The sequence below is a fragment of the Sarcophilus harrisii genome, chromosome 5 (genome assembly GCF_902635505.1).
Source record: "Sarcophilus harrisii chromosome 5, mSarHar1.11, whole genome shotgun sequence".
In the NCBI taxonomy this organism is placed as follows: domain Eukaryota; kingdom Metazoa; phylum Chordata; class Mammalia; order Dasyuromorphia; family Dasyuridae; genus Sarcophilus; species Sarcophilus harrisii.
Window position 1 is genome coordinate 118,947,661 of NC_045430.1, and position 70,929 is coordinate 119,018,589.

Sequence of the window (70,929 nt, forward strand, 5' to 3'; positions counted from 1 at the left end):
TTCCTTTTCTTTTGGTATTTTCTGGGTTTTTTTTTTTTTTTCTTTTCTTTTCTTTTCATTTTTATGGTTGAGCTCTGCTCTTGGTGTAAAGGAGCCACTGTCCCAAGCTTCCTGTTCAGCTCTGATCCTTGGTTTTGAGCACAGGGCTCCTTTGTGTTTGGAGAGGGTAATTTTGCCTACTATTTTCAGGAACACCTTGGTTTCCCAGAATTTGTCTTCTGAGCTGGGACTGGAACCAGCCCCACTGATTTGCTCCTCTACTGAGCCAAGATTGAGGGTTTTAGTTTCTGATTTGCTGTGATTAAGAACTTTCATGGGCTTTCAGAATCTATCTGAATTGGGCTGAACAATCTTTTTACTCTAGTGAGATTTACCTTTCTTAAAGTTTTTTTCAGTCTACCTTGAGCTGGAGAGTGGTTTCATTCCATCAAACTCTGTTTAGCAACTTGGTTTCATGAAAATTTTAAGGGAAATTTGAGATTCTGATTCTTAGCTTATCTATGTAAACTATCTTCTGGATCATTGCATTTTCCTTGCTATATAAAGATCACATTTTTGTAAATGTTATTGCTTCTTATGTCTCTTCTTTCAGACTGTCCAAGGTATTTGTTTTGTCTTGTAATATTGATTCAGAGATATTTGGATTCATTTAAATATCATTGAGGACATCTTATTTATATTTATATCTCCTTGTTGCTTTATCTATTTGTGTATAATGAATTCAACTAAGCTTTATTTTCCCTAGATCTTTGGTAATTTTAGTCTCCCTCACCCCTTATGTTCCCTTATTGTTTATTTTGTGACTCCTTCCCCTTTGATAGTGGATTTCCAGAGGTTTGAACCTGAAAGTCATTTTAATCTTCTGCCCAGTTGAGGAAATAAGCTTCCACCAGATTCTCTCTCTACTTTAAATGACTTCTGGGATGACAGAACAGTGCTCAACTATATATCATTTCCTTTTTTTCAGTGATTTTAGAGAAAACACACACACACACACACACACACACACACACACACACACACACACACATACTAAAGCTCTGCCCTAGTTTCCTCTATTTTTAGAACTGTGGCTGAAAATTGATAGAGATCAAGAGCAAAACATCAGTACATAAACTGCTGCCTCAGAAATGGCATTCATAGAAATGTTAGTTTTACTAATAAGACAAGAAAAATAAATTGATAATGTAAGTATAGGCAAAGAGGAAACCCAGAGGTGTCTCTAGTTCTGGATAGTCAGTCAACAAAAATTTATTTAGCACTTGCCTTCTATCAGGTCTTGCTCTAAGCACTGGGGATACAAAGTGAAGAAAAAACATGGCCTTTTTCTTCAAATAACAGTCTACTAGTAGAAGTAATATGCATATAACTATGTATCAAAAATATAGGCATAATTTAAATGTAGGATAGATTAGTAAGAAAGGCATTATTAGTAGGGGTAGAAGGATAGATTTGGAAAAGTCTCTTGTAGATGGTGAGATTTGAGAAGGAATCAGACAATAAAAAGATGAAATAAATTCACTGAATATAAAATGTAAGGACCAATAATAAAACAGTTTCTGTATCATAAATTTTGAGAAGGGGAATAAATTAAAGAAGATTGGAAAGGCAGGATGCAACAAAGTTCTGAAGGGCTTTCAAATCCAAAGAGAAAATTTTATATTTGTTTCTAGCAGTAATAAGAATCCATTAGAATTTATATTTGTTTTGGTGTTAATAAGAAACTCACTGAAGTTTGTTGAGTGTGTGATATATGTTCAAGCTTTTAGAAGAACAATTTGACAGCTAAGGGGAAGATAGATTAGAGAATAACTTAAAAAGACATCAAGAAAGGTCAGTCTCAATGGGGTGAAACACATGCGAAGCTCAGCTTAGACAGGTTTCAGTAAATCCAGTGAGAGAGTCTTAATCACAGTAGATCAACATCTGATATCCATGGTCCTAGCTCAGGAGCACAGCAGATTAGTGGGGAAGCCTTCAGTCCTAGCACATAAGGCAAATTGCTAGCTTGGGAAACCAGGCCATTGCCTGGAGAAAGTAGGTAGGGCTATTCCCTGTTGTAAGGAAGACATCAAACACCAAGGGGCCCTGTGCTCAAAACCAAGGCTCAGAACAACACAGGAAGCTTGGGTCAGCACCCCTGTATCCAGGAGCAGAGCTCAACCTTAAAAGTAACAAAATAGATAAAAAAGAAAGAAAATGAGCAAGAAACAGAAAAGAAATTTAACTATAGAAAGCTACTAGGGTGACCAGGGAAGAACAAAATTCCAATTCAGAAAAGGACAAAATGTCTACATGGGGAATCTCAAAGGATGATGTGAATTGGTTTCAAGCCCAAAGAGACATCTTGAAAGTGTTTATAAAAAGATTTTAAAGGGGAAATAAAAGAGGTAGAAGAAAAATTGGGAAAAGAAATGAGAGCTATGCAAGAAAGAGTCAACAGTTTGGGGGGAAAAAAAAACAATTCCTTAAAAAAAAACAGTTGGTCAAATGCAAAAAAAAAATCCATTGAAGAAACATTTTTTAAAAAACATAACTAGCCAAATGCAAAATAAAAAATTCACTAAAGAAAACAACCAAACAATAAAGAAAAAAGAAGAAAAAAAAATACCTTAGATAGTAGAATTAATCAAATGGAAAAAACAATTAAAAACTAACTGAAGAAAAACATACAGTAAAACTGGAACCAAGCAAATGGAAGTCAATGGCTTTATAAGACATCACAAATCAGTCCAAAAAATCTAAAAAGAATGAAAAAATGGAATAAAATGTAAAATACCTCATTGGAAAAATAGCCAACCTAAGAAAATAGCTCTAAAAGACATAATTTGAAAATAATTGGTCTACCTGAAGTTCATAACCAAAAATGGAGTTTAGACAGCATTCTTCAAAAGATGATCAAGGAAAACTGCCCTGTATACTGGAATCCAAAGGCAAAATAGTTACTGAAAGAATCCAGATATCACTTCCAGAAAATATCCCATAGGGAAAAATTATTGCAAAACTCCAGAGCTATAATTTCAAACAAAAAATATTACAAGCTGCCAAATAAACTCTATCAAAACAGTTCAAGTATCAAGGAGCAATAGTCAGGATTTGGTAGCTTCTACCATGATATATCAGAGGACCTGGAATACCATATTCCAGAAGGCAAAAATCCTGGGACTACAACAAAGAATCAATGACCTAACAAGACTGAGCATCATCTTTCAGGGAATGAGATGGATCTTCAATGAAGTAAAAGACTTTCAATCATTTCTATTGAAAAAAAAACAGAACTAAGCAGAAAATTTGATTTTCAAATACAGAACCCAATAGAAACATAGAAATGTAAATAGGAAAAACATTATTTAAAGGCTAAACTGTTTACCTCCCTATATGGGAAAATGATATCTGTAACTCTTGAGAACTGTGTCTTTTATTGGAAAAATTAGAAAGGACATATGTGTATAGAAGAAATAGCTATGAATTGATTCTGATATGATGAAGTCAAAACAAAAGACTTTAAGGGATGGAAAAATGAATTGCACTGGGAGAAGGGGAAAAGGATGTAAAAGAGAATCAATGAGATCACAGAAAGAGACACAAAAACTTATTACAATAGAGGGAAAGAAAGGAAGGGGAATGAGTACTGTCTGAAGCTTACTCTCATCAGTTTTGGCTCAAAGAAAGAATAACATATTCACTCAGTTGGATATAATTTTTTTTTACTCTATAAGAAAGCAGGAGGAGAAAGGGGGAGAAAAGGAAGGGACTAGATAGAAGGGATGGCATAAAAACTAGAAGAAAGGGGTAAGAGAAAAAAGGAGGGATGATAAAAGGGAGGGTTTGTTAAGAGCATGAATTGTATTAGAAGTGAAACACTACTAAGGAAGGACAGCATGGAAAAAAGAGAACAAAAACAAATATAAGGGAGAAAATAGGATGGTGGGAAATATGCAGGTGGTAACCATGACTGTGAATTTGAATGTGATGAACTCTCCCATAAAACAGAAGTGAAGAGTAGAGTAGATTAAAAACAAGAATCCTACAATATATTGTTTACATTTGAAACGGAAAGATACATACTGAGAAATGATAAAGACTGGAGAAGAATCTATTATGCTTCAGATAAAATAAAATAAAAAAGCAGGGATAACAATTCTGATTTCAGATAAATCAAAAATAAAAATAGACCTAATTAAAAGAAATAATAAAGAAAAAAATCATCTTGTTAAAGGGTATCATAGACAATGAAGCTGTATTAATACTAAATGTATGTGCATTAAGTGGTAGAGCATTCAAATTCTTAGAGAAGTTAAGCCAATTACAGGAAGGAATACAAAGTAAAATCATACTAATGGGGGACCTCAACCTCCCTCTCTCAGAATTAGACAAATCTAATCACAAAAAATAAGAAAGAAACTTGGGAAAGTTTGATATGATAGACTTCTGGAGAAAAGTGAATAGGGATAGAAAGGAATATATCTTTTTCTCAGCACTGCCAGGCACCAGTACAAAACACCAAATGTGTATTAGGGTATAAAAACCTCACAATCAAATGCAGTAAAAGCAGAAATATTAAATGTTTCCTTTTCAGATCACAATGCAATAAAAAATTACATTCACTGGGTCAAGGAAAGATAGCCTAAAATCAATAGGAAATTAAAAAAATATCTAATTCTAAAGAATGAGTGGGTTAATCAGCAATTCATAGAAACAATGAATAACTTCATCTAAGAGAATGGCGATAATCTTCTTAGATAAAATTTTATATCTCTAAATTGTTACATGAATAAAATGGAGAAAGAGAATATTAAAAAAAATGGGCAAGCCCCTAAAGCTAGGAAAAGAACAAATTAAAACCCCCCAATTAAATATCATGTTAGAAATTCTGAAAATCAAAGGAGAAATTAATAAAGTTGAAACTAAGAAAACTATTGAACTACTTTAAAAAGCTAAGAACTGTTTTTTATGAAAAAAAAAAAAACAAAATAGATATACCTTTTATAAATCTGATTAGAAAAAGGAAAGAAAAAAAACAAATTATCAGCATCAAAAATGGAGTAAATTTGCCACCAAATAAAGATAAATTAAAGCAATAATTGGGAGTTATTTTTCTACCTGAAGGTCATGACCATAAAAGGAGCATTGATAGCATTCTTCAAAAGATAATAAAGGAAAACTGCTCTGATATGCCAACACATCTGATAATCTAATTGAAATGGATGAATATTTTTAAAAATACAAAAATATAAAAAAGGATAACAAAATATAAATTATTTAGTCTCATTTTAGGAAAAGAAATTGAACTCAGTTGAAATCAATGAACAACGGTAAGAAATGACCAACAGGATGATTTCAGAAAGGCCTGGAGAGACTTGCATGAACTGATGCTGAGTGAAAGATCATTATATACTTCAACAACAATATTATATGATGATCAATTCTGATGGACCTGGTCATCTTCAACAATGAGATGAATTAAATCAGTTCCAATGGAGCAGGAATGAATTGAACCATCTACACCCAGTGGAAGAAGTCTGGTAGATGACTAAGAATCATTACATAGAATTCCCAATCCCTCTATTTTTGTCCACCTGCATTTTTGATTTCCTTCATAGGCTAATTGTACCTGTTTCAGTGTCTGATTCTTTTTTTACAGCAAAATAACTGTTTGGACATGTATACTTATTTTGTATTTAATTTATACTTTAACATATTTAACACGTATTGATCAACATGCCATCTGGGGGATGGGGTGGGGGGAAGGAGGGGAAAAATTGGAACAAAAGGTTTGGCAATTGTCAATGCTGTGAAATTACCCATGCATATAACTTCTAAATAAAAAGCTATTTAAAAAAAAAAAAAGAATGCATTGACCCTAAATTTCTTGGGAAATAAAGTAAAGTCAGATCTAAACAATTGGGAAAGGATCAGTTGGTCATAGGTGGGTTGAAATAACAGAATAAAAATGACAATTCTACCTAAATTGATTTACTTGTTCAGTGCCACACCAATAAAACTGCCAAAAATTTATTTTATAAAGCTAGAAAAAATAACAGAATTCATCTTTAGGAATAAATGGTCAAGAATTTCAAGGGAATTAATGGGGGAAAAAAGGATGTTGGTCTAGCAGTAGCAGACTTGAAACTCTATTATAAAGGAGCAGTCATCAAAAACATATGGTAGTAGCAAAGAAATAAGGTGGTGGATCAGTGAAATAAGTTAGATACACATAATACAGTAATCAAAGACTGTAGTAATCTAATATTTAATAAATTCCAAACTCTAACTTCTGAAGGAATTATTTCACAAAAAATTGCTGAGAAAACTGGAAAATAATATGTCAGGAACTCAATATAGACTTACACTTTACAGGCCATCCCCCAAAAAGGTTAAAATGGGTACACAAGTAGGTAAAAAGGGTGATACTATAAGCAAATTAGGAGAGCAAGTGATGTTTACCTATCAGATCTTTGGAGAAAGGAGGAGTTTATGACCAAAGAAGAACTAATGAACATTATGAAATGCAAAGTAAACAACTTGGATTACATTAAATTAAAAAAGTTTTGCACAAACAAAACCAACACAGGCATGAATAGAAGAAAAACAGAAAGCTGGAAAAAAAAATTGGAGCTAATGTTTCTGATAAAAGCCTCATTTCTAACATACATAAAGTAATGTGTCAAATTTATAAGAATACAAATTACTCCCCAACTGATAAATGTTGTAAGGATATGAACAGACAATTTTCAGATGACAAAATTGAAACCATCTATAATGATGTGAAAAAATGCTCCCAATCACTTTTGATTAGAGAAATGCAAATTAAGACAACTCTGAGGTACTGCTATGTACCTCTCAGATTGGCTAAGATGACAGGAAACGATAATGAAGAACGTTGGAGAGGATGTGGGAAAACTTGGATACTAATATATGGAATTGTGAAATGATCCAATCATTCTGGAGAACAATTGGAAAGGAACTATGCCCAAAGGGCTATAAAACTGTGCATACCCTTTGACCCCGGAGTACCATAAACTGGGTTAATATCCCAAAGAGATCATAAAAAAGTGAAAAGGACCCATATGTGTAAAAATGTTTGCAGCTGCTCTTTTTGTGCTGGCAAAGAATTGGAAAATTAGTAGATGTCCATCAATTGGGGAACGGCTAATAAGTATGGTACTCAAGTAGTAGGAGATTGTTGTACCTAGCTTTCAGCTCATCATTGCCAGTAGTTACCTTAGCAGGGCCAGTCTAAATGATTTCACAGGTTTTATAAGACCTATGAGTTCCATGTTCCCTACCCCTGTTTTAGAGTTTTACATAGCTCAGATTAAATTCTATCACTTCAGCTAACATTATTTTTAGCAATGCCTCTTAAGGCTCATATGAAGGAATTCTGCAGAATATCTATGTCTAGATCATTAAGCATACAATTATGGTTATTGGTGATGCTAAGATCTTTTTGTATATTTTTTTTCTTTATTCTCAGCATTTCTTATTCTCTTCTGCTTTTGCTAATTCCTTATCAGTTTTATTTTATCATGTTCATTTTTCCATGAAACATTCCCTTGATTATAGCCTTAGGGGAAAAAAAAAGTAATACAATATCTTGAAGAAAAAAAAAAGAATATCAAGTAAATTAATAAAACAAAACAAAACAAAAAACAAAAACAAACAAAAAAAAAAAAACAAAGGATGGTGACCTAGCAGTATCAGACCTAAAACTCTATTATAAAACATCAGTCATCAAAAGCATATGGTATTGGCTAGATATGTATGACACAATAATCAATGACTACAATAATCTAGTATTAGACAAACCCTAAAACTCTAGTTTCTGGAATAAGAACTCAATATTTCAAAAAAAAAATCTAGGAAAATTGGAATATATGTCAAAAACTATATCTCACAACACATACAAAAATAAGGTCAAAATTGGCATAGGATTTTGGTATAAAGGGTGATGCCATAAGCAAATTAGAGGAGCAAGGGATAATTTATCTATCAGAACTTTAGAAAAGGGAATAATTTATGGCCAAAGAAGAACTATAGAACATTGTGAAATGCAAAATAGATAACTTTGCTTGTCTTGAATTAAAAAGGTTTTTCACAAACAAAAGCAATACAGCCATGATTAGAAAGGAATCACAAAGCTGGATTTTTTTTTTATAGCCAGTGTTTCTGATAAAGGCCTCATTTCTAAGATATATATATATATATATATATATATATATATATATATATACATTAGTATATGTATGTGTATGTATATAAATGTGTCAAATTTATAAGAATACAAATCATTTCCCAATTGATAAATGGTCAAAGGATATGAACAGACAATTTTCAGATGAAGAAATTAAAGTCATCTATATTCATATAAAAATGCTTGAAACCACTACTGATTAGAGAACTGCAAATTAAAACTCTAAGGTACTACCTCACACCTCTCAGATAGGTTAAGATGACAGGAAAATATAATGATAAATGTTGGAGGGGATGTGGGAAAACTGGGACACTAATCCATTGTTGGTGAAATTGTGAAATGATCCAACCATTCTGGAGAACAATTTGGAACTATGACCAAAGGACTATAAAACTGTGCATAAACTTTTATGTAGCAGTGCCACTACTGGGTCTATATCCCAAAGAAATCATAAAAGAGGGAAAAGACTCACATGAGTAAAAATGTTTGCAGCAGCTCTTTTTGTGGTGGCAAAGAATTAGAAAATGAGTAGAAGCTTATCAATTAGGAAACAGCTGAATAAGTTATCATATATGAAAGTAAGGGAATATTATTGTTCTATAAAAAGTGATGAATAGGCTGATTTTTTTTGAAAGGCCTGGAAAGATTCACATGAACTGATGCTGAGTGAAACAAGCAGAACCAGAAATTCATGTATACAATAACAGCAAGATTGTGTGATGATCTATATCATCTTTGGTACTTCTCAGAGATTCAGTGATCCAGGACAATCACAATAAACTTTGGATGGAAAAAGCCATCCACATCCAGAGACAGAAATATGGAGACTGAATGTAAATCAACGCACACTATGTTCACTTCTTTTCTTTTTTTCAGTTTTTATTTTCTCTCAGGGTTTTTCCCTTTTGTTCTGATTTTTCTCTCCCAACATGATTTATAAGGAAAAATGTAAAAATGTGTATTTATAATAAAATTTTTTTTTTAAAGTTTTGTTTTGTTTTTACATGCAACTTGGTAAACTAAAAATAAAATTGAAACTTTTCCTTGATATCTCTAATTTTCTTTAAGAGATCTCATCTTTTTCATTCTATTGTTTTCTTTGCATTGATCATTTAAGAAAAACATCTTATTTCTCCTAACCATTCTCTATGATTTTGCATGCTCCAGGACATACATAGCTTTCCTTTACTCTTTTTTCTTTTTCACTTCCCTTCTTTCCTCAGCTATTTGAAAACTCTTATCAGGCAGCAATTTCTCTTCCTTGCTCTTCTTTTTCTCTGTAATTTTTGTTGTTACTGCTGCCATCTCCTGTATTATATTGTAACCCTCTGTCCATATTTTTTTTTTTTGAGGCACCTTATCTAACAGATCTGATACCTTAAATCTATGACCACCTCCACTTCATATTCTTAAGTGATGCTGTTAAGGTCATACCTATTTGGTGAGTTGATTTTTTCTACTTTCTTCAATTTAAGGCTGAGTTTTGTGTTAAGAAGTTCATGATATGATCCACAATCAGCCCCAGTTGACTATATAGAACTTCTCTATCTTTGATGTAAAGTATAAAATCAATATGATTTCAATTTAGAGTGCTTAAAACAGTGCTTTAAAAATAATAGATATTTTAAAGTCATGTGTTAATCTGCCTTCTTCTTATCTTTAATTCTGTTTTCTCTCCTCCCTACTTTTATTTCTTTTTTTTTTTTTTTCTGTCAGTTTTCTTCTCTACTCTCAGATTCTTTTATACTTTGGTAACTACACATCTTTTGTCTACCCAACTTCTACCCTTTAAAGACATAATGCATGCAAGAGTCTCTGGATGTGTCACAAATTTCACTTTTGAAAGGGTTAGGAGGAAACAGCAAGGTGAAATTCTATAAACATGTTTGTGGAACAAAGAGAAAGAACTTAATTCTCTCTCTTTCTCTTACTACTTTCATTTCTCTCTTACACTATTAGGGAAGATGAGAAGATATTACAAGATTGATGTCTGTCTGTCAGTTTGGAAAACACTGCCAAATTCAATTTAACTTTCTGCTGCTAAGAATAAATGCAGATTTAAATTATATAGGTACTAATTCAATGGATATTCAATATCATCTCTGTTCATTCACCTTTTTTATTTAAGCTAACAGGCAACTTGTTAAATTAGGATTAAATAAAGACTAATGTATGCAGATAGAAATTTCAACTGGTACCTACATATAGAAACTTCAAGTAGAAGGAATAGAGTAGTTTTGAAAAGTGCAATAGATGCTACAAAACAACTTAAAGTTGAGTTTAAAAAAAACACCAAAACCCAACACTGTTTCCAATTACAGCAACAGAGGAATTAGGTAGGCAGAATGTAATTATCTGTAATTGGAGTTTGGCCAGACATCGAGCAGATTCCTGTTCTTTTCTGAAAAGTGTTATGTGCTTTTGAATGAACAGAAGATGAGCAGGTCCTCTAACCTTTCACCCTAAAGACTGCAAGCTTTTAAAGTTTTTTTTTTTAAACTTTGCACATAAGTGACAGCATTCCATAAGGACTTAAAACTTCACCCCCCCATAAGTATCATAGTTTGAATAAAAATAATTTTTCCTGAAGCTTTGACCTTGAACATTGGCATATTAGGAGAAGAGATGGTAATTTATACTTCTTAATTAAAGAAAAAGAACAATCCATATTTAATTTTAAAAAGAAGACTTAATCCTGGTATATGTTCAAATGTCAAGAAATTTTGGTAAACACTAACAAGATATGATCAAAATATCTAAAGAATTCCCCCAAACAAACAAACAAAAAAGTCCATTTTTGCCTACATAGCTACCTGTGGAAATAATTCTTTAAATAGATTCAGTTTTGCTTAGAAATATATCATTCCTTCCCAAAAGGCAACAACACAACAGAAACAAATGAAAACTGATATCTTTATAACCTCAGGAAGTCTGAGATGTGTGTCCAATAAATGTAAGCAGACATTATATCTTTTATAATCAGAGCAAGATAAAGATGTGAACTGAATAAATGCTTTACAAACATCATAGATCCTATTAGATGCAAAGATTGAAGTGTTAGGTACCTTTTAGCTCAACTTTCATTTAATTTACTGCTTTCCATTCTGTAGTCTGAAGGGAGTGAAAAAATCCTCTCTAATTTTTTTCTTTTTTCATGAGCTGACCAAGGAGATGAAATCTGGGTACTTTAATTACCATTCAGAGCCAAAGGCTTGGCCTTTGATATGGAAATCCCACTTCAGCTACTGCCTTTTCCTGTCCCCTTCTCCTTCCAATCTCACAACATGAATTTTAAGTAGCTTTGTCGACACCTGGCAGTGAAAACTAACTGCAGCTTGTTCAAGTTAAGTTTCGCTGTTTGTTACATTTGTTTTCTTTCAACAAGTTGGAAAAACTGAAAACAGTGTAAAAACTAAAATGAAGAAAGAAGAAAAAATAAGTAAGAAAAAAAGTGGAAGGATTGAAAAGAAGGAAATGCAAGAATGATTCTCCTGGAATGACACAATTCTTGAATTACTTTTTTTTTGTTGTTGTTCCAGCCAGGAAGAAATGTAGCCCATAGTTTATCTGACCACTCATTTCACACACACACACAAACACACACTCGCACACACACACACACACCACCACCACCACCATCACCACCACCACCACCACCACCACCACCACCACTGATGGATGTAAGTTGTCATTTACAGTTACCCTGTTATTGTCATTTGCCTCCTGCATAACTCCCAGCTTGCTATAATTATTAATTACACTTGTCAACTGTCATTAATTCTTCTTTAACATAGAAAGAATAGTCTCACTGCATTCATTGTTTAGTGAGTCTCTACCAAGAACCTATTGTAGAGATAGTCATCAGAAATACAATGAATAGCTCACATCTTGGTTAACCCTTTGGAAGTTTGAGCAAAAAAAAAAAAAAAAAATATATATATATATATATATATATATATATATAATTTAGCTAGTCAAATTTGACTAATACCTAAATATACATTTACATAAATGGAATTGTTCCTTAAATGTTTCCAGAAGAAAGGAACAATACATACAAAGGGGATAGATATATGTTGGCAATATTGGGCACCATTCAGAAAACACAAAAAGGAAAACAATAGCAAAATGAATTTCATTTCATTTTATTTTATTTTACAATTTTATTTAAAAATAATTTTCTATTTTTTGAAAGAAAATATAAAAAAAGAATAAAAGAAATAGCTCTTTATATTCTTAAATAGCAAATATAGTATTCTTTTATACAAACTTTTTCAAGTAATTTTTGAACCCTTAAAATAGTACTTAGTTAACTAGTACTCCATTTAAGTGGTAGTAATCACCCAAGGTCTTTCTGAGTCTCACTTGGTAGTCAGTTTCCCATGCCTATTACTTAGCCTCTCACTCTCAAGGGGCATTTTACAATGTTTTTAGTTAGGCAGTTTCTGGCTTAGAGTAAATCCTCATCTCAGAATGAACCTCTTAATTAATTTTAAACAACCTAGACCAAAAACTTGTTCATTGCTTTTAACCTATGGCCTTGAGCACTTTTTTGAGCTTAGAAAATCCTAACTGACATAAGAAAACAAGAGATAAAGATATAATCATTTAAGAGTTTAAATTACTGAGAATCACTATTGGTAATTTTTCATCACTACTAGTACAACTTAGCTACTTTGTTGATTTAAAGTTAACTAAATTTGATTCAAGTTCAAAATACCCATCAAAGCAGGTAAGTTGTACCAATAGTTTGAAAAATTATCAAATATCAATTTCAATTATGTGAACTCAAAAAATTTACTTTTATCACTTTTTCTCTTCTTTTGTCATCTTCTTCAGCTATTTCTCAATAGTTAGAAGTCAGAAGTTGAGAAGAGCACTGTTTACTTTTTGATCACAAAGAAAATTATAGGATTTAAGCAAGAAGAAACTATGAAGCTGCTTTAATTAATTTTCTCATTTTATATGACAAGATGAATACTGATATTACTAACAAGCCAATTAGTACTTCAAGGTAATAAAACATTTTTACATTCCACTTACTAAAATAATGTGGATATTATTATATATAGTTAAATGAAATATGTATGTAACATAATTATGTAATAATATTATGAAAGAAACTGACACACATTCAAATTCCAATAAAAAAAAGCATGTGTCTCTGACAAAGAAATTAGAATACATTTGGGGAAAAATGGAATGTAAAACTTATGTTTTATATTAATATGGTAACAAAGATAGTTTAAATATCTCATGGATTTTAGGGAACTTTCATATTTTATATTCAGTACATTTCTAGGATATCTGATCCTATATTAAGAAGATTATAACAATTTAAATCAATGTATCTAGCAAAAGATTTTTTTCTTAAGACAGATTCATCTGAGTTAGGAAAAATAAGTAGTAAAACAAATTCCTAAATATCTAAAAATGACCAAATATAAGGTGATTTATTACCTGTTGGAACCAAAGATCTATGTTCATAAGTATAATTTTTGGGCTAATTACCTTGCTTTGTGAAGTATTATCCAGAAAGGAGAATAGTCACCCTTATGTTAGAGATCTATTAATTTGTATTAAAAATTTACAATAAAAAAAAATTGTTCCTGGGGATCTGGTCTTTACAATTTTGATGCTGGTTATATTTTTATAATTTATACATTACTTATGATAATATAAAATTAATCTGGGTAATAAAATTGATCAGATGAGTTAATATTTTTCAAAAACTAATAATTTCATTCTTTTGGAAACTACTTCAATTAGTGTTACACAAAACCATTTCTTATTCTTTGGCCAAACTAAGGTTGAGTGTCTCCAAACTTTAAGAGAAGGTCTTCACTTACAGATTTACAATATACTGCTTGGACTGAATTCCAAGCTTTTCCAGCTATGGTCCTCCAACATAACCTTCAAAAGCCCAGTGTCAGCTTCATTATATGCTAAGGTACAATGAATTCCCACTTAGAGGGCATATTGGCAAAAAAGGTATTCACAGTTTCCTCCTGTCTAAAAATCTAACACCACCAAACAATTAACGTGACAATCACATCATTATAGATGGTCAAAAATATGAAAAATCAGTTCCCAAAATAAAATTTGTAAAGTATAAATAATGATATGAAAGATTCTTCCAAATGACTTATAAGAGAAATGTGAATATAAAAAGACCTTGGCATTTCACGTCCACCTCAACAAATTGGGAAAGATCACATGGGATGAAAATATTCAGTGTTAGATGGTTTCTGGAATAATATACAATTTACTTGTTGTCCTTCATGCTTGAGGGTGAATAAAATGATATCATTATATCATGGATGGTTACAGGGTAGCTTATCTGAACAATATGAGCCTGGAAGGCTTTATGTGAAAAACTATTGCCATGGTCTATATGAATATTTGGAGTATAATTGGCTCTAAACTTGTATATCTCACATTTATTTTGAGTTTTCTTTGGCAGTGGACACACCATTCTGGTTGGTTTTGTGCCAGGATTTGCCATGTTTTAAAAGATCTTCAGCTAGATCTTGAGAGTGTCCTTCTATCACTTCTGATATTTGTGTGAGGACTTGCTTTGTACAAATGTTCCATAAAGTAGTCTTAAGAAAATGTATGTTTGGCATTCAAATAATGTGGCCAGCCCAGCAGAGTTGCACTCTTTGCAGCAGAGTTTGAATTCTTAGTAATTCAGCTTGAAAAAGGACCTTAGTGGCCAGTACTTTATCTTGCTGTATGATCTTCAGAATCTTCCTGGAACAATTCAAATAGAAGCAACTAAGTTTACTGGCAAGACAGTGGCATACTGTCCAGGTTTCACAAAGCATGCATCAATGAAATCAGCACAATGAGTCTATAGACCTTCAGTTTGGTAGTCAGTCTAATACCTCTTCTCTCCCTCACTTTCCTTCAGAATTTGCCAAATACTGAACTAGCTATGGCAATAGATGTGTCATTTTCCCTGAAAAGTATACTGCCAGCAGAACCAGGAATACATTGTACATATTAACAGCAAGAATGTGTGATGAATGTGTATGAAAGACTTGGTTCTTCTCAGTGGTTCAGTGATCCAAGGCAATCCCAATAAACCTTGGACAGAAAATGCATGCCATCTGCATCCAGAAAAAGAACTATGGAGATGGAATATAAATCATCACATGTTATGTTCACTTCTTTTTTTATTTGTTTGTTTGTTTGTTTTCTCTTTCATGGTTTTTCCCTTTTGTCTGATTTTTTTCTCCCAACATGTTTTGTAAAGCAATGTATATTAAAAATAAATTTATAAAAGAAGAAAAAAGAAAGTACACTGCCAAGATAAATGAATTTATCTAGAGCATTCAAAATTTCTCTATTTGCAATAATCAGTGGTTCCATGTATGGTGTAGGGCTGAGTGGTGGAAAAACTCTGTTTTCTTTTTAATTATGTTAATTTTTAGGCAAAAATTAGCACAAATGACAGAGAATAGATACATACTCTGTTGCATTTTGACATCAGAGGCCGCATTGACCACATGATCATTTATGAACAAAAGGCCCCATACCAACTCTTCCTCCACTTTGGTTTTGACTTGTAGTGTTTTCAGACTAAATAGTTTATCATCAGTGTGATAAATGACCTTGATGCTGTTTTTGTCCTCATTAAACATATCTGAGAACACTGCTGAAAATATCATGCTAAAAGGCAATAAAATTGTGCCAAAAAGAAAGGGAATAGATGCACATCCATATTTCACTCCTTTGGTGAATGAGAAAGCATGAGATCATCCATTATCCAAAACCCAAGCAAATATGCCATTGTAAAATTGGCTTACGATACTGATGAACTTCTCTGGACAACCAGATTTTGCCATGATCTCCACAAGCCCTCATGACCAAAAATACCAAAGATTTTGGTAATATCAATGGATGTCAAGTACAAACTTCTTTTCTTCTCCTGGCATGACTTTTATATTTGTTGGGCAACAAACACTTTAATGACCATTCCTAAGCCTTTTCTGAAGCCACACTGGCTCTCAGAAAGATATCTATCTCCCAGGTGAAGGATCATTTTATGAAGAAGGATGTCAGCCAGCAATGACTAAGAGAGAGATACTCCACCCACCTGTGATTATCACAGGACAACCTATTTCCCTTTCCTTTGTAGAGATGGAATGGAAGTATCCTAGAACTCCTGAGGAATAATCTCCTCTTGTCATTTAATCCAGAAAATTTCACTCAATTTATTTATAATCAGTGGATTCCCTCCCTTGTAAATTTCAGCAGGAATAGAATCAGCACCAGGATTTTTGCCACATCAGAACTTAACTGCATTCAAAATATCTTTCAGTTGGAAGTTCAGCTAGAGAGACATTGACATGTCTTACTTCCTTGCCTACATGAAGCTTAGATTGAACTTGGCTGAGAAAAGTCAAGAAAATATAAGCTGAAAAGTAAAATGTTTAAAGCAAATATCTATTCAAAAATTAAGAATTTACCCACAAAAAGTTCCAGAGGATCCAGAATGAAACACACTACTAAGCTTAGGACTGAGATAGTATTAACTCAGAGAGCAATGTGTTTCCCCTCCAAAATTGCTCTATATAACTTTTGCATTTTGTTATTTGTCTTAATGTTTCCTCTAGGAAATGAGCTCCTTGATGGTAAGGATAGATTCATGATTTTTTATTTTAATCCCCAAAGTCTAGAAGTGTTTGTTTTATGATAGTTATTTTATAAATTCCTTTTAAATGAATGAATGATATAATTCTACTTACTATTTATTGATGTAATTCATCTAGATATTCATTTAGAACTAATATTTTAGTATCTTTCTCCTCTTCTAACTTTAATTTGAAGAACAAAGCTTTACTGAAAGGTTTTTAGTGTGTCTCCTTTTAGTTTGGCACATAAATGGCATCACTTCCATGCATGAATACCTGAATTTTTTCCAAAGAAATATTCTTCTGAACTCTATTTTTTTTTCCTATCCTAAATGTGATGCTGCCTATAGCTAAAAACTTGGACTAAACAGAAGTAAGGCATAGGTAAATTGACATCATTATTAATGGTCCATATCATTCAAATTTTCATGTCTTTTAATAAATTTTAACAATTAAATTTACTAAAAAGATGATGAAATAATAAGCAAAGTGTAGAACTGTATTATACTGTTCTGACTATAGGTTTTGCTTGAGGCAAATTAAAGCACAAGGTTTTTTAAAAAGTGAATCTCTTCCCAAATGGATTAAAAACTCAGTGAAATGACCATCTCAGAGGTTATTATGGTAATAACTTTGTATGCATTTGACCCAGACAAGACTTCTCTAGAGGATTACTGTAATACTTAACATTTTTATTTTCTCAGAATAATTGTTTTAAAATATAGCTTCTTTAAAGAAATTTAAAATCAGATTTCACCTTTGGGCCAATCAGAAATTAAATTCTTGAAAACTTGTAGTTACCAATTGTTATATGGCCTTAATCCTTGTGGAAACTATTTCAGACCTTTATTCTAGGAGTTATTAGGTTGGAAAACAGCTTCTAGGCAAATGATGCTATTCAAAAACCTTTTACACCAGAAATAATGGTTGAATTATTTCTGCCTCACAAGTAGTCTTCATGTCTGATGTCTATTTTCCCTAAAATTTCTATTGTTACTAGATAGTTTCTCTTGTTTTAATATGGAATTGCTATAAAAAAAAGCAATATAGAATAGAAATGAGGAAAATAGCAATATTAATTATAGTAAGTAGCTTAATATTTTTCATTTGTTTTTGACCTCTATTTTACCTTTTCACTCAGACTATTCTTGAATATTTACAAAGTACCTAGATAGCTAAGTTTCTGCTTTCTCCTTCCCCAGCAAATACCATACTCAAGGTGAAAATTCTGCTATTTAAGAGTATTATTCTTCCTAAATGGTCAGAATATTAAAATTATTTTAGAAAACATATTAGAACATTTGAAGCAATTTTCTTAAAATTAAACATGATCATTAACAATAATATTCCTTGCCATGTTTCTAAGATAATTCCATTTAATAAAAACATAAAGTTTTTTTTTTTTTTTTTAAAGAACAAATGATGGGCCAAAACAAAATATTTTGGGAGCTACCAGAGGCACAGAAATGGACAGAAAAGAGGATACTACTTAGAGAAATAGCATCTTTGGAGAAACTGGAATTATTCAAATTTTCTTTGAGGATTTCAATTACAGAATTCATTTTCTTTTATTTAAGCAATTTGTTTTATTTGCTTCTCAACTACTCTTGTTTAAGTAGGTATTTAGGTTATGAAAGTAGAAAAAAGTAACATATATGCCTATATGTATACACACATGTACCCATTTAAACATGTACATATATATGTATATACATATTTTTAAATTATGGTTATACACCAATGTACATGTAATGCTGGAGAAACTGAGGCAAGATAGAGATTAGAGAGTTTTTCATATTTTATTTGGATTTCTGAAAGGGAGAGATTTTCTGGGACCAAAAAGATCTCAGGTCTCAGGGCTAAATCAGATCTTTGTCTCAAAGAATCCAGCAGCAAATGTGAGTTTCCCATAAAATACTCTAAGCTCAGGTAGACAAAGGCGGGGGTGGGGGATGGGGGTGGAATCCAAACTCTGATAAGCGGGAATTTCCAAGAAGGGACCATCAATCCGATTCTGACAGGTTGGGGGGTAGGACCATAAATTCAGATAAACCAGGAGGATTTAGGAGCCAGAAAGTCTGAACTCCCCCTTATCTTGAGTTTATACATTTACAATTTAAAACCTTAGAGTAACCAGCCCTAAGTTATATCAGTCCTAATGGACAGAAAAGGAAAGTTGCATCCAAGGTGATTGAGGCAGAACAATTCAAGGAACTGAGGCAGAACAATTAAGGGAAACTGAGGCAAAACAATTTAGGGAAACTAAGGTAGGATGATAAAAGAGAACTGTGGCACAGCAGTAAGATACATATCTTCTATGTATATAGCACTGTAAGGTCTGCCAAATTCTTTATAACTGTTATCTCATTTCATATTCACAACAACTCTGGAAGGTAGCTTCTATTTTTATCCTTATTTTAGAAATGAGAAAATTATGTCAGAAAGAGGCTAAATGATTTGGTTACATTGCTACTAAGTGTCTGAAGATCTAAACACAGATCTCTTGAATTTAGGTTAAGGACATTATTTCCTATGTCAACCATTCCCACCTGCCATAGGAATTCAATTTATATCTGGGACTAAGATATATATGCTTTGTTTTATTTACTTTTAATATATTTTATACATTTTGAATAAATTTCATTTAAAAATATATCCTCTCCCATTTCTTATCCATTCAGCCAATTAAAAAATAATTTATTTTTAATAAACATTATTTTATGAATCTTGTAGGGAGAGAAAAATAAGGACAAAAAGGAAAAATGATGAGAGAGAAAAAACCAAAAACAAAAAAAAAGAAGTGACCATAGAATGTGTTGATTTATATTCAATCTTCCTACTTTTTTTTTCTGGATAGATATGGCTTTTCCATCCAAAATCAATTGGGATAGCCTTGGATCACTGAACCATTGAGGAGTCTTTCATAGATGTTGGTCATCACACATTCTTGCTGTTATTGTACAATGTATTCCTGGTTATGCTCATTTTCCTTAGCATCAGGTCATGTAAATCTTTCCAGGCCTTTCTAAAATCAGCTTTGTTTAAGTGACTTGTCCAGGGTCACACAGCTAGTGTCAAGTATCTGAAGCTGGATTTGAATTCAAATCCTTCTGACTCCAGGGCCAGTGCACTATCCATTGTACCATCTAGCTGCCCTAAGCCAGTTCTTAAATCAATAACAAAAAATAATTAAAAAGTAGTGAAAAAAACCCTGTTAACTAAAAAACAGAATGGCAAATGAGTCTGATAGTGTATATATATATTTCTCCTCCCCTTTTCAGAAATAAGCTTAATAAATCCATTTCTTTTCTTTCCTTTTTTTACTTTTTCATTTAAAATGTTATTTATTTTGTATGATATGATTCTACTTCACTCTGTATCATTCCTATAAGTTTTTTCTTTCCTTTTAAGATATGTTATTATTTCTTATGACTCAATATTAACATTACATCTAATTGTCAAGAAGTGTTTGGTGCTTTCTGAATTGTTGGTGGAATGATTTTTTTTTCTGTTTTTAATCTGTTATTTTATAAATCTTATTTATGCAAATACTTATATGTATATGTTTATGCATATACTTGAAATAGTGAAAGTGCAATGAGGATAGATGGATTTAAAATAATAGTCATCAAAATACAAGTCCCAATATTAAATATTTTCCCTTACTTTTATTAAACTAACTCGAACAAATAATTTATAAAGCATTTAAAACACATGATTCATTGTGATAGGTGCTAAAGTTTCAAATATGAGAAATTATGTTATCTCCATTTTTACAGAACTAATAGTCTTGTAGAAATGATGAGACCTCTATAAATGACAATTAAATGAAAAATGATTAAGTGCACATAAGAGGTCAGAGTAGATTAGAAAACAGAAGAAAGGAAGGATGATGTTGAGATTAGTAAGGTTAAAACCAGTGTTTTAGCCAAACTTTGTATGTTTCTACCCTATCCCCATTCACCTTACACGGTCCTTTGCACTGCAGAGACATAATAAATATTAGATTGAATTTGGTTTGACAGATTAACAGGTGAAAGAAAGAGGGGGAATTCTTGGTGACTTTAATCACTCTGAAATCAGTTTAATATAGAGAGTTCATAATGCTTGTCTTTCTTCTGAGATATTTAAGCAAATCATTGAGGAGATTGCTGCCTCACTAGTTTGATGGAAACAGAGACTGTTCTTTATTTGAGGTGTGAATTGTTAATTGGTATGTACAGATAAGTGTTAAACACTTATTTTGGGCAGCAAGGTGGCAAAGTGAATAGAGTGCCAGGCCTGGAGTAAAAAAGATTCATCTTACTGAGTTCAAATCTGGCCTAAGAAGCTTACTAGCTATGTGACCCTGGGCAAAATCCTGTTTGCCTAATTCCATATCTGTAAATTGAGCTGAAGAAGGAAACGGCAAACCATTTCAGTATCTTTGCCAAGATAACTCCAAACGTGGTCACAGAGAGTCAGATATCACTGAAAAGAAACTGAATAGCAACACAGACCATTTAATGTTGAGTTTGATATTGAATTTTTGCATTAGTTAATGTTTGAATTTAATATTGAATGTTGGAAGAGGGCTGTGGGAACAAGAAGAAGAAATTGAGAGGATATGGGAAAGGCTTATGTTATCATCATCATGGTACACATGAACATGATGCACTCAAAGATTTTTTTGTTTTGGTTTGGGGGTTGCTTTTGACTTTGTGCTTCAATTTAGCTTCCACTTCCCATCTTCCACACAAGGTAGATAAGAGTGTGTAAAATTAACCCAGATGAAGTTATAATATCAGGAGGAATCAAACAGGGTCCAAATGAATCACATTAGCTACACTTTCTCCTGTTTCCCATTCTTAGAGAGGGATGACATTATCCTAGAGAACCACAATCCAGGCTGGATTTTAGAATTCTCTTAATAAGCAATGAGTGGCCATTACAAGTTTCTGAACAAGGTTATTGACTTAATCAGACCTATTTATTAGAAAAAAACTACTTTGGCAATAATATGACTGATGCATTTTTGAATAGAATTTATTGTGATATATCATATGTAATAACATAATATTATTAATATTTGACCAAATAATAGATCGATTGCATTAGAAATGAAAGAGAAGGAAATGGTAATAGTGATATTGAAGAATAAATATGCTTTAACAGTAATCATTGAGGATTGTGGGACATGGATGAAGAGGAGAGAAAACTGACAAATAATTGAAATTATAGACTGTATAATTGGGAAAATGATAACACCATTAAAAAGAAATTAATAAGTGAGGAGCAAGAAAGGATAACCTGAGTTTTGGCTTTCAATGGATGATGGGGCAGCTAAGTGGAAATGGCCAGCAGAATCCATTCCCTGAACCCAGAAGGAGAAAATTTAGCTCTCTCTTTAAATTTCTGGTAGCATTTTGTTTTCTTTGCATTTGTTCCTCTTCCCTTTGTAATACTTTATTTGTATATATCAGAAATTCATTCTCTTCTTTCTCCTGTGTGTGTGTGTGTGTGTGTGTGTGTGTGTGTGTGTGTTTTAGCTAGTGGGCTAAACTCATACTCCAATCACTCAGTTGACAATGCCAAATACTTATCTCAGTAATTTCTTTTTTTTTTAAATTTTTTAATTTTTATTTAATAGCTTTTTATTTACAGGTTATATGTATGGGTAACTTTACAGCATTAACAACTGCTAAACCTCTTGTTCCAATTTTTCACCTCTTACCCCCCACGCCCTCCCCCAGATGGCAGGATGATCAGTAGATGTTAAATATATTAATATATAAATTAGATACACAATAAGTATACATGACCAAACTGTTATTTTGCTGTACAAAAAGAATCAGACTCTGAAATATTGTACAATTAGCTTGTGAAGGAAATAAAAAATGCAGGTGGGCATGAATATAGGGATTGGGAATTCAATGTAATGGTTTTTAGTCATCTCCCAGAGTTCTTTCTCTGGGCATAGCTGGTTCAGTTCATTACTGCTCCATTGGAAATGATTTGGTTGATCTCCTTGCTGTATCTCAGTAATTTCATTATATTTCCTTTATCCTAAACCCTTAACAAGGAACAAATGGGTCACTCCCACTTTCACAGCCTTTAAGCTTGCATAAACAAAAGAAATAATTCAGGGTATGGGTTACTCAGATTTCAGACTCTTTATAAACATTAAACACAATCACTTAAAGATGGAAAGGGGCAAACCCTAATTAACTTTATTACTCTGATTACCGATACCTTATATCCTATAATTTCATCAAGTGAAGGGGGGTAGTGCAGAACTTAATTGATCTGGAGTGTCTATATCAATCCTGACTATATATATAGGACCATATGTTTAGAGCTGGCTTAGATAGAATCCAGTATAACTTTATATTTAAATCTATGTTATATATCTATTCTATACAATACCATTTCATACACACATATATTTACTAAATATAGATGTGATTTATTTAGATTTTCAAAAAAGAATTTGACTGAATCTCTCTAGATAGAATAATGGATATAGTAGAATATTTGGAATCGAGGATTCAAATTCAAATTTTGCTGCAGACACTTGCTAGCTGTGTGTACTTATGCAAATCACTTAATAATAACCCCACCTTCCTAGGATTGTAATAACCAAATTAAAATACATATATAATGTGCTTTCTAAATTCTAAAGTGCTACATAAAAATACTAGCTATATTATTGTTGTTGTTATCATTTTAGAAAAGAAAGATGAAGGCTAAAAGATAGAACAATGTAAAGAAGTTAAAATTTCTTCAATGACTATTTCCAAAAATAGGAACTAGTGGTTTAACATCAATTAAAAAACTCCAATGGAATGTGTTTAGTTTTGTTTGGCATTATATAGTTTAATATTTCTATCATAGTCTTGGATAAAGTAATTCATGGAATCCTAAAAATCCAGATGACTAAAGATAGGAGAAATTAGCTAACAATTTGAAAAATAAAATCAAGAACCAGATACATTGTGACAAGTTAGAGCACTGGATCAAATCCAGTATGATGAAAGTTGGCAGTCAAGAGGTGATGAGAATCCAACTAGGTTACTTCATGGTGCTGGGAATAGAGTCAAGAAGACTCAAGTTAAAATTTTCCTCTTAGATTTGCTAGCTGTGTGCCCTGTGTAAAAGACATGACCTCTCTCTGCCTCAGTTTCCTTAATTGTGAAAAGAGGATAATAATATTGCCTACATCATATAATTTTGTAAGGCTCAAATGAGATCATATTGGTAAAGAACTTATTAATTGAATGTTTGGCATATAGTAGCTAGCTACTTGTCCCCTTTCCCCCAAGGCAAAAACTTCTTATACAATTCTTTTTCTTTTGTATACTGAGATGGTTGTTGATGCAGATAAAAATTCATAATAAAAATTATCTTGGTTGTAATCTGGAGTTTTTTTTTTGTGTTTGTTTTATTTTCTTAGAGAATGAAGAATAACTGATGAATGCCTCATATGTGGCACATCCTGACAATGTTAAGAGAATGGGGAATATGTCATCTTTACCAAATAAACTTGTGAGTATATATATACGTATATATATACATATATATATTATATATATATGTATATATATACGTATATATATACATATATATATATATATATATATATATATATATATATATACAGTAGTCATTCAATATGTGCAAGCATAGATGGGTGGTAATCTACAATAAAGGAAAGAATATCTACAATAACAAAATCAAAGATCTCACTGAATATTAGGGCATTGAGATGATTAAGAACTTTCATAACAATCTATCTCAGCAATAATTAATGAAATAATAGCATTATTAAGCAAACATTACATTTGTGTAGCTCAATTTGAAAATAACTCAAAACAAGAATAAAAATGTTTTTGGCTTATAGATTCTGAGATAATTTATTGTTATATAATAAGAAAACTCAGCAGTTTAACTCATTCCACTTATTCAGTAGTTTATTATTAGAATAAGTTGACCTCAGGCAAAACTTTATCCACTCAGATTGATAATTTATTTACTTGCTTATAAAATTTTATGCTGATATTTTGGACAGAGTCCTTATACTAAATTTGTATGATTAAAAGAGCTTCTCCTATTCTCATTTGCTTTTCTAAGAAATGCTATAAACAATTCTATAGGCCTTTTCCTAGTTTTTTGTCAGAAGTTTATGCAGCAGTGTATAAGCACACAGATATATGCATACACACATACACATGTGTGTAACCTCAGGCTTTTAAAGTTACCTGATGCTTATTAATCTGATTTTAAAAGATTAGTCGATATAGCCAATAATATACATATTTTTCTCACTCTATTTCATTTCCCATAAAAATGTTTAAAATCACATCTAGTCCATCATTTTCTACTTCATACATGTGCCTATCTTATTAATATCATTTTCTGAGTAATGCTGGAATGAAGAATTAAAAATGAACATTACAGAGAGGGCAATGGAGAAACATGTAGTAGACGTGAGCAGACACATAACTGATGAAGAGCTTTAAGGAACAAAAGTAAGCTTTCAACAAGAGAATATATATACTAGAAGGAATAGATTGGCTAGTTGCATGGTTAGTGTTCCAGTGATACTCTTCTGATGCCAAGAGAAAGTAGAAAAAACCCTCAATGGTAGAAATTCCCTTCTAACAAAATACCAAGAAAACCTAATCTACTTTTTGGATTTCTTTATGTGTAAGCTTAACTTTACTCTTTAAAATTTCTGTTCCTGGCACTTGAGTTCTGATCTTTGAGATCAAAATATAAACCAATCAAAAATATTTATTACATTCTATTATGAGATTCTTTTTGCTCACTCAATTGTCAATGTTGAGGATTATAGGAATGGAATAGAATATATAATTAATAATATCACAATTAGCTTTCTTGAATTTTATTTTCTTTTTATATTTCATTCTGTCTCATAAGGAATGGAACTCTAGGTAGGTACCAGTCCTGGTTATAACTGTTAAAGAATAAATTCTATAATTTCATGAGAAGTTATTTTTCCCTATATTATCCAGATATCCCTGAGATCCATCAAATAACTACAGATACTTTCAATATTGTTGTGCCACCTAGAATAATAAATATAGAAAAGTTAATTTCTATGCTTTAAGCTTTCAAGTATATATTATTTTTTTCTGTAGGTTCTCAACCAATGAAAATTGTACTAGTTTACTTTCAACGGCGCATTAAATTCATACAAAATTTCTGGGAAATAATTTAGAATTATATTATAAAATTAACAAACTATTCATACTCCTTTTCACATGACTGAGAGATATTCCAAGGAAATGAAAGATAAGAATAACGGTCTCATATATACAAAAATATTCATAACAGTATTCTTTGTTATAGCAAACTCATAAATAAAGTTACAAATCATTGATTACTAATAAGAAATAGTAGCTCTGAGGATTTCAGAAAGATATAAAAAGTTGTTTGAATTGATGTAGAGTGAGGAAAAAACAATGAGGAATATCACTCCAGTAATAATTAAAATATTGCAAAGAAAAACAACTCTAAAAGACAATTGAATACAGCCAGTCCTGGACTGTAGAGCACAATTTTCTCTTCATGACAGGATACAAAATAGATAATATTTTGAAAGTACTTAGGCCAGTGTCTGACACTTTGTAATATTTAATAAATTCTTGCTTCCTTGATAGAGATGTGAGGCTGTAGAAAGATGTATATATTATCAGACAAGGTATTAGTAAATTTTAATTATTTTTTGTTGTTACAATGAAATGATTTTACTTGGGGAGAAGATATGCAGAGATAGAACTTTCATAACTATACATCTTGTCCATGCTCTACCATGATTTTGTTACAGTGGTTCACTTTATGTGTTGAAGGCTTTCCTCATTTTCTCCTGTTAGCACAAAGATACCAGGACCTCTGACTGTCTCCCTGACATATTTTGCCCTTATCTTTTGACTAAAGAAACTTCTCTTCCTAATATTTATATATACTCTCTTGATAACATATCTTTCTTAATCTTATTCCTTGAAACTCTTTGTTGATTATGTGTCACAACTAGGGACATTTTTCCACTACCTGACATGTAAGGCTCAATTCTGTTTTTTCAGATTGCAGATTCCATTTCTTGCTGCCTTCCAGCCACTTTTAGAATATTGGTATTAAAGAGAATGGAAGAAACTGTGATGTAAAACTAAGTGAAAACCTTTTGGATATTGACTTAGCTAAATATAATATATCATTTTCCCAAGATCTAGCCAGGCAAAGTTCAGAGAAGTTGGACAAAGTTCATGATAATTTTTTAGCTAGAGCATCTCTTGTAGACCCTCCACCAAATAACAGAATAATGAATTGTCTAAATCATTGTTGATTAGAGAAATGCAAATTAAAACAACTCTGAGATACCATCTCATACTCTCAGATTGGCTAAGATGACAGGAAAGGATAATGACAAATGTTGGAGAGGATGTGGGAAATTGGGACACTAATGCATTGTTGGTGAAGTTGTGAAATGATCCAACCATTCTGGAGAGCAATTTGAACTATGCCCTCAGGGCTATCAAAATGAGCATACCTTTTGACCCAGCAGTGCCATACTGGATTTGTATCCCAAGGAAATCATAAAGGAAGGAAAAGAATCCTCATTTGCAAACATGTTCATAGCATCTCCTTAATGTGGTAGCAAAGAAGCATGATTATCACTGTGAATTAACTCCAAATCACAGTGAATACAGTATACTATAATATGGTACTGTGCAGATGAGTGCAAATTTATGTCAGAGCTTGTTGAATCTAGATGCCAACCTCCTTTCCCCTAAATTTCTATCAATCAGTGTAGGGTTATGTGACATAATGGATACTGCTAAATCTGGAGTCAAAAATGCCTGAGTTCAAATCTGAACAAATCGGACAACTTTTTACTAGTTGTATTACCTTGGGAAAATACTTTAACCACAATTTGCCTCAGTTTCCTCATCTTTTAGAGTTGTTGTGAGGATTAAATGGGGTCATTGTAAAGTGTTTAGTACAATGCCAGGTATATAGTAAGTGCTATATAAATGTTAGATATTATCACTATCAGCATCTTTCTATAATATGTTGAATTTTTGTGTATTGTTTAAAACTATAATAACTTCTTGATTTGTTTGAATAAAATATGATACAAGAAAAATATTTCTATGGAATGTTTTGTGGAAAATGTATGGAAGTGGAACAATAAAATTGGCAAAAGCCACTTACATAAACAAGGAAAAACAAAAGCTGATCAAAAGGCTTCAGAAAAAAAAAGCTCACAAATTATTACTTTGAGAAGTATGCAAATGAAATAATTATGAATATAATAACATATAAACACAAAAATGCTTTGTTATCAATATTGAAAACTAAATGGCTGCTAATAGTATCTTCCCCTCTCAAAAACTAGGACAACCAATATCCTTATGCTATTTCTCAAAATAAAACTAACATTCAACTTCTCCATCATGAGTATGTCTATTTGATCTATACAGACATCTTTATCATGGGAATGTAATTGCTATATAGAAATGAATATGTACATCTTTATTCTTAGTTTCTAAAAATCTTAATAACACATTGCCTGATATATTTTCATATGAAATCCAACAATATTTATAATTGTGATCCATGTTAGTGTTATGGGATGCTGAATATCCAATGAGAGCATTTATTTCCTATCATCCCCAATTATTTTATTTTAAATTTATTTACATACCAACTATAGTTGAGTACTTGAACAAAATTAATATATTTAATGCACATGTACTGCTTCAAATTATAACAACTAGGATTAACTTGAAAACCAGTGATTTAGTCCTTTATAGTCTGCTTCTGTTTACCCTCAAACTTCTAAATTCTGAACAGCAATAGTCCTGTCCTCAACAGTTATTCTGCTGTGCCCAAAGAGAATTTCTCAAAAATTATTTTGCTAAGTGTGAGTTTCCTTGAAACGAACAGTTTCACTACTCACTTCTTAAAAGTTCCAAGGTAAACCTAAACCTCCCTGCACAAAGGAAAAAAAAAAAACAGACACTGAAACTACTGTGCTGGCAAGTATACTTTTAATGAATTTCTTGAAAAAGCAGAAATACTGTAGCATAGTCTGTGCTGCTAAATGGATCTATTGAGGGTAAAAATGTATTTCAAGTTGATTATAGTCTTGGCTAGAGGAGAAACTAGTAGAGGGAGGTTAGACTGGAAGTCATATCTGTACTTGCACAAAGAAGGACATATGCCAATCTTTTCATGTAAAGTGTGTTTTGAAAGGGGAGAGTGAATATTCCTCATAGAGTGTTTGCTAAAAACTAGTAAAATAACAGGTCCAGACCTATTCACCCCACCCCTTCCATAATGGGTTAGATGAGGGCACTTTTTAGAATATGTCATTCTATAAACATTTTGAATTTTGTTCCCAAACATTTATAAGAAAAAAAATTTACCTGGCACTTTAATGATTTAGTGACACATATTATGTGTCAATACACATATTACAAGGAATATTATGGTGGTCTTCAAATCTAAATCCTTTCCCAAACATAGTTATCTCTTAAAATTCCAAGGCCATTCCCTGCAAGCATGGATTAGTAGGATATTCACTGAATGGATGTACTGATCCTGACTGGCATTTTTGTTGTTGGTAGTAAATGAATAAAGTATATGGGGGAAAAAGCCTTTCATGGCTAATGGTGATGGTTCTTTCAGAATGATGTATTTACTTACATGATACCTAAAAATTGGTTAATTTTTAAAATTAGAAATATAGACACCAAATTTCTAGGTTAAGTCTTCACATTTGAATTTCATTGGGAGAACAAGGAAATATTACAGAATCAACACAAAGGGGAAAAATAATGTTTTATAAGAATTACAATCTTTGGGGGAAAATTTGCCAGATTCCACAACAGTTTTTTAAATGTGATTTCAAAAGTATACTTTAGTATACTAAATATCTCAGGAAAATTTTGGGGAAACATTTGAGCTTCCCAACTATCCCCAAGTATTAAAAGGGGGAGAAATGGAAATAAGCTTTTCAGAAACTGTTACCAGTGAAATAAACATTTATAGCTTAAATAAACGTAGCACTTATTAGACTAAGGTAAAAAAAATAGTTATTATGTAAAGGCAGGGGACTTTATTTTGTTGTGGTAGATGGTTCCTTAAGGAGATGACAATTCACACAACATTATAGTTTAAACACTTATTTTGGGCTGTATACTTTATGTTTGAATTTAGATAAGCATGGGTCCAAATTGTCCTTTAGTCCTTACATCAAATAAGGATGACAAAACTTTTTGTTTTCTTACCCAGGGTTGAAAAAAAGTTTTCTTTACAGCGTCAGAACTCTTTTCAATGGAATCAAACAGGAGTTGGGTCATCAGCTAGAAAAATAAAATTAATTTGAATATTTTTTGAGGATCTTTAGCATGTTACTTTCAAACTGAGAGAATTACTGCAGCTTTAAAAATAATGATGGCATTCTTTGCAAAAGGGTATTACTTAACGGCATCAGAATTCACTTAAAAACCTAACTTCTGAGAAAATATTTCATTTGAACTGATTCAGAAAAGTTAAATGATTTGACAAAAATCACACATCTAGTTAAGTATCTGAAGCTGATTTTGAACTCATTTTTTTGAATCAGTGGTCTAGCACTTTATCAATTATGTTACCAGCTATCTCTTTTAAAAATGGGAGAAAGTAAACATGGAAAAACTGATTAAGAAAGAAAGCAAACTAATAGAAGCTAAAAGTAAGGAAAACATAGAGTGTGTGAAATACATCAAAAATGATTTTAAATAGTATGCTGCATTTTACTTCCTTGATTCATTTCATAAGGTTCACCAAATACCTCCTCTCAACTAAAAAAATCAGAAATTAAAACAATCCATCCCACTACTACTTCTTTTCAGTCTCAACCCCACTACTCACAAATGACAGTCTTTAAGTAAGTGCTAAATGTATACCAGTGTTTGACCTGAAGCAGAAAGGGGAATGGAATTATCTCACAAATGGAAAAGCACAATAGTAGCCAAATTTGCTTAAAATGCAAGACAGTTATTTTATTTGTCAGATCACAGTCATTATGCAATATGGAAATTGAGAAGTAGAATTTTACCCACAAGAGGGAGCCTGTATTTTTAAATATTTTTACTATATAATTTGAGAATTCAATTTGAGAATATAATTTGAGAAATCAAATTAAAATATGAAGTTCTAAATAATTCTTGCTGACAATTTTCTTGACAATGAAATTTTATGAAATGAGATTTAACTTGGCTCATTTATCTTTAAAAATAAGAAAAATATAGAAATATATCATTGTATTAGAAGATTAAAAAGGAGAATTAAAAATAAAACATTAAATCTATTGTAATCATATTTCTAAAGAAGCAACTAGTGCTATTCTACAAATAACTGTAAGAATAAAGATATTAATTCTCAAAGCAACTTGATGGAATTATTTTTCCATTTTTAGATACATAGAAGCATTAGTTTTCTTAAACTATGTCATCATTATAAGTAGTTAGCCATTTAGCTTAATTAGGAGTAGAATTATTTTCAGGCATCTTCATATTAGATAAGATGCTTCTATAAGAAATCTTCTCTATGTTTATAGAAAAGAAATGATCATTTTAAAAAACCACCACAGTGTCTATTCTCACCAAAATCACATACAAATTTGTCAGTGGCAAGTCATGCCTCTGAGATGGTTTTGTTAGCTTTCTTCACTTATAATGAATGAATTTTCAGTTTTTTAAAAAGTAAAACTAATTCTTAGTATTTCTTTTTTTCATCATCTGTTCCCAATATCTGTTCTACCATAAAGAGTTCCTATGTCAATTAATATTTGTAAAGATTGGGGGCTAGGAAAGTTTGTTAATCAATCATATTAGAAAAAAATATTTACAAACACTAAATATCATCTCAAAATGATCATGTTCTTTTTGTGAAAGACAACAACAAAATGTACTACATTCAGGATCAAGGCAGAAAGTGACTTGAAATTTGTTTCATAGTTCCTTCCTTGGAAGTAGCACCTAAGACAGAAAGTAAAAAACAGTTCTTTCCCCCTCTCCCCAGGGTCCTCTTTCTCAACTCCCCACACTCACTTAGTGCTTCTGACAATAGCAGAAGCTCGAGATAGAAGGGGTTAACAACTGCCATTCTTCTTTCTGCAAAGTCCAACCTACCCATTAAAAGCATTTTTTTCTTAGGGACTGAGAGTCTAATGGACCCAAAAATCAATACCTTATAAATGACATAGAAAAAAAAATATTCATTTTATAGACTAATGTACTTTAGTGCCTGAGTTGTATTTACACCCTCTACTTTAAAAAAGGAACAACAATTCCATTCTTGCCAGTAAAAGATTGTTCAGTCACACTGCTGATGCACTATACAGAAATCGACTGCTTCCCCATACACCTCCAAGTTGGAGAATCAGGGGAGGTTAGGTACAGCAAAACCTCACCTCTCTCATGGAGGCTTTTAAGAGGTTGTTTGGCCTTTTTCTTTGGGTTTGCTTTTTTTTTTTTTTTTTCCTGAGAGATATTTATTGTACTTCAAACAAAACAAAACATTACTTTTTTAAACCAATTCTGGATGGTTTGATCAAAAGCCCTGGGGCTGCAGGGCTGACTAATAAGCAAAATTAATGGAATGGCAGCAATGCAAGATTCCTCCATATCATATCACTAGCCACTGATGCTAGATCAGCCTTTCAGACTGAAGCCATATCCTTCACTAGATGCAGCAGGGGGCTACTGACAAAATTTCCTGGGACTACAAGTTGGTTTACTTAGGATAGTAACACTTTGGTTTATAGGGAATAAAGTTAATGAATAGACATAAACTTCACATATAGTATTTTAATCTGAAATAAGGAAACCTTAAAGATAATGGAATTTAATAATATAGTGTCTTCCAAAGGCATGACAGATTAAGAGTTGAAAGAAATCTTAGAGATCATCTAGTCCAATTTCCTCTTTTTTAGAGAGGAAGAAACAGTCTCCCAAAGAGCTGGATTGACTAATACAGATTGTGTTTAAGAGTAAATGACAACATGCTGGATTTGAATCCATGTCCCTTGACTGCAGAGCAATATACTGTACTTGCAACCTTACATACTCATCACAAATCTTTAGTGTCAGTCAGTCAACAAATCTTTATTGTGTGATTGCTAATTCTCCCCAGTCTTTATATTTAAATTAATTTTGCATAATGTAATGATAATTTTAAATTAAAGAAAAAGATGATAAATTACATTGAAAGAGACTTTTCTAGGAAAAATCACTTGTGTTATACCTTCATTCTAAAAGATACAGAACAAAATAGCTGTGATTAATGAATAGGGAAGCTAGTTAAAGGAGCCACAGTGCTATGCAAATTCTAGCAACAGGTCAGCCTGAAATTTTCTATTTAGTTTTACTGGCTGAAAAAAAAATCTATATGGTTATGAAATAAATTGAAAAAAAAAAAACCCTCTGTTCTTTAATCCATTTGCCAACTGAGTCATTTATCCTCTATTAGATAAAGTATAATAGACTCTACCGAAAGGGTCACTGGCCTTCCATTTAATGATATTGCCAGCACCAATCTACATTTTCCCGGCAGTGTCCCTCAACACAGAATAAATGGCTGATCTCTTCACAATAACAGCTGATTTCTATTTATTAAGCTAAAAAGGTCACCATTTTCTACGGCTGGGCCGCCCTGCACTATTGATAATTTTATGCATAAACAAATGGCAAATTTGTGCCACATAAATATGCATTAGCAATTACTTTTTCCTCAAGCAACGTTTGCCGCATGCAAATGTATACCTCATAGGGCCCAGTGGCTTTTGTTTTAGCTCTTGAACAGTGAAACAAAAGAACACAATAAACAGTTTAAAATTGCCAATCAATAGGCAATGCAAATTCAAAGGTAAATGGCAAGAAACTTGCACAAATACAGCTAAACAAAAACACAACAAAAATGAGGTAGGGGATGATTGTGGGGAGACTTCTTTCTTTTACAGAAAATTCCTTATTATATTTTTCTCCCTTTTGATAATGAAAAGGCTAAAGTACTCTTGACACCATACAGGTAGACTGGTGTTAAAGCAGATGCCAGCTGGAGAAGTAGAAAATATATACAAGTTGAATACACACACACACACACACACACACACACACACAAACAAATTCATTCCCTTCAAGAGAAAAAGAATTGGAGAAGTACATATTCAGAAAGTATTTTAGAAAGATCACCTACTTAAAGTACTGTGAGTTCAGATTTTTTCAGATTTTCCTTCTTTCTTCCTTTCCTCTTCCTTCTTTTCCTTCCTTCCTTCTATTATTTCTTCAAGAAAAAGAGGGTTAAATTTTTAAAAAATTCATTTTTATTGGAGAGTGCACAACTATAATGTAAGAGTACTTTTTTCTTTAAAACCCTTGCCACATAAGTAAATTCATATTTCCAAAAGTATCATTCAAACTAAGTATATAACTAACGTTTGTAGATTTGTCAACTTTGTAAAGTTGACCCAGGCTATTATATACCTAAATGATTGGCAATCAAATATTCTCCTCCTGAAAATATGCCCATTATGGACCATATAAATATCTCTACTCAAATACCTAGTTGCAACACCTGTTTTTTTTTTTTTTTAATAATCCATATAAAGGAAGAATCCTAAATTTTAAGGTTAGTTTGGCCTTTCAATTATTCCAACATTTCTAAGTACTCTATTTTCTCAAAATATAAAAAAATCCGAAACAGGTGATCTCAGTAGCTTAGTTAAGCAGAAGTGATTGAATAAAAAATTTAATAGTTTCTCTTTCTTATGACAGCATAGGGATCTATCAATATCATTAAGTCTGCAAACACACACACACACACACACACACACACACACACACACACAATTCCACAGTGATTGGTTAGTTGCCTTCAAAAAGCAATCACAGAAAGTGATAGAAAACTATGAGGATTTTGCTGATGATCCTCAAAGGCCAAATACTTTTTTCTCAAGAAATATAATAAAACATCATTGATGTGCATTTCATCAAGAGGAAACAGGGAAGAGGTAAATAGGTCTCCATATCCAGAATAATTTCAGATTTGTTTCTCCATCTGTTTGTTTACATAGTTGTTGTGTATGTTTACATAGTTGTTTAAGGTTTCTTCCTATGGAATTTGTCTTTAACAAGAGCTGAGTTCCCTGGGTTCTAAGCATACACTAGAAGAATATCTATTTGCAGTATTCATTCTTCATAATTAGAATCCAGAATCAAAGAGAGGGAGACAGCTGATAGTAGCAATATATATCCCCAAATCTAAATTACACATTCAAAATAATGAAAAAATGATAAAAAAATCTGATTTTTAGAAAGACCTAGAAAGATTTACAGGAAATGATGCTGAGCAAAACAAAGCAAATCAGGAATACATTGTTCACAGTAACAATAAAATTGTGGAATGATCATCTATGACAGACTTAGTTCTTCTCAGTGGTTCAGTAATCTAAGGCAATCCCAATAAACTTTGGATAGAAAACACCATTCACCTCCAGAGATAGAATTATGGAGACTGAATGTAAATTAACACATGCTATGTTCACATTTTTTTTTTCTTTTTCTTTCGTTTTCTTTTTTTTCTCATGGTTTTTCCTTTTTTTCATGATTTTTTTCCCCAACATGATTCATAAAGAAATATGTAAAAAGTAAATGTACATGTAGAACAATATATATATATATATATATATATATATATTTTAAAATACATAATGAAAGCATCATTTGCCCTCCACCCTTTTGTTCAACATCATTCAATATTTGGTTCTTTATATGATGCATATACAAATATGATATGAAATACTTAGGAAAATACACAATCTCACATTTCTATACTTCATTGTACTGCTAAAACTTCTAAGCATAAACATGCATAAAGCTTGAGGTAGAACTAGTTCAAACTTTAGCCATGCTTATGACTATTTCAGCCTTTGCTCAGCTTTAAACTGTGCAAATATAATATGCTTCCAATTGCTCTTCCTACTTCCAATCACTATTCTGTATAGCTTACCCTTCGTACAATCCCTAAAGTACTTTGGTCTGGCCTTTAAGATATTCACAACTTGAATATGTCACCTTTCTACTTGTATTCTAAAGCTCTTCTCATTGTTCCAGGTAAAACTGATGAGTAACTCAATTTCATCTTGATGATTCCAGGCATTTTGCATATCATTCCTAAGTCCTGAAATGCTAGCCTTCTTCATCTTCACCTCCTGCAAATTTTGATTTCTTTTAAGGCTCAGGTTTGGAAGGGAGGGAGAAGAGCCAAGATGGCAGGGAATAGAAGGGACTTTGCTTGACCTTTTCCTGCCTTCGTTCAGAAACAACAGTATATCAAGCCTCTGAATGGATTTTGGAGTGACAGAACCCACAAATATTTAGAATGCAACACATTTTCAGCAGAAAATATCTTGGAAGGATTTCAGTGAAGCTCTATTTCAATTGAGCAAAAGAGAATGCAGCCCAACATGGTTGCAGTGCAGGGAGTCACAGACTGGAAAGGACCCACGTCTGGGAAATCTAGCAGGAGACTTCCCAAACATAAAGCACTGTTGGCTACTCTATCCTGGTTCAGAAAACCAGAGGATCAGTAGACTAGCTGTGAGAGCTCCAGTACAACTACAGAAGGCACATAGTGAGCCATGAACACCAACTTGTCCAAACTCACTCACCACAGGTGGGGAGCCTGAAGCCCTGGCTCCAGTGCAGCTTGAAACTCCTCTTGCCCTCTAGAGGAATCTTGGAACAATCTTCCCTGTGCCCTAGGAGCAGATATCAATCCTTAAAATGAGTGAAGAAAATTCATGGGATAGGCTCAAGATAGTGAAGTGAAGCCAGGAAGCTGCTTGAACACTTCCAGTTTCCCTAAAAAAAAAAAAAATCACATGAATTCAAGCCTCTGAATAGTCTAACAGAATGAAACCATTCTCCAGCTCAAGATGGATTAGAAAAAGTCATTCTTAATGGGGTGAAAAAGAATGTTCAATCCAGCTCAGAAGGAATCCAGGAAAGCTAGTGAGAGGGTCTCTTAATCACAACAAATCAGTATCTGAGACTCTCCATCCTAGCTCAGCAGAGAAGCAAATCAGTGGTGTGCAGTCCCATCTCAGAAGGCAAATAAAAGTAAAAAAAGAGGAAATGCCAAAGGAAAAGTAAAGAGGAGCAGCTATTTGGTGCAATGGATAAAACACCAGCTTTGAGTGAGGAGTACCTGAATTCAAATATGGCCTCAGACACTTAACACTTCCTAGCTGTGTGACCCTGGGCAAGTCACTTACCCCCAATTGCCTCAGCAAAAGAAAGAGAGAGAGAGAGAGAGGAAGGAAAGAAGAAAGAAAGAAAGAAAGAAAGAAAAAAAGAAAGAAAGAAAGAAAGAAAGAAAGAAAGAAAGAAAGAAAGAAAGAAAGAAAGAAAGAAAGAAAGAAAAAGAAAAGAAAAAGAAAAGAAAAGAAAAGAAAATGAGTAAGAAACAGAAAAAAATCTTGACCCTAGAAAGCTACTGTGGTGACAGGGAAAATCAAAACTGAGACAGAAGGCCAAAGAGGAAATCTCAAAGAGTGATATGAATTTGTTTTAAGCCCAAAGACATGTATTAGAATTGTTCACAATAGACTTTAAAAGGAAAATAAGAGAATTAGAAGAAAAATCAGAAAATAAATGAGGTATGCAAAAGAGTGTCAACAGCCTGGAAAAGGAAGACAATTCCTTAAAAAACTGCAATTGGCTAGATGGGAAAAAAAAATTCACTGAAGAAAACAACCCCTTCGAAAGTAGAATTAACCAAATGGAAGCTAATGACTCTATGAGACATCAAAAATCAGTCAAGCAAACTAAAAATAATTTTAAAATGGAAGAAAATAAGTGTAAAATACTTAATTGCAAAAACAATTGATCTGGAAATTGTCCCCTGTCAGAAGGGACAATTTAAAATTTATTGTTCTATCTGGAAGCCATGACCAAAAAATGATCCTGGATAGCATTCTACAAGAGATCGTCAAGGAAAACTGTCCTGATATTCTAGAAATAGAAGGGGAAATAGTCAATGAAAGAATCCACCAATCATCTCCAGAAAGAGATCCCACAAGAAAAACCCAAAGAACATTGTTGCAAAATTCTAGAACTACAATCTCAAGTTAAAAATATTGCAAGTTGCCAGACAAAAACAATTCAAATATCAAGGAACAACAGTGAGGATTACCCAGGACCTGGTAGCTTCTATAAGAAAGGGTCTGGAATGCCATACTGTGGAATGCAAAAGACCTGGTTACAAGCAAGAATTAACTACAAGCAAGAGTGAGCATCATCTTTCAGGAGAGGAGATGGATCTTCAATAAAGTAAGAGACTTTCAATGATTTCTACTGAAAAAAAAAATAGAACTGAACAGAAAATTTAATCTTTGAACACAGGAAAGAAAAGGATAGAAAGATAAACGGGGAAAATATATTATTTAAAGGTTAAACTGTTTACCTCCCTAGATGAGAAATAACATCTGTAACTCTTAAGAATTGTTTCTGTTACTGAGGCAGATGGGGGTGGGGGGGGAGCGTCGCATGGATGGAGAGTATGGTTGTGAATAAACTCTAATGTGATGATAGCAAGAAAGAAGAATGAAGGGGTGGGAAAATTACTGGGAGAAGAGGAAGGGAAGGTATGATGGGACAGATTAGATTGCATTAAGAGACACAAAAAACCTATTGCAATGTAGGGAAAGAAAGGAGGGAAAGAGCACTGTCTGAAATTTGATTTTACAGTTTTGGCTCTAAGAGGGAATAATTAAAATTCAGTTGCATATAGAAATTAATCTAATCCTATAAAGAAGTAGGAAGAGAAAAAGAAAAGAAAAGGGAGGAGCTGAAGAGAAGAAAACCCAGAAACACTGGGGAAAAAATAAGAAAAGGAAGTGTGATAAAAGATAAGGTCATAAATAAAATAAGGGTTAAAAAAAAAACCAATATACTACTAAAAAAAGGATGGAAAGAAAACAAAAATATATACAAGGAAGAAAATAGGATGGAGGGAAATACAGAGCTGGTAATCATGGCTGTGAATGTGAATGAGATGAACTCTCCCATAAAATGGAAGCAATAGCAGAGCATATTAAAAAACAGAATCCTAAAATATGTTACAAGAAACACATTTGACAAAGGGAGAGACATACAGAGTAAATGTAAAAGGCAAGAACAGAATTTATCATGCTTCAGCTGAAGTACAAAAAGTGGAGATAGCAATTCTGATCACAAATAAAGCAAAAGTAAAAATATATGTAATTTAAAAAGATAAGAAAGGAAAATACATATCAATAAAGGGTATTGTAAATGATGAGGTAGTAACAATATTAAATGTATTATCCATCAAATGGTAGAACATATAAATTTTAAAGAATATATTAAGCCAGTTATAGGAAGAAATAAACAGTAAAACTATATTAGTGGGGAAACTCAATCTTTTCCTCTCAAAATCAGACAAATATAACCACAAAATAAACAAGAAAATAGGGAGATTAATGGGATCCTCGAAAACCTAAATATGATAGACCTTTGGAAAAAATTAAGGAGACAGAAAGGAATATACTTTTTTCTCAGCAGTACATGGCACCAACAGAAAAAAATTGACTATGTATTAGGACATAAAAATCTCATAATCAAATGCAGAAGGCAAAAATAGTAAATGCTTCCTTTTTAGACCACAATGCAAGAAAATTATATTCATTAAAAGTCAGGGAAAAATAGATTAAAAACAATTGGAAATTAAATAATCTAATTCTAAAGAGTGAGTGGGTCAAACAACAAATCACAGAAACAATCTATAATTTCATCCAAGAGAATAACTAATGAGACAATATGTTCAAACCTATGGGATAAAACCAAATAAATCTTAGGGGAAATTTTATCAAGCCTCTGAATTGGTTTTGGAGTAACACAATAGACAAATATTTGGAGTGTAATTAATTTCCAGCAAAATATATTTTGGAAGAACTTCAGAAAAGGTCTGTTTCAATTGGGCAGGGGTGGAAGGATAGGGGATGCAGCTGAGCAAGCCAACCCCAGGGATTCAGGGCAGTGTGGCTTTTAGCCAAAATACAGCAGTTATCTACTCTGTCCTGATTCAGAAGCCAATGGATCAGCAGACTAACTGTGAGACATATGGCCATAGACAACCTTTATAGAGACAGACCTCAAACTCTGAGAACACTAAAGTCAAGTCGTCTCCAGATAAAGCCCCTAACAGTGATATGAGTTGGTCTCCATATAACAAGGATCTCTTAGAAGATTTCAAAAAGGATCTTGAAACAGAATTAGAGGAAAAATGGGGAAAGGAAAAGAAAAGTTTGCAGGAGTTTGGAAAAGGAAATACAGAAATTATCTAAAGAAAAATCCTTTAAAAATAGATTTAGAGAAATGGAAAAAAATATGACTCCTTACAAAATAGATTTGATGAAATGGAAGAAGCATATAACTTCTTACAAAATAAATTTGTCAAAATGGAAAAAGAAACAAAATGATTGAAAAACAGAATTTGTGAAATGGGAAAAAAACTCCAATGAACAAAACAATTCATTTGAAAGTTCAATTGGCCAAATGCAAAAGGAGATTAAAAAAAAAAAAACTAACTGAAGAAAATAATGCACTAAAAATTAGAATTGAACAAATGGAAATGAATGACCCAATTAGACATCAAGAATCAGTCAAACAAAGCCAAAAAATGAGTTAGAAGAAAAAGAAAAATACCTCATTGGAAAAAAAAAAAATGACCTGGTAAATAGATATAGGAGAGACAATCTAACAATTATTGGACTTCCTGAAAATCATGATGAAAAAGAAAGCCTAGACAACATCTTTCAGGAAATCATCTAGGACATCAGAGAACTAAAGGACAAAATATCCACTGAAAGAATTGACTGATCACCTCCTGAAAGAAATCCAAGGAAATGGAAATGAAAACTCTAAGGAACATTGTAGCTAAATTTCAGAATCAAGGAGAAAATATTGTAAGCAGTCAGAAACTAACAATTTGAATATTGAGGAGCCACAATCAGGATTACCCAGGACCTAGCAGCTTCCACTTTAAAAGACTGATAAAATTGTAAATTGGTATTCAGAAGGGCAAAGGAACTTGGACTGCATCTAAAAATCAACTATCTTGCAAAATTAAATATTATTTTTCAGAGAAAAAAGATGGACATTCAAAGAAATGGATGAAATTCATTTATTTCTGATGAAAAGACCAGAGCTGAAGAGAAAATTTGATCTTTAAGTACAGAATTTAAGAGAAGTATAAAAAGGTAAAAAGGAAAGAAAAAAATAACTATTTCTTTTAAAAGTTAAAAAGTTTATATCCTTATATGAGAAGATGATATCTTTAACTTTTGAGAACTGTATCTCTCTCTCTCTCTCTCTCTCTCTCTTTTTTTTATAATAACTTTTTATTGACAGAACCTATGCCAGGGTAATTTTTTTTTTTTACAACATTATCCCTTGCACTCACTTCTGTTCCAATTTTTCCCTCCCACCCTCCACCCCCTCCCTTAGATGGCAAGCAGTCCTATATATGTTGAATATATCGTAGTATATCCTAGATACAATGTATGTGTGCAGAACCAGTTTTCTTGTTGCACAGGGAGAATTGGATTCAGAAGGTAAAAATAACCCAGGAAGAAAAACAAAAATGCAAACAGTTTACATTCATTTCCCAGTGTTTTTTCTTTGGGTGTAGCTGCTTCTGTCCATCATTGATCAACTGAAACTGAATTAGGTTTCTTTGTCGAAGAAATCCACTTCCATCAGAATACATCTTCATACAGTATCGTTGTTGATGTATATAATGATCTCTTGGTTCTGCTCATTTCACTTAGCATCAGTTCATGTAAGTCTCTCCAAGACTCTCTGTATTCATCCTGCTGGTCATTTCTTACAGAACAATAATATTCCATAGCATTCATATACCACAATTTACCCAACCATTCTCCAATTGATGGGCATCCATTCATTTTCCAGTTTCTAGCCACTACAAACAGGGCTGCCACAAACATTTTGGCACATACAGGTCCCTTTCCCTTTTTTAGTATCTCCTTAGGGTATAAGCCCAGTAGTAGCACTGCTGGGTCAAAGGGTATACACAGTTTGATAATTTTTTGGGCATAATTCCAGATTGCTCTCCAGAATGGTTGGATTCATTCACAACTCCACCAACAATGTATCAGTGTCCCAGTTTTCCCACATCCCCTCCAAAAATCATCATTATTTTTTCTTGTCATCTTAGCCAATCTGACAGGTGTGTAGTGGTATCTCAGAGTTGTCTTAATTTGCATTTCTCTGATTAATAATAATTTGGAACACTCTTTCATATGAGTGGTAATAGTTTCAATTTCGTCATCTGAAAATTGTCTGTTCATATCCTTTGACCATTTGTCATTTGGAGAATGCTTTGGTTTCTTATGAATTAGAGTCAGTTCTCTATATATTTTGGAAATGAGGCCTTTATCAGAACATTTAACTGTGAAGATGTTTTCCCCGTTTGTTGCTTCCCTTCTAATCTTGTTTGCATTAGTTTTGTTTGTACAGAAGCTTTTTAATTTGATGTAATCAAAATTTTCTATTTTGTGATCAATAATGGTCTCTAGTTCGTCTTTGGTCACAAATTTCTTCCTCTTCCACAAGTCTGAGAGATAAACTATCCTATGTTCCTCCAATTTTTTTATAATCTCGTTCTTTATGTCTAAATCATGGACCCATTTTGATCTTATCTTGGTATACGGTGTTAAGTGTGGGTCCATGCCTAACTTCTGCCATACTAATTTCCAGAGAACTGTATCTCTGATATGGGAATACTTGTAGAGGGCCACAGATAGTGGAGAACTCTGAGTGAGGTATAAGATCCTTTAGTCCAGTGGAACTCTAATGCCAGTGTCTGGTTTGGCTCCCTACCTCCCCTTCCCCCCCCACCCAAAGGGCATCTCAGCCTTCCTGAGAAGTTAAGGGGTATAACAACTTGTATTGTATTTGAAACAGAGTTATGCTAACATGGCAAGGAAACAATGGAACACAATAACAAGTTGTTTATGTGGTACTGCATATGTAGTATCTTATAGTTATGCTAGTATATTAATAAGCATTGGGTATATAAGACTAAGATTTTTTTGAATAAATGGACTCCTGTTTGACCATCCTTGTGATTTCCACCTCATCACTTCTTACCTATGATCAGGATTCAGACTAGTACAAAAATACTCCCATGAGCAGGTACAGACACATACTTAGAGGGTGAAGGTGTAATTTGATTTTATAATGATAATGTAAAAAAGAAATTAGAGTTAAAGAGGGTATTGTACTGAAAGAGGTGAGGTATAATGGGGTAAGTTACATCTTATGAAGAGGCAAAAACACCTATTACAATTGAGGGAAAGAAGGAAGGGGGATGATCATTGTGTGAACCTTAATCTGATTGGATTTAGGTTCAAAGAGAAAATATCAGACATATTTAGCTCACAGAGAAACTTGTCTTATCCTAAAGGGAAGTAGGAGAGGAAAGGGAAAGAAAATGGGGAGAATAATAGAAGGGAAAACAGAAGTAGAAGGGGAAAGGAATAAGACAGGAGGAGGGATGTTTGAGGAAGGTAGTGTGGTCAGAGGCAAAATATGGGGGATGAGGGAAAGGGAGAAAGAAAAGAGAAATGTATAATTTGAAGAAAATAAGATGATGGGAAATATAGTTAGTAATTTTAACTGTGAATGTAAATGGGATGAATTTTCCCATAAAACAGAAGTGGATAGCTGACTGGATTAAAAGCCAATTCCTTCAATATGTTGTTTACAAGAGTGATACATACAGAGTAAAGGTAAAAGGCTGGAGCAGAATCTATTATGCTTCACCTGAAGGAAGAAAAGCAGGGGCAGTGATCCTGATCTCAGATTAAGCAAAATCAAAAATAGATCTAATTAAAAGAGATAAGGAAGGGAACCACATCTTTCTAAAGAGTACCATAAATAATGAAGTAATATCAATATCTAAATATATATGCACCAAGTGGTATAGCATTCAAATTTCTAGAGAAGAAGTTAAGAAAGCTGTAAGAGAGCAAAACCATACTCATGGGGGATCTCAATCTAACTTTCTCAGAACTAGATAAATCAAATAAGAAATAAATAAGAAAGAAGTTAATGAGGTAAATAGAATTTCAGAAATTTTATTTATGGTAGACCTTTGGAGAAAATTGAATGGAGACAGAAAGGAGTATACATTTTCCTCAGTGATACATGGAACCTACATAAAAACTGACTATATATTAGGGTATAAAACCCTCCAAATCAGATACAGAAAGGCAGAAAGTAAATGCATCTTTTTCAGATCATGATGCATTAAAAATGACATATAATAAAGGGCCAGGGAAAAATAGACCAAAAATTAATTGGAAACTAAACAATTTAACCCTAAAGAATGAATGGGTGAAACAATAAATCATAGACACAATCAGTAATTTCAACCAAGAGAATGACAATAATGAGACAACATATTGAAATTTCTGGCATGCAATCAAAGTAATTCTTAGAGGAAGTTTTTAATCTCTAGATGCTTACTTGTATAAAATAGAGAAAGAAAATATCAGTGAATTGGGTAACTAAAAAAGCTAGAAAAACAAATTAAAAAACCCTAAATAAAAACCAAATTTGAAATTTTGAAAATAAAAATAGATGAACCTTTTTAGTAAATTTGATTAGAAAATGGAAAGCAGAAAATAAAAAAAAATTAGAATCATAAATGAAAAGATTGAACTTTCCACCAACAAAGAAGAAATTAGAGCAATAATTAGGAACAATTTTGTCCAATGATATGCCGATAAATGTAATAATCTAAGTGAAATAGATGAATACTTACAAAAATATAGATTGCCATATTAATAGAGGGGAAAATAAATTGCTTAATTAGCCCTATTTTAGAAAAAGAAATTGAACAAGCTATTAATCAACTCGTAAAGAAAAAATCTCCAGCATGAATTTGTATACAGATGGATTTACAAGTGAATTCTATCATTTAAAGAACAATTAATTCTGGCAATATAAACTATTTGGGAAAACAGAGGAAGAAGAAGTCCTCCCAAATTCCTTTTTGGCACAGATATGGTACTGATATGTAAACTAGGAAGGCTCAAAACAGAGAAAGAAAATTATAGATCAATTTCTCTAATGAATATTGGTGCAAAAATCTTAAAGTATTAGCAAAAAGATTACAGGATGTTATCACCATGATAATATGCCATGACCACATAGGATTTATACTAACAATGCAGGGCTGGTTCAATGTCAGGAAAAAAATATCAGCATAATTTACTATGGCACTAATCAAACTAATGGAAATCATATGATTATCTCAATAATTGCAGAAAAAGCATTTGACAAAATCCAACACCCATTTCTATTAGAAACACTAGAGAGCATAGGAATAAATAAGAGTTTTCCTTAAAATGATCAGTGGCATATATCTAAAACTATTAGCAATCCTCATATGTAATGGGGATAAACTAGAAGCATTCCCACTAAGAACAGGGGTGAAACAAGGTTGCCCACTATCATCATTACTATTCAATGTTTTATTAAGTATGTTACCCTTAGCAATAAGAGAAGAAAAAGAAATTGAAGGAATTAGTATAGGTAATGAGGAAATAAAATGATCACTGTTTGTGATGGCATACTTAGAGAATCAACTAAAAAACTATTAGAAACAGCTAAGATAGTGCAAAGTAGAGAGGTTTTTGCACAAGCTCTTCCTTGCTTCTGACAAAATCAACACTAAATCAAGTCTTGCAAAGGGTCTTGGTTTGACAGAACTCACAAATATTTGGAGTTTAACACATTTCCAGAAAAAGATATTTTGAAAGAACATCAGGAAAGGTCTGTCTCAATCAGGAATGGGGTGATACAGCCCAGCACAGGTACAATGCAGGGAAGTCCAGGGGAGAGAGATCACTTGCAGAGGTTCTAGTGGTTAATCTATCCTACTTCAGAAGCCAATAGATTAACAGAGTAGCTGTGAGACCTCCAGTGCAACTACAGAAGGTAAATAGTAAGCTTCTGAACCTGTCAAATCCCCAACCTTAGCCTCACCCACCCAGCAGGGAAGAAAGCTGGCAGCATCAGCCTCAAGGCAGTGTAAGACTCATATTCTATCATCATGTAGAAGAAGCTGGAAACAATCTTCCCTTTGCCCTCAGAGCAGTCCTCAGCTTTTAAAAATGAGCAAAAAAGTAAAAAGAGCTCTGATAATAGATAGCTATCACAGAGACAGGTAAGAACAGATCTGAAACCTTGAAGACATTAAAAGCAAAATGTCTCCAGATAAAGCCTCAATGGGTGATAAGAGTTGATCTCCAATTCAAAAGGACTTCCTGGAAGAATTCAAAAAGGGATCTTAAAACAGAGTTAGAAGAAAACTGAGGGAAAGGAAATGAGGGCTTTGGAAAAGCAAACACAAAAACTATCTGAAAACAATAGCTCCTTTAAAAAATGCAATTGGTGAAAAGAGAAAAAAAAAACATACTGAAAGAAAGGCACTACTTAAAAATGGTCAACTGGAAAAAATAAAACAACTCCATCAAAAACAGAACTGGTGAAATAGAAAAAGAGAATAAGTTCCTAAATAACAGAATTAGAAAAAAAATTCCAATGAATGAAGCAACTCATTTAAAAGTTCAATTGTCCAAATTTAAAAGAAGGTAAAACAGCTAACTGAAGGAAATTATTGACTAAAAATTAGAATTGAACAAATGGAAATGAATGGCCTAATGAGACATTAAAAATAAGTCAAACAAAACCAAGATAAAAGAAAAAAAAACAGAAGAAAATGTAAAATACTTCATCAGAAAAAAACAACTGACCTGGAAAATAGCTTCAAGAGAGACAATCTAAGAATTATTGAGCTACTATAAAAACCATGATGAACAAAAAGAGCCCAGGCAATATCTTTCAAGAAATCATGAAGGAAAATTCCCCTGATATCCTAGAACTGGAAGGTAAAATAGCAATTGAAAGAATCTACCAATCACCTTCTGAGACTCCAAAATGAAAACTCCAATGAATAGCATTATTAAATTCCCAAATTATCAGATCAAGGAGAAAATACTGCAAGCAGCCAGAAGGAAACAACTCAAATATCAAAGGACTAGCAATCAGGATTACCCAGGACCCAGAAATTCCATTTTAAAGGATTGAAAGATTTGGAATATGATATTCTGGAGAGCCAAGGAGCTTAAACTGCAACCAAGAATAAACTACCCAGAAAAACTACACATTATATTTCAAGGAAAAAGATGGACATTTAATGAAATTGGGGATTTTTAATTATTTTTTTGAAAAGATCAGAACTGAACAGAAAATTTTATTTTCAAATATAGAACTCAAAGGAGCACAAGAATGTAAAAAAAGGGGGGGGGGGAACTATGTTTTTTAAAGGTTAAAATATTTACATCCCTCTAAGGGAAGATGATATATTTAACTCTTGAGAACTGTACCTCTGATATGGGTATACTTAGAGAGTTTAGGTATAATTTTATTTTCTTAAAATGATAAAAAAGTAACTAGGGGTAGAAAAGAAATTGTACTGAAAGAAGAGGGAATGGAAGATAAAATTGGGCAAATTACATCACATGAAGAGGCAAAAAAGATCTATTATAATTGAAGGAAAGAAGGGAGAGGAATGAGCATTGTTGAAACATCAGTCACATTGGATCCAGCTCAAAGAGGCAATATCATATATATTTAATTTGGTATAGAAACTGTTCTCACCTTAGAGGGATGTAGGAGAAGGAAAAGGAAAGGAAAGGAGGAGGCAAATAGAAAAGAGAGCAGAAGTGGAAGGGGAAAGGAATAAGAAATGGGGGAGGACCTAAAAAAGGGAGAGAAGATTAAGAGAGGTTGTGGTAAGATTCAAAACACTGGTGAGGACAGAAAAGGGAAAAACAAAGAAGAAAGTTTTAACTTTGGAAAAATAGGATTGTGAGAAATACATAGTTAATAATTTCAACTGTGAATGTGAATGGGATGAACTCACCCATAAAATGGAAGTAGATAGCAGAGTGATTTAAAGGCTAGAATCCTACAATATTTTGTCTACGATAAACACATTTAAAGCAGAGTGATACATGTAGAGCAAAGGTAAAAGGCTGGAGCAAAATCTATAATGCTTCAGCTGACAGGGAAAAAAAAAACCAGGGGTAGTGATGCTGAAATCAGTTCAATCAAAAGCAAAAATAGATCTAATTAAAAGAGATAAGAAAGAAAACTACATCTTGCCAAAGTGTTCCATAGATAATGAAGTAATATCAATCCAAAACATATATACACCAAGTGGTTTAGCATCCAAATTCCTAGAGGAGAAGGTAAGAAAGTTGCAAGACGAAATAGACAGCAAAACTGTATTGTCAGGGAATCTCAACCTCACCCAATCAGAACTAGATAAATCAAACCAGAAAATAAATAAGAAAAAAGTTAAGGAGGTAAATAGAATTTTAGAAAAAATAAATATGATAGAACTTTGGAAAAAGTTGAATGGAGACAGAAATGAATATACTTTTTTCTTTGGTAGTTCATGGACTCTACAACTGACCATGTATTAGGGGACAAAACGCTCAAAATCAAATGCAGAAAGGCAGAAATAGTAAATGCATTTTTTTTCAGATAATGATGCAATAAAAATACTTATAATAAAGGATTAGGGAAAAATAGACCAAAATTATTAAAAACTAAATAATCTATTCTTAAACAATGAGTGAGTAAAACAACAAATAACAGAAACAACCAAGAGAATGACAATAATGAGACAACCTTTAAAAATTTATGGTATGGAGTTAAAGCAGATCTAAGGGGAAATTTTCTATCTCTAGATGATTCCTTGAATAAAATAAAGAAAGAGAAGATCAATGAATTAGGCATGCAATTTTTAAAAAGGTAGAAAAAGAACAAATTAAATATCATATTTGAAATTCTGAAAATAAAATAGATTAATAAAATTGAAAGTAAGAAAACTATTGACCTAATAAACAAAACAAAATATTGATTTTATGAAAAAAAATAAAATAGAATAAACCTTTAATTTATTTGGTTAGAAAAAGGAAAGAAGAAAATCATATTGTCAGTATACAAATGAAAAGTGTGAATTTACCACCAATAAAGAGAAAATTAAAGCAACATGTAGGACTTATTTTGGCCAACTGTATGTCAATATTATGTGAGGAATGAATAATTACAAAAATGTAGATTTCCCAGATTAACGGGAGGAAATAAATTATTTAAGTAGTCCCATTTTAGAAACAGATATTGAACAAGCTATTAATCAGCTCCCTAAGAAAAAAATTTTCAGGGCCAGATGGACAAGTGAATTTTACCAAACATTTAAAAAACAGTTGATTCCAATACAATGCAAAGTATTTGGGAAAAATAGGGAAAGGAGTCCTATCAAATTTCTTTTATGACAGAGATATGGTGCAGATATGTAGACCAGGTAGGGTCAAAACAGAGAAAGCAAATTATAAACCAATTTCCCAGTGTATATTGAATGTAGAAATCTTAAACATAACAGTAACAAAGAGATTACAGCAAGTTATCACCATAACTTTTACAACAGCAATGTAGGGCTAGTTCAATACCAGGAAAACTATTATCATAATTTACTATGGCAATAACCAAAGTTACTATGGCAAATAACAAATAACAGAAATCAGATGATTATCTCAATAAATTCAGAAAAAGTATTTGATAAAATCCAAAATGGATTTTATTATTGAACATAGAAATAAATGGAATTTTCATTAAAATGATCAGTAGCATCTATCTAAAACTATCAGAAATCATCATTTGTAATAGGAATAAATTATAAACATTCCCACTAAAAACAGAGGTAAAAGAAGGTTGCCCACCATCACCATTACTATTCCATGTTTTATTAGTAATATTACTTTAGAAATAAGAGAAGAAAAATAAATTAAAGAAATTAGAATAAGTAATACGGAAACAAAATTATCAGTTTTTGCAGATGATATGATTGAGAATCCTAAAGAATCAACTCAAAAATTTACAGAAACAATTAACAACTTTAACAAAGTTGCAGGTTATAAAAAATTCCACATAAATCATTAGCATTTCAGTATGTTAGGAGCAAAGTTTAGCAGCAAGAGATACAAAGAGAAATTCCATTTAAAATATCTGTAAATAATATAAAATATTTGGGAGTCTACCCTCCAAGACAAAGTCAGAAATTATATATATATATATATGTATATATATATATAATTTTCATAAAGCTTTTTATTGACAAACATATGCATGGGTAATTTTTCAACATTGACCCTTGCAAAACTTTATTCCAGATTTTTCCCTCCTTCCTCCCACCCCTTCCCCTAGATGGCAGGTATTTCAATACATATTAAATATGTTAAAATATATGTTAAATCCAATATATGTATACATATATACAGTTATCTTGCTGCACAAGAAAAATCAGATCAAGAAGGAAAAAAAAACCTGAGAAGGAAAACAAAATGCAAGAAAACATCAACAGAAAGAGTTAAAATGTTATGTTGTGATCCACACTTGGTTCCCACAGTCCTCTCTCTGGATTTATATAACTCTCTTCATCACTGAGCCATTGGAAATGGATTGAATCATCTCATTGTTAAAGAGAGCCATGTCCATCAGAATTGATCATTGTAATCTGGGAAAATATTTTTACAATCAAAGTTTCTGATAAAGGCCTCATTTCCAAAATATATAGAGAATTGACTCTAATTTATAAGAAATCAAGCCATTCTCCAATTGATAAATGTTCAAAGGATATGAACAGACAATTCTTAGATGAAGAAATTGAAACTATCTCTAGCCATATGAAAAGATGCTATAATAATAATAAAAGTTATTATTAATCATAGAAATGCAAATTAAAACAACTTTGAGATACCACTACACACCTGTCAGATTGGCTAGAATGATAGGGAAAGATGATGCACAATGTTGGAGGGTACGTGGGAAAACAGAAACACTGAAACATTGTTGGTGGAACTGTGAATACATCCAGCCATTCTGAAATCCAATTCTAATTTGGAATTATGCTCAAAAAGTTATCAAACTATGCATACTCTTTGATCCAGCAGCGTTACAACTGGGCTTATATCCTAAAGAGATTTTAAAGAAGGGAAAGAGACCTGTATGTGCAAGAATGTTTGTAGCAGCCCTCTTTGTAGTGGCCAGATACTGGAAACTGAGTGGATGCCCATCAATTGGAGAATGGCTGAATAAATTGTGGTATATAAATGTTTTGGAATATTATTGTTCTTTAAGAAATGACTAACATGATGCTTTCAGAAAGGCCTGGAGAGACTTACATGAACTGATGCTGAGTGAAATGAGCAGGACCAGGAGATCATTATATACTTCAACAACAATACTATATGATGATCAATTCTGATGGACCTGGCCCTCTTCAATAATGAGATGAACCAAATCAGCTCCAATAGAGCAAAAATGAATTGAACCAGCTATACCCAGTGAAAGAACTCTGGGAGATGACTATGAACCACTACATAGAATTCCCAATCCCTCTACCCTTGTTGGCCTGAATTTTTTATTTCCTTCACAGGCTAATGGTATACAATTCCAAGGTCTGATTCTTTTTGAACAGCAAAATAACTGTTTGGACATGTGTACTAATATTGTATTTAATTTATACTGTAGCATATTTAACATGTATTGGTCAACCTGCATCTGGGGGAGGGGGTGAGAGAAAGGAGGGGAAAAATTGGAACAAAAGGTTTGGCAATTGTCAATGCTGTAAAATTACCCATGCATATAACTTGTAAATAAAAAGCTATAATAATTTAAAAAAAGAATTGATCATTATATAGTTTTGTTGTTGCCATGTATAATGATCTCCTGGTTCTGCTCATTTCACTTAGCATCGGTTCATGTAAGTCTCTCCAGGCCTCTCTGAAATCATTCTGCTGGTCTTTTCTTACAGAATGATAATATGCCATAACATTTACATACTATAATTTATTCATCCATTTTCCAATTGATGGACATGCATGCAGTTTCCAGTTTTTTTGCCACTACAAAAAGGGTTGCTATAAACATTTTTTCATACATTTTGCCCTTTCCCTCCTTTAAGATCTCTGGTATATAAGCCCAGTAGAAACACTGCTGGGTTAAAGGGTATGCACAGTTTGATAACATGTTGAGCATAGCTCCAAATTACTCTCCAGAATGGTTGGATCCACTCACAGTTCCACCAGCAATGTGTCAGTGTCCCTGTTTTCCCTTATGACCTCCAAAATTCATCATTATCTTTTCCTGTCATCTTAGCCAGCTTGATAGGTGTGTAATGGTATCTCAGAGTTGTCTTAATTTCCATTTCTCTTAGTGATTTGGAGCACTTTTTCATATGCCTTGAAGTAATTTCAATTTCTTCATCTGAAAATTGTTGATTCATATCCTTTAGTCATTTATCAACTGGAAAATGGCTTGAATTCTTATAAATTTGAGTCAATTCTTTATATATATATTTGGAAATGAGGTCTTTATCAGAACCTTTGAATGTAAAAATGTTTTCCCAGTTTATTGCTTGCCTTCTAATCTTGTCTGCATTTGTTTTGTTTGTACAAAAACTTTTTAACTTAATATCATCCAAATTATCTATTTTGTGATCAATAATGATCTCTAGTTCTTCTTTGGTCACAAATTTCTTTCTCCTCCACAGGTCTGAGAGGTAAACTATCCTGTGTTCCTCTAATTTATTTATAATCTCATTCTTTATGCCTAAATCATGAACTATAAAACACTTTCCACACAAATAAAATTAGATGTAAACAATTGGAAGAATATCAAGTGGGTATTCAGGGGTAGGGTGAGCTAATATAATAAAAATTACAATTCTATTTAAGTCTAACAATCACACTGCCAGGAATTTATTTTACAGAACTAGAAAAGATAATAAAGTTCACCTGAAAGACTAAAAGTTCAAGAATTTCAAAGGAATTAATGAAAATGCTAATAATAATAACAACAATAATATGACTAAAACCACATTATAAAGTAGTAGTCATCAAAAAACATTTGGTACTGGTAAAAAAATAGAGTGGTGTTGAATAGATTAATCAATAACTATATTAATCTATTAATCTAGTATTTGATTAACCCAAAGACATCGGTTTCTGGGATAAAAGTTCACTATTTGACAAAAATTGGTGGGAAAATTGGAAAATTGTATGCCTAAACTATGCATTGACCAACACCTAAAGCCCTATACTAAGATAAGGTCGAAATGGGTTCATGATTTGGACAAAAAGGGTGATACTATAAGCAAATTAGGAGAGCAAGATCTACCTCTTAGATCTATGAAGAAAGAAGGAATTTATGGTCAAAGAAGAACTAGAATAAATTATAAAATGCAAAATGTATAATTTTGATTATATTAGATTAAAATGGTTTTGTATAAACAAAAGCAATGCACCCAAGATTAGAAGGGAAGTAGAAAACTGAGAAAACTATTTTTATATCCAAGGTTTATGATAAAGGCCTCATTTACAAAATATATAGAGAATTGGCTCCAATTTATAAAATTACAAGCCATTCTCCAATTGAAAAATGGAAATGAACAATTTTCAGATGAAAAAAATAAAAATCATTTCTAGTTATACAAAATGTTCTAAATCACAACTGATTAGAGAAATGCAAATTTAAACAACTCTGAGGTACCACTACGTACCTCTCAGACTGAGTAAGATGACAGGAAAATATAATGATAAATATTGGAAGGGATGTGCGAAAACTGGGTCATTAATAAATTGGTGGTAGATTTTTGAATTGATTCAACCCTTCTGGAGAGCATTTTGGAACTATAACCAAAGAAATATCAAACTGTGCATACCCTCTGATGTTTCTATTAAAACTCTATCTCAAAGAAATCATAAAAAAGGGAAAAGGACTCACATGTACAAAAATATTTTGTAGGGCAAGGAACTGTTGAATGCATGTTCATTAGTTGGGGAATGGCTGAATAAGTTATGGTATGTGAATGGTATGGAATATTATTGTTCTATAAGAAATGTTTACCAGAATGATTTCAGAAAGGCCTAGAGAAACTTACTGATGTTAAGTGAAGTGAGTAGAACTAAGAGAACATTGTATACAGCAACAGCAAGATTACGTGATGATCAATGGTGATGGACATGGCTCTTTTCAACAATGAGGTGATTCAGGTGAATTCCAAAAAACTTGTGATGGAGAGAGCCATCTACATCCTGAGAAAGCATTATGGGGACTGAATGTGGATTTCAACATAGTATTTTCATCGTTTTTTTGTTTGCTTGATTTTTTTTCTTTCTCAAATTTTTCCTTTTTAATTTGACTTTTCTTGTGCATCATGATATATTTGGAAATATGTATAGAAGAATTACACATGTTTAACATATATTAGATTACTTGATGTCTAGGGAAGGAGGTAGAGAGAAGGAAGGAAGAAAAATGTGGAACACAGGGCTTTATGGGAGTGAATCTTGAAAACTATCTTTGCTTGGTTTTTTTGAAAAATAAAAAAGCTGTTATAAAAATGAACAAGGCTCAAGTTTGGTGATAACTCCTATATAAAACCTTCTTAGCTCACCTAGGTGAAATGCCAGGTGATTCATATCATTTTTTTTCTTTTTTCTTTTAAAAGTATGCCGATTAGATTGTTAAATTATGGGAAAGCTTTAGATATTTGCCTGGATTATTTTTAGCAAAACATCTGATAAAGTCTCAAGATATTCTTATAGTTAAGATGAATTAGTGAGTGATTGAAAGAAAAATATTTTTATCAATAGTATTTTATTTTCCAAATACATGCAAAATGGCTTTCAGCATTCATTTTTTTCAACATTCAGTTTTGTACGATTTTGTTTTCCAATTTTTTCTCCCTCTCTCCCTTACTTCCTCCTCCTTAAAACAGCAAGTAATCTAACATAGGTCAAATATATGCAATTTAGAAAAAAGTATTTTTAAAAGTCCTTACTATGTGCCAAGAGTTTTGCTTTTTTAGGGGGGGATGGGAAAAATCAAGGCAGTCCCGGTTCTCATGGAGAACACTCCAATGAGAGGGAGGGAAATACATAAAAGACAGTTTGATTGACAATGTGGTTATAAAGTTCTGAAAGTCCAAATGATGAAATGCTAATCTATATTGTAAAACCCAGGGGTCCTTAGGTCAGTGAGTCAATAAACATTTATTAAGCACCTACTAACTCCTAAATACATTGCCAAGTGCTGGATATACAAAGAATGGTAAATACAATTCTTGCTCTCTTATCAGTAAATCAGATGCCAATACCTGGGGTGTTGAAGAAGTGGCAGGGCAGATGGTGAGTCCTGGTGGTCCTCCACTACACTGGAAAGAATAGGGTTGGTGACTCCCTTCTCATCAAAACTGTATGAGCAGTCAAGCAGCCCAGATGGGTCCCATACCACCTGGAGTTAGAGGTAGGAGTGGAGTAAACCACTTAGCAGCCCATTCCAGGCATTTATTAAAGATGCATTACACTTTTTTCTTTTTTTCTTTTTAAAGATAATGAAGGAGAGGAAATATCAGTACCATGAAACTCATGCACATTATTCTTGGTATCCTAACATACAACATATAAATTTATTTCAATAATTTTGTAAAGGTAAAAGTATTTGACCCTGCATGCCCATAATGTATTTAATAAAGCGGAGAAGGCAAAGTCCCCCTGATTAAGTTTTGAAGCTATGCATATCTTGTATTTGATGTATCTAAAAAGCAGAATTGAAGGGACCTTTCCTAGGTCCCTTTAAAAAATTATGTATTCTGTTTTTATATCACCTACATTCTCTGTCTCTGCCTCTCTGTCTTTCTCTGTCTCTTTGTCTCTGCCTCTGCCTCTGTTTCTGTGTGTATGTCTGTGTCTCTTTCTTTATGTCTGTATGTCTCTATCTCTTCCTTTCTCCTCCCCTGCTTTCCTCCTTCTTTCCTCCTCTTATACATCTCTATATATACACACATTTTTACATAAAGACCATTTATATCTTTTATTCCCTAACTCTTTTTCCAGAGAGCCATTCCTTATAACAAAAAAAAGGAGGGGGGAAGGTGGGGGGAAGGACATCTAGTTTAACAAAACAAACCAGCATATCCAAAAGGTCTGATGTTATATTCAATACACTGTTCCCTTTGTCCCCTCACTTCTGTAAAGAAATAGGAAAGAGTGATTTCATATCTGTTTTTGTCATTATCATAGTCATAATTTCAAATTATTCCATTTATTTTATTCTTTTAATGTTTCATTTTCCATCTAATTGTTAAAGACATTAAGTTATTTTCCTGATTCTGCTAACTTCTCTTGGTACCAATCTTTATATCTTATACTTTTTTGTATTTGATATTCACTTTATCATACAGAATAATAATATTCCAGGGTACTCAATCTATTCATATTGAATTATTATTAATAATACTTTTATGAAATTATTAAATTATGAAATAACTTTATTAAAAAATGCATTTAAATTATTGAAGATTTGTAAAACACTTTACAAATGTTATCTCATTTGATCCTTAAAGGACCCTGATGATTTTGCAGATGGTGGAAATTGGCTTAGAAATGTTAAATCACATGCCCAGAGTCACACAAATAGTGTCACAGGTTGAATTTTTACTCAAATGTCACAGCTAATAAGTATCTGATGCAGAATTTCAACCTATCAAATGTCTTCCTAACTCCAAGAACACTGCTCTATCTAATGTTTCAGTCAATTCCCTATTATTGGTTTTAGCTTATTATTCCAACACACTAAATTCTAATTGAATAGTTATTATTTTATCCATTGTCTCTCCCAGATTTGTAAACCTATGAATTTTATATGAACATCTCATATGTTATTTTAAAGGTTTCCTTATTGATTAATAAACATGTATCTTTCATAGAAATTTCATTTATATACTTTATATCTTTATCCAGTTTTTCAAAATACAATTCTGACAAGACATTTTATGAAAAAAGTCTTCTTTAAAACAGCATCTCTTTTGGAACACTAATGCATTATTGGTGGAGTTGAGAACTGATCTGGAGAACATTTTGAAATTATGCCCAAAGGGCTAGTACTGTGCATACCCTTGATCCAGCAGTATCAAAACTAAGTCTTTATCCCAAAGTAATCATAGAGGGGAAAACACCTATGCGTACAAAAATGTTTGTGGTATTCTTTTTTGGTGGCAAAGAACTGGAAATTGAGTGGAAGCCCCTCAGATGGGGAATAACTGAAGAAATTATGATATATGAATGTAATGGAATATTATTATTGTCTAAGAAACTGATTTCAGAAAAGCCAGGAAAGACTTAGATGAACTCATGCCAAGTGAAATGAGCAAAAGCAGGAAAACATTGTACACAGCAACAGCAAGATTGTATGATGATCATTTATGATAGACATGTTTTCTCAGAAATTCAGTGATCTAAGTCAATTCCAACAAACTTTGGATGGAAAATGAGATCCGCATCTAAAAAGAGAACTAAGAAGACTGAATGTGGATCAAAGAATATTTTTTTCATCTTTTTTATTTCTTTTTTTTTTTGATCTGCTTGATATGCTATATGAGGTGTTGATTTATGCTTACTTTCAAACTGCTTTCCATTAAAAAAATTATTATGTTGAATTGTCATTTACTACCATATATTGTGTCCCTAATCTATTTAAATGTTGATTACCAAATTGTAATATTATTTGAAATCTGGTACTGCTATGCTGAATTATTATTTTATGGAGCTAGAAAAAAATAACCAAATTCATCTGGAAAACCAAAAGGAAATCAGTGAAAATAATGTAAAGGGAGGCAGCATAGCAATACCAGTGTCAAAATAGATAAACGATTTAGACATAAAAGGTGCTATCATAAGTAAATGAGGGTAGCACTGGAATATTATTGGTATGACACTGAATAAATAAATTACTTTTGGTATAATTGTCATTTTTATTATATTGGCTTAATCTACCCATGAACAAAGTACTGTTTCTCTTTTTATCTCTTCTTGCTGGGTTTTGTAGATAGTATATATAAATGCTAATAATTTATGTGGGTTTCTTTTATATGCTGTAGCTTTTCTGAAATTGTTAATTATTTGAACTTGTTTTTTAGTTGATTTTCTAGGATCATCTAAAAACAGCATCATATTGTTTGCAAAAAGTGATAGTTTTGTTTCCTCATTGCTTATTTTTATCCCTTCAATTTCTTTTTTCTTCTCTTACTGGTATAGCAAGCAATTCTGATACAATACTGAATAAGAGTAGTGATAATGGGCATCCTTGCATCACTCCTAATCTAATTCAGAAAGACTTCAAGTTTATCCCAATTATAAATAATATTTGCTCTTGGTTTTAGGTAGATATTATTTATGATTTTGAGAAAGATTCCAATTATTTCTATGATTTCTAATGTAGGAATAGATATTATAATTTCTTAAAGGCTTTTTTTCTTTTGTATCTATTCAAACATGTGACTTCTATTGGTTTTGTTATTGAGATGGCCCATTTTTCCTAAAAATTTTCCTAATATTGAACCAATCCTGGTATAAATCTCATCTGATCAAGGATGTAATCTTTGTGATATATTGCTATAGTCTCCTTGCTAGTGTTTTATTTAAAATTTTTGCATTTATATTCATTAAGGAAATTAGTCTATAGTTGTTTCCCCTCTGTTTTTGTTTTGATAACTGGTTTAGGTATCAAAAACATATTTTGCTCTAAAAGGAATTTAGTAGTATTGCTTTTGAAACTATTTCTCCCCAAAATACTTTATATAGTAATGGGATTAATTGTTCCTTAAATGTTTGTTAAAATTCAGTTGTAGTTTGATGTAGTCCTAGCAATTTTTCTTAGTTCATTGATGACTTTTTCAATTTCTTTTTCTAAGATTGCATTATTTAAGTATTTAAGAATTATATTAAGTATTTAAGTATTCTGTTAATTTGGGCAATTTCTATTTTTGTAAATTTTCAACTATTTAATTTAGATTTTTAGTTTTACTGGCATGTAATTGAGAGAAAATGATTTCTAATAGTTACTTCAGTCTTTTGTTTTTAAAATCAATAAATGGTTTATCTGTTTTATTGTTCCTTTCCCTCAAGACCAAATCTTAGTTTGATTTACTCTGTTTTATTTTCAACTTTTAAACTTTTAATCCCTCCATTGATTTTCAGGATTTTATTGTTTAATTGGGAATTTTAAATTTGTTGTTTTCAAGTGTTTTTGTTTTTGTTTTCTTTTTCTTTTCCTTTTCTTTCTTTCTTTCTTTCTTTCTTTCTTTTTTTTTTTTTTGTTGGTACAAGTACATTTTATTGGTCTGGTATTTCATTTATTGACATATGTGTAAAAATACAGATTTTCTCCTAAGTATTGCTTTGGCTGCATCTCATAGATTTTGGAATATTGTTTTGTCATCTCTTCAATGAAATTGATTATTTCTATGATTTTTCTTTGACTTAATCATTTGTTAGGATTGGATTATCTAGTTTCTAATTCTAGAATTAGATCATAGAAGCATTCTATAATGCTTTGTTAAATGCTATTTTTGTTGCATTATGGTCTGAAAAGAATTGTTTTAATATTTCTATTTTCTTCACTTGATTGTGAAGATTTTAAGCACTAACATATGGTCAATTTTTTTTTTTTTTGTAAAGATGTGATATACAACTATGTCCATTCAGTTTTTTTCAGGGGTTTATCATATATAAGCTTTCTAAGATCCTCATCTCCTTCACTTCTTTCTTAATTATTTTATTTTTATATTTATAGAGTACTGAGTGGAAAAAGTTGAAGTGCCCCACTAGTACAGGTTTATTGTGTATTTCCTCCTGTAAATCATTTAACTTTTCCTTTAAAATTTTAGATGCTGCACCATATGCTGCATAGATAATTTATACTGGTATTATTTTATTATCTATGATGCTTCCTTGCAAGATGTAGTTCCCTGATTATTTCTTTTAGTTAGGCCTATTTTTGATTTAGCTTTATCTGAGATAATGATTGCTATCCTTGTTTTTTCCCACCAATTGAAGGATAATAGTTTCTTATCCAGCCTTTTATTTTAAGTAGATGTGTATGTCTCTGTTTCAAGTGTGTTTCTTACAAACAACATATTGTTGGATTCTGGTTTTTACTCTGTTCTACTGCTTCTGTTTTATAGGTGAGTAAATGCCATTCTCAGTTACGATTATTAAGTATGCATTTATCTCTTTCTCATTTTGTTCTGTTTATTCTCTCTCTCTCTGCCTCTGTCTGTATCTCATCTCTCTTTTTGCTAAAAATCTGTTTTGCTTCTGACCATGACTTTATTTTAATCACCCTCCTTTTTATCACCCCATTTTCTTCCTCTTCCCTAGTAATTAAATAGATATCTATTACCAATGGAGTACACACACACACACACACACACACACACACACACACACTCAAATTCCCTCCTTGAACCAAAGGTGAAATGAGTGAGATTTGGGCATTGCCTAATCTACTCTCACCATTTACCCCTCCACTTTAAAAGCTCTTCCTTGTATATCTTTTTAATATGAGATAATTTCCCCCATTCTTCCTCTTCTTTCTCCTTCTTGCAGGATTTCCCTCTTTCTTGTCTAATTATTTTTTAAACACCACCCCAACATACCTGAATCACTCCTCCTTCATCATTTTTATGTAGAAACCCTCTAACTACTCTAATAACAATAAAGTTCTAAAACATTACATATATCATCTTCCCATATAGTAATATAAACAGTTTAATCTTTTAGAATCCATTTTCTCACATGCATATGTAAAATAATACAGAATTACTTGGCAAATGTTAGCATTAGCAATTAACTGATACTATTACCAGGTGAACTATAGAATAGGATTACATATGCATTACCAGCATAATCCAGCAAATTGTCAAAGAGAAATAGGATTCACTATATACAGTGAGGTTGCCAAAATATTCCTCTTTAAAATGGCTGTGGGTCATGATATGCCACAATTTCCAAATAATGTAAATTGAAGATCATCCAAAAGGTAATGGTGAGAGAGATTTTGAAGTGAGCAGTTTATGACACATTATAAACAAAAGTCCAGAAATGATATAATCTTTGATATCATCAAAAATATATGTGCGTGGAAATATATGATGGAACTAAGAATAGTGATGGGTTGTTAGTCCCACCCATAGTCAGGAAATGTCAAAAGGTCTAGAAGAAATTCTCTAGAACATTGGAAGGATTCTCTCTGGCTAATTCTTTGCATGACATGGATAAAAGTCAACAATAGATGAACTCTTAACTCTCATTTACCTCTAAATCCATGATTCCAAGGATGTACAATTATGGAGGACCATTATCTTTGTCATTGGAAGAATTACCCACATTGTTCTGACCCCAGATCTATCAATATATCAGAGTATCTTTTTAAAAAATCTGTTCCTAATAGAACTACTTCTATCTTCATAGTTAATCTATGATTTAAAAAAATTGTCAGTTGTTTTCCTTGCAGTCATTAACCCTAATTTCCCTCCAAATTCCAAAAGCTAGAACATCCATTCTATAATCATCTAAATTATATGAGTTAGAAGAGACTTGAGAGATGGATCATTCTTTGAAAGTTTTGAAAACAAAATGATGTTTGCATTCCAAACTATGGTTTCAATTATCGTGATTTTGTCATTTGAATTTACTCTTAAATCTTGGTTTCTAGCTCCTACTTTTTTTCTCTTAGTTCATTTTCACCTGCCCAGTTAACTACAGGACACCACTATCTAAATGGTAATTAATTATGTTCAAATCTGGGATTACCATCACTTCCTCCACAAAGTAATTCTCTATTCTTCTTAACTATTTCTATTAGTAATCAATGAATTGATTTGAATGAATTGAATGAAATCAATAAATTTTTACGATTAAGTAAGTTTCTCATATTTTAAATCTTGTCTTATTTTCTTTTCCCCTTGTCTTCATGTTTCATAAGTAGGTCCCAAATCCTATTAAGTCTACTATAATAACAATTGTAGAATTCAACCTATTCTTTTTTCTCACTGTCACTGGAGTGTAAAAATCCAACCTTTACTATTTCCCCCTTACTTCACAAATGTATTTTATATAATCAGATTTACCTTCTTTATGCTTTGATTTGATCATGACCCTGGTAAGACAGAAACTTTTCAATGACCTCCATTTACTTACCAAACAACAAACAATGAAGGCTCTCTACTATATGATGCCCTTATCACTTTTCACTCATTTTTAAATCATATTTGCATGCATTTTATGCTCCAGACAAACTGTATTACTTTTTATCCACACTTTGCTCCTTTAAATATGATTTGATATTCTTTCCCTTCCTCATAAACTGTGGACATATTTCTGATCTTCTAAAGGGTCATTCAATTGTCAACTGTTCAAGCAAAGGTTTTCTAATTTCCCTCAATCAATAATGATCTCTCTCCACAGGTATGCTTATAATAATTTACTTGTAATTTTCTGTAATTATTATGAATTATTTTATGCTATAATTATTTGTGTATATATTATATGCCTTTACTAGATCATAATTTTCTTTAGAATAGGGATAACATATTAACTAAATTTAACTTCACAGTGCCTAGAAAAGCACTCTCAACAGGCTTCCTTCATAAATTTGTTGAGTTGAATTATCTAGTCAACACCTTAATTTTTACAGATGGCAAACTGAGGCATAGGAAAATTAAATGATTTGCTAAAGACCATAGAGATAATTAGTAGCAGACTTTTAATTAGAATACAAGTCCTTTATCTTCTGGGATTGTTCCCTTTGTACTTTTATTATGCATGTCGTGGTATTGATGAAACCTTATCAATGACAGAAGGGAAAAATTACTCTGGGAGCTTGGGATAGATGAAAAAAAAACAGTATCTTTTTCTTGGCAAAATAAGCATTTGCCACTGTTTACTATGTTGATCTCTTTCTTGTTTATTTAATATGAAGTCATTAGCTCTTGAGAAAGAAAGTAAACCATAAGTGGTCTGAGAGACAGAAGAGTATCTCATTGTTAAGATGTATATAACACATGATGAAGCACTCAAAGAGTTAATAAATCATCCAGACATTTTAATATTATTTTCTGTTAGGTCTCATTGAAAGATTTATCATGATTATAGACAAAGTTCCAACAAGGTCAACATCACTGTTCCAAAGGCATGAGCAGGTAAGCTAAAGAGAGATCAAATAAATTGTTTAAATGTTACTGCATAGGTAGTTCTCACGAATGTCTCTGTAACCAGTCTAACTTCCATTAGCATAGTTAGAAGCTCTGTGATAGGAAGGAAATTACTATAACATCAAATATTACTCTAAGGAGGAAATTGCTGTAGAATAGAAATGAAAAGATGTAGATAAATCTGCTAATATTCATCTTATTCACACAAAGTGTACAAGCAGGAACAAAAACTAAACACAAAAAGTGCAAGTAACTTGTGCCCAATATACTGATTAGGGTCATAATACAGTGCTTTCTGGATTGTGCATATTTAATGTACTGATAGTTTAGGGATAGAGAATACCTCTCAGTAAAAATTCAGAGGACTAAAAGTCAAAAGATCAGGATTCAATTCATTGTCTAGCATTATCTAAAATTTATGTTCCTGGCACAACTAATATTTTTGTGGCATTATAGAAATAATATTAGTCTGGGAGACAGATGGCCTGAGTTCTAGTTTCTGCTATGCCACTCTCGGTGGGCCTTAAAGAAGTAAGTCATATTATCTTCATGAAACCCAGTTACAGATTACATGATTAATAAATGATGGAGCAGATATTTTCAGATAACTTCTCCAATCCAATATTATCAAAAGAAGGAAATGGTGCAAAGATCCTAATTAAAAGTATATTTAAGAAAGGTAAGAAGTCAGAAATGCAAGGGAAAAGCCTTTTGAAATGGTATCACACATCTAAAAGATTTGAAGCTCTCTTTAAATCTTCTTGTCCCTCTCCTGCCTCTACCTTTGTCCTGCTACACACACACACACACACACACACACACACACACACACACACAATACAGTTAGCCAAACATCATGGATTTCTCTCTTTAATGGTTTAATGGCAGTTACTACTGTTTGGTAAGAGTGGGAAAAAGGGAAAAGGAGAGGCAGATGGAGACAGGGAGAGAGAGACACAGATAGAGACAAAGACACACACACACACACACACACACACACACACACACACACACACAGAAAGAGACAGAAAGATCCAGAAACAGAGATGGAGACAGAGAGAAAGAAAAAGAGATACAATCAGAGACAGAGACCATGAGAGAGAGATAGACAGAGACAGACAGAGAATAAGAGGTAGAAAACATGAATTTTTCCAAATGGTAGTGATGGAAGGTGTATTAGCACAGAGGTTGCAATAAGGGATGCAACTTCAAGTCAGTCAATGAAGTTCATTATTATATGGTCATTGTTAATAATTGTTTTTCTGAATCTATTCATTTTTCTACATAATAGTTCATACATAACTTCCCAAGTCTTGTTGAAACTATCTCTTTCTTCATTTTTTACAACAGAACAATTTTTCAATAAATTCCTATGCCATAATTTATTCCAACATTCTTCAATTAGTGGGTATCTTTTTAGTTGTTTTTTTTTTTTTGTCACCAGAAAAAACCCACAAACCTAGACCACAAATATTTTGATATACATAGAGCCTTTTCCTCTTTCATCCATATCTCAGAATTCAAATTAGAAAAGAACATTTAATAGAAAAGGAAAAGAGGAAGACTTGGCTAAGAACTTATAGGACAGATAAGCACATAAAAGAGTAAATTGCAAAATGAACTGAATCCTGCAAAAACAAGCAAAATAAAGTAGTACTAGTGACATAAAAATTAGGGTTTAAGCAGATAAAGAAATAAAAAGAAAAAGTGAAACATACCCACTGGTTGGGAAGAGATGGTATAATGTTAATAAATGCTAATGAGGAGGAAGAACTGTAGTCCATTTTAACCAGTAGTATAAATGCTCTTCAAACTCAACATGGTGGGATATTATCAAGAGGTAATGATAGACCAAGATGATTAACGAAATAGACAGAAAACCTGGCTGTTTTAAAAATTCAGTTTAGGCCAAAATGAACGTGGTCAGGGTTACAAGAGTTAATAATGAGAATGCTAAAGGAAATTGCAATAGGATTTCCTAGATAGAATCAATAAATTAAAAACTCTGGTGTGTGTGTGTGTGTGTGTGTGTGCGCGCGCATGCATGCATGCGTGTGTGTGTGTGTGTGTGTGTGTGTGTTTCATCAGGCACAGGTGTGAAAAACCTGTAGATGACCAAATTCCTCAATGATCAAAAAGGAGGAAAGAATGAATTCTTCATGTGATAGATTGTTCATTCTGCTATTGATTTCTGAAACAAAATTCTAAAACAGAACAGCAAAGACATGACTTTCAAATATTAAAAAAGAATTCACTAACTACAAAGAACTAGAAACTTGTGAATTTTATCCTAGGATCAAATATCAGGCTTATAGGTGATAATAATAAATCATATTTATATACATCTTTAAAGTTCACAAAACATTTTTACAACTATTTAAATACTCATATACTCATATATGTATATATCAATATTACTATTTATATATAAGGAAACAAATTCAGGGCAGCTAAATAACTTGCTAAAGTTATATGGATAATAAATCTGGAATAAAATCTAAAGATTTTATTCTAAACCAGTGACTTATCCATTAGTTCATAGTGTCTAGCTAATCAGCTAATCATGCTTCTTCACTTCTGTCCCAGCCATTTCCCCCATTTTCTCTGTTGCTGTACCCACCAGTTATTGTACCCACCAGCCACTGAATTTCCAGAAACTATGTCCTAGGACAAATGCCTTCCTATTTTTCATGTGTATGCCAGGGGCCAATTTGGCATTGTAGACTCATTCTTTGAATAAAGTTTTTAGAATAAAAGTACCTTGTCATCCTATTTTGTTAAAAACAAAATGAAGAGATAAATAGGTATGTATAATAAAATAAAAAAACAATAGAAACGCCATATGGTAGCAAATGAAATTTATATATAAGTATTAGTAATATCCAAGTCCAATCCAACTTCCCACCAAAAACAAAAAACATAAAATGAGACCCTAAACAATGGGTTTTTGCATATATTATCCCAATAATTTCCAATCATATGTTGAAGCCTGTGGTAGTCTCCCCTTTTTCAAATGATCATAAGTTCTATGAATCCAACTACATTTTTTTTTTTTGCTTTAAGGTTTGAAAAAAAAGTATCTAACTTCTTTTTGAATGCCAGGAATAATAAAATCTAGTTTACCTTCTATTATTGCCTAGAATAAGCATAAATGATTAAATGATCATGCTTAATGAATAAAAAGTTAATATTACATATGAAAATATTTTTACCAATTTCCTATCAGCAGTTTTAACACACACACACACACACACACACACACACACACCAGAAAACAAACATTTACTCCTTTAAAAAGCAGAAGAGTTCACTTCTTCACAACTGTAGTTTAAGAACGGGATATAGAAGTCTGATTCAGGAACCCAATAGAATATGATTAAAAACATATCCATCTGTTCATTTTCATGTAAACAATATTCATATTAGCCATATTAGGACCTCTTCTAGGACAAGGTTCTGAGATTTCAATTACACTTGTTACTTTCCCTGTTTACAGATGCTTCATCAGAAAACCAATAGAAGTTTTCTTCCACTATTTAAACACTCAAAATTGGAACATGGGAAAATAACACATAGATGAGTTATTTCTAGATATCTTCCCTCTGTGATTTATTTCTGCTTCAATACATAATATTAATGTTAACTATGATGCTCTGTATAAAGAAACATGGAAACACTTCAAGAAGGAAACATTCAGAAGGGACATTTTCATAATCAAATTTGAATGACTCCAAGCAAACATGTTGGGAGTATTCAGCTTTGTACTTATACAAATAGATGAAGCAAAGTCTTTTTTATTGTCCTTCAGATCCCAAGAGCAGCTTAAAAGAATGGGATTTTCAAATTTGATAGAACTGGCTAACTTTTAGCACTTGCTCAATTTATTGAAGTTCTTAATAAGAGATCCAGCACAGAGGAATGATTGTATTAGATTGCTTTAACTCTTGTGAGCATGAAGATGAGTAGCCAGGTCTTCTCTTGTCTTTATGAACATGCTGCTGAAGGCAAGCAGACTCTGCTGATTATAAAGACATATTAATTGAATATTGCTCACACTAATAAGCTCTGACTTGACAATTGAATGGAAGAGGCCAAGGTTAAATTTAGGGGAAAAAAATCAATCCTGTCCAGACTGAGGGGCAATGTTCTGCTGGAGCTACAAATACAGACTATTTCATCTTCTGCAGTTTTTCTTATTGAAGACTTTGTATCATCTCCTGAGATCAATGGCTGTTCCACTGGTGGGAATATAAACATACACAGTCAGAATGTCACAAAGCCGACATAGAAACAACCAATCTGTTCCTACTTCATTGGACATGCTATCAAGAACTCTGAATCTCCCCAAAATATATTTAGTTTAGAGTATACATTATTTTTCTAGCTGTTAAATCTCTTTTGTTGATAGTTCTAGGATACTTAAAAAAGAAAATTGTTTTTTTTTTAATAATTGTATTTTTTTTTGCAGCTGGAAAAACAGCAAAATCAATCCTTTCAACCAAACTCTTCCTCCTTGAATTACTCATTTCTCAAGGAAACAATCACCCATTTCTAAAGTTTGTCTACATGTAGATAAAGAAACAGGATTGATACTATTACTTGGACAATTCATTAAAAAAAGGAATTCAGAAAATTAAGGCTTCTTAAAACATTACCCACAGAGTCTCAAATGAAAGAGAATCAAATTCCTTGCCTAGTTAACTTGTACTTGAACCTATTATCAAATAGGAAAATTAGTGTCATCTAATAATTGTTTTCTTTATTTCTTTAGTATATCCTAGAATGATGCCTCCAAGTACACTTTGAATTAGTATACATATACAATAGTTCTAGAGGGAATTACATAATAAATCCTGTTTCTGAATTATATGGACATTATCCCTTATGCTCATGTGTGTAATATGGGTTCAAATCATCTAAGCTGAGAAACAAGAGCTAAATTGTATGGTGATCTTGTCAGGAAATACAAAGTGAAAAAAGCTAATTCCCAAGCTACATTGTAACTTCAAAATATTTATTTTAGACCATAATTTAACAAATTCATAGGAGACCCCTTCCAAAGAGTATGATTTACTTTTTAGTAAGAAGCTTCACATTATATTAAGTAGCTACTTACTTATAAAGTAGCCCTACCCATTGTGCGCTTGGATAAGAAATAATTTTTGTATTAGTCTTACCATCTCTTGCAACTATAAATGGAAGTAGTTAGAAAGTAATTCATTAAGAAAGTAATTGTGTTCACTTAATTCAGTGTTTCATGATGCAGGTGTTCAATTTTGCTGGATAAAAGGACTACCTGACAAGTGGTTCTCCATTCTCAACCCTAACTGGTATAAATTTTTCTCATGTCCCTAACAACTTTACAATTTCTTCAGCTTCTTTCTTTATCTTCTCCATCAATTTAATTCAGTCCCAAAAAAATTTATTAAACACCTATTTTATTAGGCACTAGATAAAACAAAAAGTCTGAAAAAGGACACAAAACTTAGATAAGATTTTCCTTTCAAGAAATTTATAATATAATAGGGAGATATGATGTATATATTACATGCCTATATGTAATTTTTATTTCATGAATTGTTTAAATAACTATTAAACAAAATAACAAACACTAAATACATGAAAAATCAAGGAAACTGTGAGGAAGGAAAAGCACTAATATACCATACCAGTTGTCTATATCAGGAACTTAGGAGTTCCAAATACATTATTATCTACATTATTCAGTCTGCTAGTCATAACCAACTCTTAGATCATAATAGTTCATGCTGATTTCCTATTCTTTATCAGCTAGAGGGATTATTTTTTTAACTGGGCCACAATAGCTTGGGCTGAGTGTCAGTGATTTACTATTTTAATTTTCTATCAATTACCTTCATTTTGAAACTTGATCAATCAATTAAGATATAATTCTTCTGAAATAAATATTTTGGTTCTTATGAGATAAAGATATTGATGCATGTTGTATTATTTAATTTCAGTCAACAATGTCATGTATTAAAAAGAGTTCTAAACCAGGATTCAGCAGATGGGGTATATTCTTTATTTTGGTTTGTTCCTTTAGCTGCGAAATCTAAGAAACTTAACTATTCTGAGTTTGAGTTTACGTCTAAGTTAAATGTTTAGAGTTTGATATTTATGATTCCTTCTAATATCAAAATTGTATTATTCTATAATGTTGCATATGAATTTAAAATTATATAATAATTATGTTATCATATTTTCTCCTCAAAGTAACATATTATAGGAAAAATATTATATCTATCCAATACTACCCAACTCTACAAAATGTATTAATTACTTATTATATGCATTCATTTGTTGCAGGCATTTGGAATAAAAAGACAAAAGAAGACAGTACCTATTTTGAAGATAGGCACTAGTCATGGGAGATTTAATACACAAATACTAAGTTATATTATAGGGAATTCTTAGAATAAAATTGATTATTAGGAGATTCATGGAGGGAGAGATCACTTAAATTTGTTTGATAAACTTAGGGTTATTAATATCAAATGAGTCCTATACCAAATGTGTATTTAATATGTTTACAAAGCAAATGAGGTAATTTTTTTCAAAAGTGCTCAGCATGGTACCTGGTATTTAGTAGGTACTATATGCTTTCTTTTCCTTTTCCCTTTCCTTCTCTTCCCCAAGATTTTTTCAACCATTTTGGAGAATATCCAATACAGAGTTAAAATGATAAGATTCCTCATAAATGCGGAGATTCTCCAAGAGCTCCTCTTTTCAGAGGAAATGGCCTTGATTCTGTCAAGTTCCAGAATGTTACAGTCTCTTAAATGAGATTTGCAATCACTCAGAAAGATAAAGGGAAAATTACTTATTAAATACCTGTTATGTACCAAGAAGTGTTCTGAGAGCTTCACAAATATCTCATTTGGTCATCACAACAAACCTTTGAGACAGCTGGAATAATTATTCTCGATTTATAGATAAGAAGATTGAATTAAATTGAAGTTAAGTGACTTGTCCAGGGTCACATAGCTAGTAAAATGTGAGTTAACTACACTTGACTTGTAACTGAATCAGAATAAGAAAACGGGGAAGCATTTTGGGAAAATGTGAGGCATTTTGCATTATCCAAGATTTTTCTACAGAAGAAAAATCAATATTTTTTAATACCAGTTCTTTTCTGGTGATACAATATTGACAATAAATGATGGAATATCACAATCTTCCTGAATTCAAAATTGCAGGTCATTCCAAAAGGTAAAAGTAAGAATTATAAAGTGAAAATAAATAGGTTGCAGGCTATAAATAATTGTGATTTACTTGTTCCTAAGTAGTGGTATAAATGATATTGAAGAGATGTAGAACTGGAAAAATAGATGTGCTATTTATACAATAGACAAAAGACAGACAGTCAATGCAGATCACTAGTTGTACCTTCCCAATGAAAAGGAAGGAAGAAAGGCAGGAAGGAAGGGAGGGAGGAAGCAAAGAAGGAAGGAAAGTAGGGGGAGAGAGGGAGGGAGAAAGAGAGGGAGGAAGGAAAGGATGGAGGGAGGAGAAAGGGAAGGAGCGAGAGAAGAAAGGAGGGAGGAAGGGGGAAAGAAGTGAAAGAAAAAGAAACAAAGAAATAATAAGATTGTTAATGTATCAGATCTCTCATACATAATTTATAAGAGTGTATGGACAAGCATAATACAGGATGAAATGGGCTGTGATTTCAATCAGTGGAAATGAATAGTTGTGTCACTTAACATTACAAATATATTGATCTTTTAAAATATCATGAAAGAATGTTTGTCAGTTTAACATATCCTCACACATTGCATTAATAATTTT

The 70,929-nt window shown here is 32.2% G+C and overlaps 1 long non-coding RNA gene across 1 annotated transcript; it reads right to left on the bottom strand.

Moving 5' to 3' along the window:
* Positions 1 to 27,832: 27,832 nt before the first annotated feature.
* LOC116419287 lies at positions 27,833 to 55,705 on the bottom strand. Its single transcript, XR_004229555.1, has 4 exons — positions 55,225 to 55,705; positions 36,554 to 36,746; positions 34,081 to 34,167; positions 27,833 to 30,203 (listed from the first exon to the last, which is right to left on the bottom strand). It is a non-coding gene; the product is annotated as an uncharacterized LOC116419287 (long non-coding RNA).
* Positions 55,706 to 70,929: the final 15,224 nt, after the last annotated feature.